The sequence below is a fragment of the Ovis aries genome, chromosome 8 (assembly GCF_016772045.2).
Source record: "Ovis aries strain OAR_USU_Benz2616 breed Rambouillet chromosome 8, ARS-UI_Ramb_v3.0, whole genome shotgun sequence".
Lineage (NCBI taxonomy): Eukaryota > Metazoa > Chordata > Mammalia > Artiodactyla > Bovidae > Ovis > Ovis aries.
In genome coordinates this window covers 84,108,365-84,180,190 of record NC_056061.1, presented here as the reverse complement: position 1 = coordinate 84,180,190, position 71,826 = coordinate 84,108,365, and the positions used below count along the sequence as shown (strand labels likewise).

The following is a 71,826-nucleotide window of genomic DNA, read 5'->3' as shown; positions in this document are numbered from 1 at the left end:
GATTATATATAAGAAAATGTCCTTGTTCATAGGAAATACATGCAGAAGTATTTAAGGGACAGGAGGCAGCATGTCTCCGACTTCTTTTCAAATGGTTCATAAAGAGTGTGTGTGGAGGGAGAGAAAATAAGGCAAAGTATAAATGATTGGTAAATCTGAGAAATGGTACACAGACTTGTTTGTTATTCTTACAGCTTTTCTGTACGTCTGAGATTGTATCAAAATAAAACAGACACAAAATTACTGTAAGTATCAAGTGAAAGAAGTCTAATTTTCAAGTTGAAGGCTTAATAGAAATAGTGCGGTTTTGCTGGGTGACATTTGGGTTCTCTGAGAAGAAAATTGGAGGGAGAAGCATCAGCGAAATTGTGGAGGCTGGAAATCTCTGGGATGAATTTGGAGAATGGAGAGTATTTTAATGGATGTAGAGAAAACAGAGGTGAAAAGAAATCATCGTTTTCAGAGCAAGAAGGTCTCGGGATGCCAGGGTCATGGTGGAAGACCTCTTGCAGGCCAGCAGCACGTGAAGAGCACAGTGGAGGCGGGATGGAAGAGGGCTGGGCAGGTTGGGGCAGGGCAACAGCTCAGATGCGATAATGAAGACCCAGGGAAAGCGAGCTGTGGGCAGGGGTGGGGGGGGCACATGTATGGCTAATGTTAGGAGTTTAACGGGCAGTTTAACAGGAAGCAGAGAGACTGCATCTCCAAGGCAGGAAGAAATTCCACCCCAGCGTCTGTCATTCTGTCCCCCTTTTCATCAACTCTATTTTTCTTCATTAATCTACCTGAAGTTTTGAACACTTTGCTTCCCTGATGGCTCAGACAGTAAAGAATCTGCCTGCAATGCAGGAGACCTGGGTTCAATCCCTGGATCAGGAAGATTCCCTGGAGAAGGGAACAGCACCACACTTCAGTACTCTTGCCTGGAGAATTCCATGGACAGAGGAGTCTGGCGAGCTACAGTCCATGGGGTTGCAAAGAGTTAGACGCAACTGAGCAACTAACACTTATTAGAGTCTTGAAAGAATTTGTTTTAGCAAGGCTGATTGTCGCTATTACATGTATACTTAATTAATATCTTTCTTTTAAGTTTATTGAAGTTACAAATTTATATGAATCTATCAATGGCTCCTAATATATGCAGTATATAAATGAAAAATTAAAATTTGCAGTGAGTTCTAACAATTGGAGTCATGACCACATCCCCCAGTCTCCTCTGCAGAAATGTACAGCCGTGGACCCAGTTCTGTCCAAGGAGATGCTAGTTGATTGGGTAGGACCTCAGGAAGTCTCCTTGAAAGAGAGTTGATGTGCCTTTCTTTCTTCTTTTCTTCTTCTTGCTGTCTGGAGTGCAGACATGGGTGATAGCAACTGGGACAATGAAGTGATCATCTATGGATAATGGGTTTTTGTCAAGGGTGCCAAGACCATTCAGTGGAGAAAAGAATAGCCTTTCAACAGATGATGCTGGAACAACTGAATGGTTACCTGCAAAAGTATAACCTAACTTTGGATCCCTATTTCATATCGTATACAAAATTAACTCAAAATGAATCAAAGACCTAAACGTGAGAGTTAGGCTATACATTTCTCAGAAGAAACACAGGTGTAAGTCTTAGTGCCCTGGCACATAGGTGACCTGACATGGATGAACCTGTAAAACTTTATGCTAAGTGACAGAAGCCAGATACAAAAGCCACATTTTGTAAGATTCCAAATATATGAAATGTTCAGAACAGGCACATCTGTAGAGGCAGAAAGTAAACTAGTGGCTTCCAGGGCATGGGAGGATGAGGGAATTGGGAGGTACATGGTTTCTTTAGAGGATGAGGGCAATATTCCGGAATTGGCCAATGGTGATGGTTGCACAACATTTTGAATGCACTAAAAGCTGCTGAATTGCAGACTTGAACATCGTTATGATGGTGAGCTTATCTCAAACAAACTAAAAATATATTTGGAGGATCATTGACCCTGTTGACCCCACTCCACGAGTCCTGGTCATATTCTTTCTTGTAAGGGAAACGAGTGTGCACCCTTGGGGCAGGGTCCTAGTTCCACCTCAATGGATACACATAACAATGTCTTTAAGTTCTTCAAGATATCAGTATTCTTCATACAAGAGGAAGACCACTTGAGACAATATTCAAGGAACCAGAGAAGCTCATCAAAGTTACCTGGGACCAGATTAGAGGTAGCTCAGCTAGTAAAGAATATGCCTGCAGTACAGAAGACCCAGGTTTGATTCCTGGGTCAGGAAGATCCTCTGGAGAAGGGATGGGTTACCCACTCCAATATTCATGGGCTTCCCTGGTAACTCAGATGGTAAAGAACCCACCTGCAATGCGGGAGACCTGAGTTCCATTCCTGGGTTGGGAAGATCCCTTGGAGAAGGGCATGCAACTCTCTCCAGTATTCTGACCTGGAGCATCCCCATGGGCAAAGGAGCCTGGTGGGTGATAGCCCAGTGGTTGCAATGAGTCAGACACAAAAAAGTTTGCAAAGAGTCAACTAAGTCTGTAATACAGAGCAACTAAGTACATACACACAGGCCCTGCACACACACTAATCTTTTCAGCAATCCCACCCCTGCACCATTGCTATAAAGCTCCTCATCAGATCCTCCTGGGTTGGGACACATCATTTTTAAAGAGCAGGATCCCTCTGTGTCCCCCATTGCCTGGCAAACCTATAAGGCTATTCTTTTCTACTTCACCCAAAACTACCCAAAACTCTGCCTCTGAGATTTGATTAGGCCCTGCACTTGTGCACAGAAGTCAAGCTTTTAGCATCAAAGCCAAGACACAACCAAGCTAAAGAACAGAAAGAAGGATTCATTACCTGTAGCAAGGAAGGAGAATGCCAAGATCTTTCCCAAAGCAGTGTCTCTCTGAACAGCAAAATTGGGAAAGTTTTAAGCTAAGGGTATGTGCATATCCATAAATTGTCTTAGGTGGTTGACAAAGCTTCAGTTAACGGAAGTCACGAGCATCACAAAAGGTCAGCATCTTCATCCACAGGGTTCCAGTTGACCTGGTGGCTGAGCACTTCAGGTTACTCTTCATTATTGGAACAGAACTGGGAAACTTTACAACAGATCTATTATCTTTGCTATTGTTGTTTCTCCTGCTTGATGACAATTGTATTTTTCTACATTCTTGTCTTCCCTGAAGATCACTAATCACCGAGACCTGTTCAAGGACAAGCGTTATCGCCATGCTTAGACCCCAAAATGGCTTGGGTCAAAAATGGCTATATCAAGAAAGCCACACTTGGTTCCCTTTCTCCACAGATCCCCTACCATCTCTACTTACACACACATCTTTTTTATTTTCAGAGATCTTGCTAAAGTGATCTGTTAACTGAAGAACTCATGGAAATTAACATATGCTGTGATTAGTCCTAGAGTTCAGCTTCTCTGTCTGTAAGTGAGTCAGTTAAATCATGGCGCTGGTCCATGACAGCTTTTGCTGATTTGTGTCAAAATGCGGAAGGGATGTGAGGAAATGCCATTCAACTTTTTAAAAGCTACCTATGTTCTATGTCTAAATTCTGAGATGATTCCAACAATTTCTGGTAGCCACCTCTTCCTTTTACAAGTCAGACTAATAGAATATTATTTTATTCTTGTTTCTTTGGTTCTTTTTTTTTTTTTTTTGCTTTTGAGTATCTTGCTGGCTACACTATGCCAGTCTTTGTAGTTCTGAATTTTATTTTCCTGTTTTGTGATGTACAATCAACTGGAACTGATGCACCGGCAGATTTCTTGCTCAAGTCCACTGTTCTTATTTTCAAAATGTCTGAGTGTATCTATTTTAGCAAGAGAAACATTTTTACCATGGCCTTAGCTTCTGTCTTTCTCTTGTCCCCCAAACCTCAGCGCCCACTCTTCCTCCCACTCACTGCTCCTCCAAGGCGCCAGATGAGCTAATCCCTGCCTGGAAAACCCCTCCCATTTCAGGTCAGGCTCCTCCCTTCCCTCTAAGTTCAGGAACTTGCCTATTTCACAAACCTTTCCTGAATCGCTCCACTCTGTTCCAGTTGCCGTAATCTAAGTGATTACAGTCTGATAGCATGAATGCAGAGAAATAATTCAAATGCATGTTAGAAAGTCTAGACTGTTGAATATGTGTTTTTATTTTTCTCATCAGAAAAACCTCTCCTACTTAATACTCGTAACTACCTTCCCAAGGTTAATACATCAGAGCATTTAGGACTGGAATGTTCCTTGGAAGAAAAGTTATGACAAAACTAGACAGCATATTAAAAAGCAGAGACATCACTTAGCTCTCAAAGGTCATCTAGTCAAAGCTACAGATGTGAGAGTTGGACCATAAAGAATGCTGAGTGCCTTGAAAGAATTGGTACTTTTCAACTGGAGCTGGAGAAGACTCTTGAGAGTCCCTTGGATTGCAAGTAGTTCAAACCAGTCAATTGTAAAGGAAATCAGTCCTGAATATTGACTGGAAGAATTGATGCCAAAGCTGAAGCTCCAATACTTTGGCCACCTGATGCAAAGACCTGACTCATTGGAAAAGACCCTGATGCTGGGAAAGATTGTTGGCAGGAGGAGAAGGGGACGACAGAGGATGAGATGGTTGGATGGCATCACTGACTCAATGGACACGAGTTTGAGCAAACTCCGGGAGATGGGGAAGGATGGGAGGCCTGGTGTGTCCCTAGGGTCACAAAGAGTCAGACATGACTTAGTGACTAAACAACAACAGGACTTGGAGAAGTAAGGGGCTTGCTCAAGGTGACAGAACTGGTTCCAGGAAGAACAGCCTCCTGCTTCTTCCTACCAGGGTTGCTGACATTGGCCAATGCACTGTCCACACACATTCCTGGGAGAACCTCCACTGGCTTTAATACCAACTTAGTCCTTCTTGCTGACTTCAGAATCTAGCCAGGAGATGCTTAGCACTCAGATAAGAGTACTCTTAGAGACTGGCTACCAAGTATAGCAATTTCTTAGAAGTCATTCCACCCAGAATTAATCAACTCTCTCTGAGCCAGCCATTTCTAAGGCAGATTCTTGGCTGGAACCTTGAAATCACCATTCTCCCAATGTCATGGCTGCTAATGGCCTGCCTTATAGACAGAATAGAACTTTGCCAACTAGTAACTTCAGAAATGGCATTAATCCATTTGAGCACAGTTACTTTAAACCACAGTGCACATAATTCTCACTGTAAACATCTTATTCTTTAATACACTCTGACTTCCCCACCAAACATGGATTTTATCAGTTAGTTCAGTTTAAGGTAAAGTGCAACTTTATTTAGACTGTAAAATACTGATGCCCTAAAAAATGGCTTTTAGAGATTATTATTATTATTATTTTTTTGGTGGTGGTTGTCAAACTTTTTTTTTTCCCCAATAGATATCAGCTTTAATGCTGAGTTTAGTAACTCTTTCAAAGGGGAACCCTCAAATATGCCCGAGAGAACCGGTCTCAGCAGGGTGAGTGGGGCCCAGCAGGGTGAGTGGGTCTCAGCAGGGTGAGAGGGGCCCAGCAGGGTGAGTGGGTCTCAGTAGGGTGAGCGGGTCTCAGCAGGGTGAGTGGGTCTCAGCAGGGTGAGTGGTTCTCAGCAGGGTGGGTGGATCTCAGCAGGGTGATTGGGTCTCAGCAGGGTGGGTGGGTCTCAGCAGGGTGAGTGGGGCCCATCTGTCCTCACCTACTGTTGGAAGGGTGTGGTCAGCAGCTGGTCAGATGCTGGGAACTCAGCTACCATCCCCACAGCACAGGGAAGCTAGGAACCCAGCCAGGAGGTTGCTCGTGACCCTTTTTCCCCCAGTCACAAGTCCAGACTCTGCGTTTCCACCAGCCCTGTTCATCAGGTGCTCCACCCCCACTAGAGAGCTTGCTGAGTCAAACTTTTAAGTTAAATCCTTGTGTGAGTGCTTAGTCGCTTCAGTCATGTCCAACCCTATGGACTGTAGCTCACCAGGCTGCTCTGTCCATGGGATTCTCCAGGCAAGAATACTGGAGTGGGTTGCCATGCCCTCCTCCAGAGAATCTTCCCAACCTGGGGATCGAACTCTCCTGTGCCTGGGTCTCCTGCATTGCAGTCAGAGTCTTTACGCACTGAGCCACCTGGGAAGCCCAGCTAAATCCTTAGGAGCCCAGAAGACACGGGGGCTACTCAGCTGACCAACATTTAGTCACCTTGTGCCTTGACGGGTAGAGAAAACACAAAGGAAGCCTCCTCCCCTCTTCCCTAGGGCGCAATATTGCTCACCCCACCCATGTGATGGGAAAGCTTTATTGGATGACTTTGCAAATACCGAAATTAGGAGGAGGATTTTGCCTGAGCACTCACATTCCCTGAAGAGCCCCAGGATGGTGTGAAGGAGTGGCCAGGAGATGAGGCCCTTGTGATGTCCAAAAACAATGGAACAAAGCCGCTCCTCCTCTGCACCCACCAGCTGGGCTCCATCCATGAACAGTGTGGCCTGACCCCTAGGGAGCTGCCATCTGGTAGGAACAGCAGGAAACCCCAAGCCCTCTTCCCAGCCTGAGATCAGATGCTGAGACGTGTGATAGGTTTCTGGCACTAAGAGCTGCAGGGACTTGACAAACACGAGGTGCCAGGCACCTGGCTGGTTGTTCCGAGGGCAGGCGATAAGTGGGGCCGTGGCAGCTGGGGAAGGCTTCACTCACACCGCAGGCAGAAGCCGCTCTTCCAAAGGTGGCTTTTCCACAGGGGAGAGAACACAGGCGGGGAAGAGTCTGCTGCGTTTGGGGGAGCTGGGAGGAACTGGGCCGGCAGGATGAGCTACAGGAGGAGGTGGGGGCCCTGGATCCCCAGTGGAGAGGGTGTACTCTGGGCACACTCCTGGTCATCTGTTTCCTTCGTGGGACACACCCTGGCTCTCCTCTGCCTGGCTGGCACCTGCCTGATCTCCGAGACTAGGGTCACTCCCCTGGGAAGCCCTTACCAACCCCCTTGACCTCCACTGTGTCTGAATTGCCTGTCCCATGTCACTAGAGCCCTCAGCTCAGGGGGTAACAAGGACTGGCTTTCTGGTCAACCTCCCCCGTGCACAGCCAGCAGAGCCAGGCTGCGCCCCAGTGTCCAGCAGAGAGTCAGCTTTCAAGTCCGCAGAACGTGGAGCTGGGTGAGGAGGGAAGGGTGCGGGCAGTCTGGCAGCTGGGGGGATGGGGGTTCACTCGACCCCTGATGGGGACCCACAGGATTGAAAGGGAGTTTCTTGGCTGGCACGGCTACTGGAGAACATGACATCGTCTCCCCACTTACGCGACTGCAGGCAGGCTCAGCTGAATCCCTCCGGGGCTCGAGGGCTACCAGAGATGCCAGATACCACGTGAAGAAACTAACACTCAGCCTCTCAGCCACAATTAAACAATTAAATTTCAATTACTTAATATATTATTATATATAATAAAATTAATGAATTTAATAAACTTAAAATTATTTAGTAGATTATTTAATAAATTAAAATTTTTTAATAAATTTAATAAATTAAATGGTTTTATGTATTAAAATGTTTAAAGAACAGTACGTGTCAAGTGATAAATGCAAAATATTTTAAGCTGAAATGGTACATAGTACATTATTACTTTAGTTTCTGGGCACTTAAACTTGTGCTATAAGCAAACAAGGGGAAAAGCCTACCTAAATGAAGTACAGTAAATGTGTATTTAAAAAAAAAAACCCTCATTTCCTATCTCAAGTGACATCACCTAATATTTTATTCTTTAAGGAACCATAGTACTGTTTTTTTTCTTAAGTTATTTGATATGTTTTTCACTGCTGTCTGAAGATTTTGTAATTGAGTAGCAGTGAATATACACAGACAGTGAAGAGGAACTAAAAAGCCTCTTGATGAAAGTGAAAGAGGAGAGTGACAAAGCTGGCTTAAAGCTCAAAATTCAGAAAACGAAGATCATGGCATCTGGTCCCATCACTTCATGGGAAATAGATGTGGATACAGTAGAAACAGTGTCAGACTTTATTTTGGGGGGCTCCAAAATCACTGCAGATGGTGATTGCAGCCATGAAATTAAAAGACGCTTACTCCTTGGAAGAAAAGTTATGACCAACCTAGATAGCATATTCAAAAGCAGAGACATTACTTAGCCAACAAAAGTCCGTCTAGTCCAGGCTATGGTTTTTCCAGTGGTCATGTATGGATGTGAGAGTTGGACTGTGAAGAAAGCTGAGTGCCAAAGAATTGATGCTTTTGAACTGTGGTGTTGGAGAAGACTCTTGAGAGTCCTTTGGACTGCAAGGAGATCTAACCAGTCCATCCTAAAGGAGATTGGTTCTGGGTGTTCTTTGGAAGGAATGATGCTAAAGCTGAAACTCCAGTACTCATGTGAAGAGTTGACTCATTGGAAAAGACTCTGATACTGGGAGGGATTGGGGGCAGGAGGAAAAGGGGATGACAGAGGATAAGATGGCTGCATGGCATCACCGACTTGATGGACGTGAGTCTGAGTGAACTCCGGGAGATGGTGATGGACAGGGAGGCCTGGCGTGCTGTGATTCATGGGGTCGCAAAGAGTCGGACACGACTGAGCGACTGAACTGAACTGAACTGAATATACACAATGTTTTAACTGCAGACTGTGAACGGCTGATTGTGTAAAACTGCTAAATAAAATTTGTTTTTGAAATACAAAAAAAAAAAACACGTCAGATATAATTAAACCTTTACCTTTGACCCAGTAATCCCACCCTTGGGAATCTGTCCCATAGAAATAAAAGTAAAACCCAGTGTATATGCAAGGATGTTTACTGCAGCTTTGTTTGTGACAGCAGAATATCAGAGAAGGAAATGGCCACCCACTCCAGCATTCTTGCCTGGAAAATCCCATGGACAGAAGAGCCTGGCCGGCTACAGTCCATGGGGTCACAAAGAGCTGGACACAACTGAGCAACTGAGCATATACCCTGAGAAAACCATAATTTGAAAAGACACATGGACCCTGATGTTCACTGCAGCACTGTTTACAACTGCCAGAACGCGGCCATCCACAGATGAGTGGATAAAGAAGACAGAGTACAAATGTACAGTGGACTATCACTTAGCCCTAAAGAGGGATGAAATTGAGTCAACGGAACTGAGGTGGATGAACCTAGAAACTGTAACATGGAGTGAAGTGAGTTACAAAGAGAAAAACACTGTATGTTAACACATATATATGGAATCTAGATGCATATACATGGAATCTAGAAAAATGGCATGGACTAATCTATTTGTAAGGCAGGAATAGAGACACAGACATGGAAAACAGACTTGTGACACATCGGGGGACAGAGAGAGTGGGACGAGTTGAGAGAGTGGCACTGACAGGTACACACGGCCACGTGTGAAACAGAAGCTCGTGGGAAGCTGCTGTACAGCCCCGGGGGCCAGCCTGGTGACAGCGCAGAGGGGTGGGATGGTGGGGAGAGGTGAGGAGGCTCCAAAGGGAGGGGATAGATGTACACGCATGGCTGATTCACGTTGTACGGCAGACGTCAACATCACATTATATTAGAAATTAAATATTAAAATTAAAAATAAATAAATGTTTTTGCTCTATGGCTCAGGAAACTCAAACAGGGACTCCAATTAAAAATAAATAAAGGTATTTGCTGTATGGCTCAGAGAACTCATACAGGGGCTCTGTATCAACCTAGAGGAGTGGAATGGGGCGGGAGATGGGAGGAGGGTTCAAACGGGAGGGGATATATGTATACTTACGGCTGATTCATGTTGAGATTTGACAGAAAACAACAAAATTCTGTAAAGCAATTATCCTTCAACAAAAAAATAAAAGAATCAAAAATAAATAAATAAAGGTAAATTTTAAAAAATTGAAACAAACAGACGCCAGCGAGAGGCCCGTGGTTTGATATAACATACGCATGGCACAAGGCAGAATGCCTACCTCCACGAAGAGACGTGGAGTGATTTGCTGGGGGGTCCTGCGCGTGAGGGTGGCAGAGGTGGTCCTCCCTTCCCTCGCCCATTCTCTTCCTTTCCAGAACAACTTCGTGTGCAGAGCAGGCAGCCATACCCAGGCTGCCGGGGCTGGTCAAGATGAGGGGGGGCCTTGCTGGCCAAGTCAGGTTCCGAGCAGAGTGTGGATGGTGAGGCGTAAGAGGAAGCCTAGGGGAGGCACAGGGCCTGGGGGAGTGAGAAGGGGTCACTTACGGGGGCTGCCCGACAAGGGGTGTTGGAGGCCCTGTGGAAAGGAGGATCTGTCGAGGGGCCCTGGCTTGGGGCTCAGAGCCCCAGAGGGTGAGCCAAGAAGTCCTGGAAGACTGAAGGGAACTCTGCCCTGGGATCAGCCCAGGCAGCTCACTGTCAGAGACGGGAGGTTCTGATAAGGACGATTCAAACTTGAGTAAAACCTGTGGTGTTAAATGGAAGCGGGGGGTATGGGTGCGAATTCACGGTTTTCAGTAAACCTAAGAAGTATAATTCAGGTGTGTGATGCATAGATCCATGTGTACACGTGTGTGAATGTGTGTGTGTGTGTGTGTGTGTTCAGTCATTCAGTTGTATTCCACTCTTTGCAACCCCACAGCCTGTAACCCACCAGGCTCCTCTCTCCATGGAATTTTCCAGGCAAGAATACTGGAGTGGATTGCCATTTCCTACTCCAGGGGATCTTCCTGACCCAGGGAAGTGTCTCTTGCATCTCTGCATTGGTACGTGGATTCTTTACCACCGCACCACCTACACAGGTGTATATACATATATGTGTGTACCTGTGTGAGTACATAGACAGATATATGTGTATGTCTATATGGACTTCTCTGGTGCTTCAGTTGATACAGAATATGCCTGCAATGCTGGAGATCTGGGTTCGATCCCTGGGTTGGGAAGATCTCCTGCAGAAGGGAGTGGCTACCCACTCCAGTGCTCTTGCCTGGAGAATTCCATGCATAGAGGAGCCTGGTGGGCTATAGTCCATGCTATCCAAAGAGTTGGATACAACTGAGTGACTAACACATTCACTTTTCATATATCTAAATAATCTCTAACTCTATTAATTGGGAGCTGTGTCCCCCATAGTGATAAGTCCCTTCACTTCTCGGGGTCCAATTTAGAAGGCCAAGATTAAGGCTTGGAAAAAAAAAAAAAGATTAAGGCTTGGGCAGGGTCAGTTTTACTCTGATGGAACTGTGCTGTTGGAGAAGACTCTTGAGAGTTCCTTGGACTAGAAAGAGATAAAACCAGTCAATCGTAAAGGGAATCAGTCCTGAATAGTCATTGGAAGGACTGATGCTTGAAGCTGAAGCTCCAATACTTCAGCCACCTGATGCGAAGAGCTGACTCATTGGAAAAGACCCTGATGTTGGGAAAGATTGAAGGCAGGAGGAGAAGGGGGTGACAGAGAATAAGATGGTTGGATGGTATCACTGACTCGACGGACATGAGTTTGAGCAAGCTCTGGGAGTTGGTGAAGGACAGGGAGGCCTGGCGTGCTGCAGTCCATGGGGTTGCAGAGAGTCAGACACGACTGAGCAACTGAACTGACCTTCTCCGTGGGCCCTCCCTCGGTGGTCTTCCCTCAGTGCACACACGTGCGTATCCCTGGAGCCTCTTTGCCCAAATTTCCTCTTCTCTGCTCACACTGGGTCAGGGACCACCCAAACAGCCTCATTTTAGCTTAATTCCTTCCCTACAGGCTCCATCTCTAAACACAGTCACATTCTGAGGGACTAAGGGTTAGGAACTGGGAGGGACATGATCCAGCCTGTATAAGTGTGAATATAGGTGTGTACCCATATGTATGTGTATGTATATGTATGCGTATATGTTTGTGGATGTAAGAGTAAAAGCCTTGACTGATCATCCCATGTCGTTCCAACTGTAGCAAACATCCGCTGTGACTTGTTCTGCCCTTCTTGTTGAAGGACTTTTGGTGACTTTTGCTCTTTAAAAAAATATTTTTATAGGATTGTGTTTCCTGGGTTCTCTTAACTCCCAAAGCAACAGCAATTCTGTTGCTTCATTTTAGGTTAACCCAGTTTGGGGAAATGACGTGGGTTCGGGTAATCCTCTCTAACAGGATGTTGATGAAACATTATATACAGTCCTCTTCCATTAGGGGTCAAATGATCAGAGATCAAACTGGCTTCTCATGACAGCTCCACTTCTCAGAAAGTGTCTACAGTTGCTCCTGTGGTTTATCTTATATGGCTCTCTGTGGCCTTGTCAAGGCATTTCGTTCCCCTCTCCCCAGCTTAATTTTCTTTCCCCTACGCTTTTTGGTTTCAGCTAATTCAGTCTGTGCATTTGGAATTGTCTTCTCCCATAAAAGAAAGTCCCAGATACCCATATTGAATGGACAGTCCAACACGACCTCAAGAAAGGAAAGACACACCAGCTTCAACGCCTGATTTTAGAAAAAGAAGAGTGTGTGTTTTCTTTGGAACACGCTTTGCACATTTGCTGCTGCGGCTTCTCAATTCCTGTGTGGTCAGGCCCACAGAGATGTGGGAAGCGTTTTGCTTGCTCTGGAAATGCCTCGAATAAACCTTCAGATCTCTTGTTTTTCTAATCGCTCTAAATAAGCTGCCAAACCATGAAGCGGCCCTGCATGGCCTGCTAGACGGAGCAAGCTGTACCAGCTACGTGTTGTCATTGTTGTTATTTAGTGACTAAGTCGTGTCTGACTCTTTGCCACCCCCAAGGACTGTAGCCCGCCAGGCTCCTCTGTCCGTGGGATTTCCCAGGCAAGAATACTGCAGTGGGCTGCCATTTCCTTCTCCAGGGGATCTTCCTGACCCAGGGACCAAACTCATGTCTCATGTCTCTTGCCTTGGCAGGCAAGTTCTTTATCATTAGCACCACCTGGGAAGCCCCAGTTACATGCGTACATCAGTCCTCAAATCAAACACTGAGGTTACAAGACAGCAGGGATGATGGATTCTGAGAGTTTAGCCTCTGTTGGGGGTGCAGCGCACACTGCCCTGGGCTGGTCCCACTCCACTGGTCACTGCCGGGGAGAACTCACCTGTCTGCCTTCCCACTGCCTGCCTTCCCATGGACAAGGGCACTCATCTGTCCTCACTGGATGCCAGCTAGGTTCCAGTTCACACAAGAGTGTGCCCCTTAAGTGGTAGAGCCCCGTGTACACGGAAGCTACGAGGCAGCGTGGGCATAGCAGAGATGGGAGGTTAGCTGGGAGGTGGGAGACCGGGGTAAGATGTCTCCCTCGAAAGTTCCCTCTGCACATTCCCTCGGATCACCCACTGGGAAAACAGAGGTCCAAGAGCCAACCCCACAGCTGGCTAGTCACAGCTGGACCATTCAGGGGCATGTGGACAGAATTTTCCCAGAATGCTTTATTACTATGTTTCAGGGAGTAAGACATCGGTCTCCCTGGGGATGCTGCTCTCTGGGGTGGGATCAGGGGAGCAGAGCCTACCTCCCCTGGGAGTTTTGGAGCCCACAGATTCTCCCGGGAGTCACCCAGCCCCCAGCCTCTCTTTGGGAGTCTTCCTCCTCATGAGATCCAAACCAGAGGGGCCAGCCACGGGCACTGGCTTCTCCTGGCTTTGATCAGGTAGGTGAGGTCTCTGCAGACACCACCAGGTGGAGTCCACGCCTCAGTCTCCCTCAGAGAGAGGCTCGCTCCAGAGCTCTGCCCCCGAGCTGAGTGCCATCTCCCTGCCAAGTGTGATTCTCTCGCTCCAGTACACTCCAGAAAGCAGGGGCAGGGAGCCCTGTCCCACCAGCCCATCAGCGCCGATCCAAGGGTGCAAAGCTACGGTAGCCAGCAGGGCACTGTCTTCACCAGCTCCCAGGGGACAGGGCGGGAGCCATGAATTTCCTCAGTGTCCTTCTCATGCTGGGGAGTCGCTCAGTCAGTCATTCAGACTTTGACTGAGACCTCTCCTCTTCACTCACTCACTCACTCACTCACTCTCCTCTTCCCAGAGCAGCGCTGGGGACTGAGCTATAAATAAGACACCGGCCTTGCCCTCAGGGTATCCACGGTCTAATGAGAGGTGAGCACACAGAAGGCAAGGCCCTGAATACATACTTGATTGCTGTGCGAATATAAGATCACACTTTGCATACCCCTCCCTCTTAGTATGAAATATCGACCTATTCATTAAAAAAAAGTTAGAGGTTACAAAGTGTAGCTATAGAATAATCCATTCCAATGGACCTAAATGAGGAGTTGATCCTTGACCTTGATCCCTTGAGTCCAAGGTTTCTGATCATCCATGAGACAAATTACTGAAACATTAAAACTTGTAGGTAGAAGGGCTGAATATTGATTGTGACAAAAAAATCACACTTCAACTTCATTTTTTTTCTTATGGGAAAGTATTCCCCTCTCCCCCATTCTACAGTTGAAGCCAGTGATGGCACAGGAGACCACACATCTGTGTAACTTTATGGGGCATCTATATGTTTGATGCCTATGTATGAAATCCATTACCAGGACACCAGCTCCACCTTGGAGTGCTGAGGGGTTACTCTGCTACCCAAAAAGGAGACTGAAAGGCTCCTGGTAAGAGTCTATGTCTCAGGGTTCCTACTGTCTCTGTCCCCTTTCGGCTATGCCAACAACCGCTTCTTCCAGGAAGTCTCCCTGGGTCATTGTACTTGTGTAACCCATCAGGGCCTTGTGGCATACACCCACCTGGTTTACATGTGTTATGAGTGTTCAAAATCATGTGAGTGGCAAGAACAGAGATTCCAGATGTTCTGGAATATCCCATTCTTGGTGTTTTGATATATCCCATTATTTTTTGCCTCTTTATAACTTCATGATATATACAAAGGCTACTATACGCATTATAATACACTCCTCTCAAACTGCTCTACATACTTCATATCCAGCACAGTGCTTGATGCTTGCGAGTGAAAATAGCAAAGGCTGTCATTGAAGTGAGTCTCTCCCAACCTGCTGTCCACACTTAGATGATGAATGCCTCCCCCCTACCCCCACCCTGAAGCTCAGACCTTCTGCAACCTTCGTAACTCGAAGTCTTGGACATACAACTGACTCACTCTGCGTTTGTTGAATAAGTTCATGAGTGTTTTCTGTGAAGGTGAAGATATGGTCCCCATTCCCTTTTATGTGAGCTTTGGAGATGATGCTGCAAAATAAATGGGTTGTCCTCAGCCGTCTTGGGAACTTGGCTGCACTTGGCCTTGGTGTCAGGCTCATTTCTTCCTCACCCAGGAATTGCTCTCAGGGGGCTTTTGAGCCATGACAAGAGCAAAGATGGCAAGAAGAGGGGCAGGATTATTCCAGGCTGGTGGCAAATGATGAGAAAGGTCTGTGTTATATGTCTCTGATCTCAGGGTTTGCTTTAGCCGCTTTGCAAGGCTGGCTCCTCCAGGAGATTTGGATAAGGGCCCATCCTCCAAGGCAAATAAATGGGATGTGCTTGCAGAGTTCTTTAAAGCATTTTTCAGTGGCTTTAAGCATACATGTTCCCACCAGGGTCCAGCTCCATGGAGCTGCTCTGAGTTCCAGGCACCCACTGTGTCCCCTACACACATGGGCTCTAGAGCAGCAGGTTACCTCTTGGAGGTTCATGGTTTGTTTGTATTGTCCATTTAGACCTCCTGCAATGGGGCCAGTACCAGGGCTCTCCCCACCGCTTGCTGTGTGCTTAGAAACCAGCTTCGAAAAACAGCCTGGGGGAGTAGGTGGAACCTTCTTTTCTGCCTCTGTTCTGATACAAAATGCACCATTTTACACAAAAGGGGGCAATGCTGATAGCCTTTATGAGGAAAATTACAGGTAATAAAAGTGTCGCGTTACCAGAATACTGAAACTGATGGTTGCTCCTTATAATATGGTCACTAACGTTTCTTTCCCCTCTCTGCCAGTATCTAACATCGCAACAGCGACAGAGCAGACACTGTTTTACTCTCTGTAAGTGAAAGAATTAGACTGATTATACCTGAAGATTTACTCGTCTCTAAGCATTTCCAGAATTTTATAACAAAAGACATCACATAGTGAGGATATTCTAGAAGTCTAGGGTTAGTATTCTCTCCTCTCCAACTCAGCATTTCATAGAGCTTCCTGGTATTCACTAAATAGAATTATAATCAAGAGAATATTACGAGTTTCAAGTGACCCATTGATTCAAAAAAATGCAAAACCCACTGAAAACTACAGGATATATTTAAAGGAGACCAATGGAAAATGCAGAGATATCAATACCTTTTCTATCAACCAGCAAAAATCAGTTATAAAGTCCAGTGTTCCCACCCACAATAGCAATAATAACAAAAGAAAACAATGAGGGGAATCTTATTTAAAATACACAGGGAATATATGTCTATCTTACTAAATATTTACATATTTACCAAGTGACATAATAGAGTTGTATAAATTGACAGAGAAAATAGTTCTGATGGATAAGATTAAGGAGATTGAAGTATTATCAAAACAGCAGTTCTTCTCCCAAAGAATTGATATGTTCTATTTGATCTCAAAGAAATTTTTAATGGTTTTTCTTAACTTGAAAAAGTTGGCATAAAGCTTATCTGGAACATGGATTGAATAAAAAAAGAACATTCAGTGAACAGGAATAGTGTGGGTCTTATCTACAGAAGACCCTGTCTATGATTCAGAGTAGCATTATAGAAGTACAAACGGAAAAATAAGCACAAGAGAACTAAGAATCCATCAACAAATCTCAGTACCCATAAAAACCATATATTTTATACATATGGAATCACAAATAAATGGTGATGGGTATTTTTTAAAGTAATAGCGCTGGCAAAATTTTTCGACATTTGGGAAAAAAATGTTTGGCTTCTTCTCTCACATCCCTAATAAATTTCATAGGAATTAAATAATGATACAGGGGAAATAACCCCATAAAATAACATGTTAAAACTTTATGCCCTCTCATAATGCAAGTAAAGGTATAAAAGTAGTGGAAGAAGTAAAAGAAAAAAAATGTAAATTTTGAACACCTTTGTAAGGTTAAAACTCTTTAAAATAAAAAGACCAAAAATAAGCTGGGAAAGAATTGTTGGCACAAATGTCCAGCTTCTTAAAATGTACTGGCTTAACCTTGGCTCTCCATTCCAAGAGAGAACAGGCTATTTCTGTGTTGGTGTGGGTTGTCCTGTTCTAATTCCTGCTTTGAAGACTCCCATCCATCCATCAGAGACATGAGAGCACCTCGTGTGGAAATTCCACCACTTACTTTCTGAACATCTATGGAAAATATCTAAATATTTCCATGCTTAAGAAACTCATTGTCAGAAGTATATTCTTGGAAGGGCTTTACTTCAGATTTCGATTTTAAAGCTGGAAAAGTGACAGCCCCATTAAGAGAAATCTGTTCATAAAATTCTCAGAAAGGCAAAAACTGGAATTTGAGGGAGTGAACTTCCCCAAATTTCCAGTGGATACTTGATGGGAGCAAAGAGCTTCACTGGGGAGGGATATGACTCCGTTGATCGAGAAGAAGTCCCTGAATGCATGTTAGTGATAGGAAGACAAGTGAGGGCAGGATTCTCTAACTTCATTAGTACCTGGCAGGTATGGTTTACCTAGCAAACAAAATCTATTATTATTCATCTATTCAGCTCCAATATAAAACTAGGATCAATTTTACTTACAGCAAATATTTATTAGATGTGTGCAATATATTAATAAAATCATAGCCACATGCATACATGCTTGTTAGGAGGAAATAAATCTAGTTAATTTGCAACCTCTGCTTCTGATCAAGATGGAGTAACAGAAACCACACTTACCCTCCTGCCCAAAACAATTGTAAAAACTCAATGAAATGTATCAGACAGCTGTTTTCAAGGCACTGGACATCAGGTAATGGAGAACAGTACTCCTAAGGGCTTGGGAATAGACAAAGTGAGCTTTGTAATGACCCCAGCTTACTTCCATGAGAGAGTTTCCAAGCCATGGTTCAGAGACTGTGAATCCAGGTGGTATCCAGTGGACCTCCATAGTCAACAGAGCACTATTGAACTAATAGAGCTGAGAGTGTGGGCGAATGGGGTGCCTAGAGTTTGCAGAATTAAAGACCAGGGAGGAAAGTTGCAAGGAGAGAGAGTTCCTTAGATCTATGGAGGGGCTCCCTCAAGAATTCAGCAGAGTACTGCTAGGCACAGGCTTCCCTGATGGCTCAGTGGTATAGAATCCGCCTGCCAAGCAGGCGAGGAGAGTCCGACCCCTGGGTCGGGAAGATCCCCTGGAGAAGGAACCTACTTTAGCACTCTTGCCTGGGAAATCCCATGGACAGAGGAGCCTGGTATGCTGCTGTCCGTGGAGTCCCAAAGAACTGAACACAGCTTAGAGACTAAACAACATCAACTGCGGCAGGTGCATGTGAGGAACCTGTGAGGCTGGGTGAAGACCTGCCTGAGAGGGTGAGCTACTCACACAGGGCCAGGGAAAGTGACTCTCCCCACAGCAAGACATCATAATGTGTGGGTCGTTGGGTAGAGCACTCAAAGGCATGTTTTGTTCGTAATGTGGAATAATTCACCTGAGACTAAATGCAGCTCTGTTTCAACCAAATTCTTAAAAGCAAGACCCAATGCAATCAAACTTTTTCCGAGTAATTTAACTGCATCCCAAAACAAAGCTCAAGAATATTTAGAAGTAGAAAAATATTCAGCACCAAAGTAAAATTCACCAAGCCAGAAAGAAGCAACACAACAATTATAAGGAGAAAAATCAACCATTCAAAACCAACACAGAACCAATTAAATGTTAGAATTAGCAAATAAGGACATAAAACAGTTATAACTGTACAACTGTATTCTAGACGTTCAAGAAGCATCATAACTGTATAACTGTGTCCTAGGTGTCCAAATCAGACATTTAGAGATGAAAACTACAGATAAAAATTTTTAACTGCAGAGAAAAAGCTATTTTTAACTGTGGAGAGTTTCTATAAAGAAAGCTGAGCACCAAAGAATTGATGCTTTTGAACTGTGATGTTGGAGAAGACTCTTGAGAGTCCCTGGGACTCCAAGGAGATCCAACCAATCACTCCTAAAGGAGATTAGTCCTGAGTATTCATTGGAAGGACTGATGCTGAAGCTGAAACTCCAATACTTTGGCCACCTGATCTGAAGAACTGACTCGTTTGAAAAGACCCCGATGCTGGGAAAGACTGAAGGCAGGAGGAGAAGGGGATGACAGAGGATGAGATGGTTGGATGGCATCACTAACTCCATGGACATGAGATTGAGCAAGCTCCGGGAGTTGGTGATGGACTGGGAAGCCTGGAGTGCTGCAGTCCAAGGGGTCACAAAGAGTTGGATACGACTGAGTGACTGGACTGAACTGAACTATAGATAAAAATACACTGGATGTGATTAACAACAAGTAAGACATTGCAGAATAAAAGATAGTGACTTTGAAAATAGAGCAATAAAAACTATCCAAAATAAAATATATTAAAAAAAAGAACTTAAAAAGATGACAAAATCATCAGCAAACTTTTGGACAACTTCAAATGACTTAATATATTTGTATTTAGAGTCCCTGAAGAAAAACATAGAGGGATACATCAGGAAAACTATTTAAAGAAATAATGGAGGCTCGCCTGGTGGCTCAGTGGTGAAGAATCCACCTGCCAATCCAGGGGACACAGGTTCGATCCCTAGTCTGGAAAGATCCCATGTGCTGCAGAGCAGCTAAGCTCTTGTGCCACAAGCACCGGAGCCCACGTGCCCTAGAGCCTGTGGTCTTCAGCAAGAAAAGCTACAGTGACAAGCCCACGCACCGCTACTGGAGAGTGTCCCCTGCTCACTGCAGCTGGAGAAAAGCCACGCAGCCACGAAGACTCAGCACAGCCAGCAATAAACTTAAAAAATTTTGTAAAAAAGAAATAATGAAAAATTTCCAAATTTGGTGAAGAATACAAACTCATGGGGGTGGCAGAGGATGAAACGGTTAGAGAGCATCGCTGACTCAATGGACATGAGTCTGAGCAAACTCCAGGAGCTTGTGAAGGACAGGGAAGCCTGGCGTGCTGCCGTCCATGCGGTTGCAAAGAGACAGACATGACTTAGCAACTGAATAACAGCAACAACATAAACCCATATATCCAAAATGTTTATCTAACCCTAAGCTCAAAAGGATCACATCAAATTCAGTTCAGTTCAGTCACACTTGGTCATTAAATTTCACGAGCCACTGACTAAGAAAAAAATCAGAAAAACAGCTGAGGAAAAAAAGACATATATAGAGAGGAACAAAGATAAGGATAATAACAGATTTCGCACTAAATAGCAAAACAAAATTTTCAGCTAATAAGTCAATAAAAGGGACTTGATGGAATAATAACAAACAATTAATGGAAAAGAAGGGTGAACAGAGGGAAAATGGAACAAAAAGCCAATGGGATAAACAGCAAGATGCTAGATAACTATAGTCATATAAATTATCACATTAAATGAAAATTATCTAAAAAGTGAAAGTGATGGTTGCTTAGTCGTGTCCAACTCTTTGCAACCCCATGGACTGTATGTAAGATGATGTTGTGAAAGTGCTGCACTCAATATGCGAGCAAATTTGGAAAACTCAGCAGTAGCCACAGAACTGCTGCTGCTGCTGCTAAGTCGCTTCAGTCGTGTCCGACTCTGTGCAACCCCATAGACAGCAGCCCACCAGGCTCCCCCCGTTCCTGGGATTCTCCAGGCAAGAACACTGGAGTGGGTTGCCATTTCCTTCTCCAATGCATGAAAGTGAAAAGTGAAAGTGAAGTTGCTCAGTCGTGTCCAACTCTTAGCGACTCCATGGACTGCAGCCCACCAGGCTCCTCCATCCATGGGATTCTCCAGGCAAGAGCACTGGAGTGGGGTGCCATTGCCTTCTCCAGCCACAAAACTAGAAAAGGTCAATGTTCATTCCAATCCCAAAGAATGTTCAAACTACCACACAATTGCGCTCATTTCACATGCTAGCAAAGTAATGCTCAAAGTCCTTCAAACTAGGCTTCAACAATACATGAACCTAGAACTTCCAGATGTACAAGTTGGATTTAGAAAAAGCAGAGGAACTAGAGATCAAATTGCCAACATACACTGAATCATAGAAAAGGCAAGAGAATTAAAAAAAAAAATTTACTTCTGCTTCATTGACTACACTAAAGCCTTTGAGTGTGTGGATCACAACAAACTTGAAAATTCTTAAAGAGATGGGAATACCAGACCACCTGACCTGCCTCCTGAGAAAACTGAGTGCAGGTCAGGAAGCAACAGTTAGAACTGGACATGGAACAACAGTCTGGTTCCAAATTAGGAAAGGAGTACGTCAAGGCAGTACATTGTCACCCTGCTTATTTAATTCATATGTAGAGTACATCATGTGAAATGCCAGGCTGGGTGAAGCACAAGCTAGAGTCAAGATTGTCTGGAGAAATATCAGCAACCTCAGATATGCAGATGATACCACACTAAAGGCAGAAAGTGAAAAGGAACTAAAGAGCCTCTTGATGAAGGTGAAAGAGGACAGCGAAAAAGTTGGCTTAAAACTCAACATTCAAAAACTAAGATCATGGCATCCAGTCCCATCACTGTTTCCATGGAAACAGTGGAAATGGCGACAGATTTCATTTTCTTGGGCTCCAAAATCACTTTAGATGTTAAATGCCCCCATGAAATTAAAAGATGCTTACTCCTTGGAAGAAAGGCCATGACAAACCTAGACAGCATATTAAAAAGCAGAGACATCACTTTGCCAGCAAAGATCTGTATCGTCAAAGCTATAGGTTTTCCAGTAGTCATATACGGACATGAGAGTTGGACCATAAAGAAGGCTAAGCACTGAAGAATTGATGCTTTTCAACTGTGGAGAAGACTCACGAGAGTCCCTTGGACAGCAAAGAGATCAATCAATCCTAAGGGAAATCAACCCTGAATATTCATTGGAAAGACAGATGCTGAAGCTCCAATACTTTGGCCACCTGATGCAACTCATTGGAAAAGACCCTGACGCTGGGAAAGATGGAGGGCAAGAGGAGAAGGAAAGGACAGGAGATGAGATGGTTGGATGGCATCACTGACTCAATGGACAGGAGCTAGAGCAAACAGGGAGATAGTGAAGGACCGGGAACCCTGGCGTGCTGCAGTCCATGGGATCACAAAGAGTCAGACACAACTTAGTGACTAAGGAACAATAAAGAAATCTAAGGGAAAAAATTGCTAGAGAAAAAATTTGAAAACAAGCATCTTTTTTCTGATTAATAACAGGGAGAGTCTGGCCTTAGCTGCAGCTAAAATGGATCCAGTTTGGGCAAAAACATTGCTTTCCAGGGAATATACTTGGAGGAGATCTGCATTTGTATAATTTCATGTTAGTGCATTCACGGCTTCTGCTGCCCATGTGAAACTGATAAGCAGAGCAATAGGGAAGAATAAGCTGGACCATCTCTGGTCCTCACAAGAGTAGCTAAGAGAGGCAGCATCAGGGTGAGCGAGCAGCCTTCGAGGGAGAAGCTGTCTAAGCAGCAGAGAGCTTGGTCAGGGGCTACAGAGCTGCTGATCTCCATGTAGGCAGAGCTGGAGGGGGCTCTCTGTAAGGTGTGGAAGGGAAAGAGGTACGGACGCCAACTGGGCCGGTCAAGAGTGCGAATGAGATGAAGAGCTTTGCTGTCCGCCTGCCCCTCCCCCAGCTCCCAAGCTACTTGTTGCTGTTGTTGTTTAGTTGCCAAGTCCTTTCAGACTCTTTGCGACCCCAGGGACCGCCAGGCTCCTCTGTCCATGGGATTTCCCAGGCAAGAATTCTGGAGTGGGTTACCATTTCCTTCTCCAGGGGATCTTCTGATCCTGGGATGGAACCCGGGTCTCCTGCATTGGCAGGCGGATTCTTCACCACTCAGCCACCAAGGAAGCCCATGAGCTACTTACCCGAACTTATCAAACTGTCAGGGGATGAATGGACTCCAGATCTTGAGACCCGCCTTGGCCAGCGCTCTTCTGGCTATGATGTACTGCCACATCCGACGCTGTGCTGTGTTTGAATAGGGACGAGGAAAGGGTCCTTGCCCACCTGGACTTAATTACAGCGTGGCTGAGTTCACAACACAGATGTGTTAACAGTAATTCAGGGGAAAGAGATCAGTGGTCTGCGGAGCCTCCAGACGTCCTGACCCTGCAGAACTGACCTGATTTTTTTCCCCACCCCCAGTTTCCAATTTGACTGGATATTTCCAGGTTCTGCACAAAGCCAGGTTAAAATTCGTCATCTGGTACCATGACGTCATCTGGTCCCAATACGGAAACACAGCTGCCTGCCCTGACTGGCAGGGTGGTAGCGTAAGCAGGTAGGGGTGCTGAGTGCTTGGGTGGCGTCAGCAGCATTCCTGAGCCATCTCTCAGAGCTGCGGGCATTTCAACAACGAGCACGAAGCAGCACCTGCTGTGGCCGCTGGCACCGGCTGTCGGCAAGGATTTGCCCCATCAGATGGCCAGCAATGAATTTCGTCACTGGCACACTGACATAAATTGGATTTGGGCTTGCGTGTCACTGGCCATTTGCTGGCTCGGGTGGTCTTTTCCAACCGCAGGCTGCTAGACTTCAAAGACAACAGCTCTGCAGGGTCAGAATCTAAGTCAGGCCTGTGTTACTAGATGCCCAGTGACCCCGAGCAACCTGTGAGCAAGGGAGCATCTCACTAACCAGGAAGGGCAGGGCCACGGTGGGACAGCCCCCAGGAAGGGCACTCTGCGGCCTGGTTTCTCCCACCCTCCACCGTCTCTCTTACTTAAATGTCAGCATGGTAAGTAAAAGGCCAACAACAGGACCGCAGGGTTTCAGACTGTGAGTTATCAGGTTTTTTCCTCCAGGTGTTAGAATATACTGACCAGAAGGAGAGATCCCAGATAAAACCGGATGTTTCCATGGAGTAAGCCTTAACTTTGCATATATCACACCCAGGTATCAGATGAACAAAAGCTGTGGATGGATTTATTCACCGCTTGGCAAGCGTTCCGCCACCCAATAATTGGCACCGTGGAAAAGAACCAAGGGCACAATCCCCTGGGCCTGGCTCGAGGCATTGATTTTTTTCACAAGTGAAGGAGATGGAGAGAGAAACCGATACTTTCTCAAAAAATAGAAAATGTGAGCTTGGAAGGAACTTTTTGGTTACTGAGAGCGAATTCAATGAGTATCATTGAAATTTCACAAAAATCTTGGTACTGAAGTACTATGTTGGAGACAACTCGAAGAGTACAAGCTTGCCAAGCCCAAGTTTGTCAATAGAAGCTACATTATGTTGAGGGTCTGAGCCCAGGCCTCTGCTGCAATTCAGACTGAGCAGTTAACTAATACTAGCCTGGAGGCTGTACTGCAGTTTCTGGGGAAAGCGCCTGAGAAGAGATGGCAGAAGACCAGGGATGCTCTTGCAGGAACGGCCTCTAATTACCTGTGTCGGGTGACATGGTTCATTCTCTGGGCCTCCACTCCTCATCTCTGAGAGAAAGGATGTGGACCACGAGTTCTCATCCAGGACATTTAGCAACATCTGGGTCATTTGGTCATGCCTTGGAGCGGGGGTTGTGTCAGTGGCATCTAGTGAGTAGAGACCAGGGATGCTGCCAAGTGGGAAACCTGGTTTCAGCTAGATCAGACTAGATTTCCAACAAGGTAATATACAGTTCAAGGCTTCCCTGGTGACTTAGTGGTAAAGAATCCGCCATTCGCCATCTGCAATTGCGGAAGACTCGGATTGGATGCCTGAGTCAAGAAGACCCCTAGAGGAGGGCATGGCAACCCACTCCAGTTTTCTTGCCTGGAGAATCTCGTGGAGAGGAGCCTGGCGGGCTGCAGTCCATGGGGTTGCAAAGAGACATCAGACACGACTTAGTGACTAAACAACAATACACAGCTCAAGCATCTGCTTTTTTTTCCACTTCAGATCCCTTATTTTCAAATTGCCCCAGATTAGTTATCTTCAATATAAGCAATAATTTTCATATATTACAAGCAATATGTGGATTAATAGTACCTTTTAATTAAAAAAAAATAGAATAAAGCCGCCTAAATCATTGGAAACAGCCTCTGAACAAATATTTATGATGGCAGTTGGCAGTGATTCCAAGTCTTCTGGGGTATAATGTATATCCCAGCAGTAAAATTAATCTTTTGAGAAACTGCCTTAGTAGCTGTTTGGATGATGTTTGCTGAATAAGTGATTCATCAAACAAACAATGTCTTCGGTGTTGAGAGAAAAATAAAGCTTGTGAAAGTCCTAGACTGTGGGAACTAGCGAGGCACGGACTTCCATGTGTGATTGTGATTGCTGGGTCCATGAGTAGCTTTTTAAAATAAAATAAAGCCAAAAACCTTTTCCCCAGAAAGTGCTCTATTACATCCATCTTTTCCAATACAGTCTTTGTTTAGAAGAACATGCATTTTCTTCGCTGACCCTCACCCTCCCCTTAAAGCCAGAGTCAGATGCCCCCAACTTGGTGCTTCTATAGAATTCTATGCAGCATTGAACTTCTTGTATTTTAATATAAATGTTTCGTTTGTCTGTCTAGCCTTCTGGACTCTAAGTTCCCTGAAGTAAAGGTCTGAGTCTTGTTCATTTCTCATTGTCAGCACCTAGTCGTGTATACAATAGGCACATCATAAGCATTAGTTGATGCTGGTCAACATGGCAGACTTACAGATCTCGTCTGCCATGCTCTTCACATGGGAAAATGCTGGAGAGAAACATTGTTGGACGGAGAGCCAAGCTCGAGAGCAAAAGAAGGAGTTCCCTAGAGGCTAGAGTCATAGAAGAAACTCGAAATCAGAGAGGTCGTTCTTGAGTTTCGACATGAGTTGCAAAGAGAGGGCCATAAATCCCTCGGCGCTGCAGTCTAACACTAAAGAAGCACAGAAGTCATGGATTCAAGCCCTGTAGGTGATGAGCAGCTAACACTGAATTCCTCAAATCAAGCTAAGGGTTAGAAAACTGACTTCCAGAAACACATACACAAAAAAGAAATCCAAAAGATATTTTTATTTATTTACTTTTAACCTTTTTAATTGAAGTATAGTTGCTTTACAATGTCATGTTAATTTTAGGTTTATAGCAAAGTGAATTAGTTATACAGGCTGCAGTCCATGGGGTCGCAAAGAGTCCTACACGGCTGAGGGACTTCACTTTTACTTTTCACTTTCATGCATTGGAGAAGGAAATGGCAACCCACTCCAGTGTTCTTGCCTGGAGAATCCCAGGGACAGGGGAGCCCGGTGGGCTGCCGTCTATGGGGCCGCACAGAGTTGGATACGACTGAAGTGACTTAGCAACAGCAGCAGCAGCAGCACATATGCATATATACATATATCCATTTAAAAGATATTTTAAAATGAGTAGATTTTAAGAGTTTGAAGTATGGCAAGGAAGTATTTGAATGTGTGGTGTAAGAATACAAAATTACATTGAGGAAAAAATAAACAAACAAGGAGACTGAAAAAGCACCAAATAGAAATTTAGCCATTAAAGTAAAATACTATCGACAAATTGCTGTCGCTTGCTATATGCCATTGATTATAAGATACACCCTGATACCAGAGGTTAAAATAGAGGAAAAATGTATATATTAGAATCTATAAAAAAAAATTACTTGTTTGAATGAGTGAAGTAGGAAGGAGTCATCTCCCATGACCTCAGCATTTCTAACTTGATTGAAAGAATGATGGTATCTATTATAAATACAGAATACAAGAGAAAGAATAAGATCGATAGAGGAAAGGATTCCTCCTCACCTTTGTGTAACTTGTGTGGCAGAAGCAAGAAGAATCTTGCAAGAAGGGGGAAGAAACAAGCTATCTAGTCTGAGACCTAGAGTCTATTCCTGAAGTCACCCACATTTTAACACTCTTATTACTAGGCCACTTTGTCTCTGAGGGTAAACACATCTCCAGATTTCTCAATTACTGTATGATCCTTGAATTGCTTGTATTTCTTACTGCTAAGTCGCTTCAGTTGTGTCCGACTCTGTGCGACCCCATAGATGGCAGCCCACCAGACTCCCTCGTCCCTGGGATTCTCCAAGCAAGAACACTGGAGTGGGTTGCCATTTCCTTCTCCAGTGCATAAAAGTGAAAAGTGAAAGTGAAGTTGCTCAGTCGTGTCCAACTGTTTGCGACCCCATGGACCGTAGCCTACCAGGCTTCTCTGTCCATGGGATTTTCCAGTCAAGAATACTGGAGTGGGGTGCCATTTACTTCACCAAGGGATCTTCCCAATCCAGGGATCAAATGGTCTCCCGCATTTCGGGCAGATGCTTTTACCGTCTGAGCCACCAGGGAAGTAAGCAGAGGACCAATGCATATGGGAATATAACATAAGCCTCAACACAGAGAAAGAGAGAAATGGAAAATAGGCAGAGGTTGAAAGAAAGGAATGAAAAACCGCAGCTTCTTTATGAGAATTCCACTTGAGAGAGAGTCAAGAGAATGGACTAGAAATATATTTGAAGGGAAAATAGAGAACTTTCTAGAAGAATTCCTACCAGACGTCTCCCCTCACATTGACAGAACTGTTGCTCTCTGATCCGCCAGGTAAGCCTGATTGCTGATGTCACTGTTACTACTATCTCAGAGACCCAGTCTGGGAGATTCCAGAAGAGTTTCCCACAGGCAAATTCTGCTCTTGAGACTACACTCCCAAACATGAAATCATGTCTTATCATCCCATCACGTTGCTATGTTTCTAATCATATCTGGTTTGGTTTCTTTTCAGAGAGTAGTTCAAGCTTTTTCTAACAAATCACTAGCTTATGAGAGATGGAACTTACAAACAGTAATGACCAGGTTGGGTATAAAGATAGAACTTCTGCAGCCATCAGTCCAGAAAGCCAAACAATAGCCTTCAGCAATCATTTTGCCAACAAAGGTCCATATATTCAAAGCTATGGTTTTTCCAGTAGTCATGTATGGATGTGAGAGGTGGACCATAAAGAAGCCTGAGGGCCAAAGAATTCACATTTTCGAATTGTGAAGCTGAGGAAGACTCTTAAGAGTCCCTTGGACAGCAAAGAGATAGAACAAGTCAATTCTAAAGGAAATCAACCCTGAATATTCATTAGAAGGACTGATGCTAAAGCTGGAGCTCTAATACTTTTTCCACCTGATGTGAAGAGTTGACTCACTTGAAAAGACCCTGATGCTGGCAAAGATTGAAGGCAGAAGGAGAAGGGGATGACAGAGGATGAGATGGTTGGATGGCATCATCAACTCACTGGACATGAGTTTGAGCAAACTCTGGCAGATGGTGAAGGACGGGGAAGTCTGGTGTGCTGCAGTCCACGGGGTTTCAAAGAGTTGGACATAACTGAGCGACTAAACAACAATTGAGCCAAAATGGCCAGGACTTGATTAATAAGTGACAGCATCTCTAATTTTTGCCCTGGCTTCTAATTTAGGATCCACCATAGAAAACAAGGGGTTTCCCTTGTGGCTCAGCTGATAAAGAATCCACCTGCAATGTGGGAAACCTGGGTTCGATCCCCGGGTTGGGAAGATCCCTTGGAGAAGGGAAAAGCTACCCACTCCAGTATTCTGGCCTGGAGAATTCCATGGGCTATAGTCCATGTTGTTGCAAAGAGTTGGACACGACTGAGCAACTTTCACTTCTATAGAAAACAAAATATGCACCCAAAACCAGTCACAGGGAAGCTCTGCTTCCATTCAGCCGCCTCCAGCTTCCCCACGCCCCCAGCCTCCATCAGGACACACCTGGAGCCATGCCTTTCTCCACAAAGAAGCCCCCCAGCACTCCTCTGCCTACCCTGGAGTCTCTGCGAGAAGGCAGGTGGTAGTGGCTGACTCCGTTGCTACAGCAAGCTCTGAATAGAGAGCCTTTGCTTGGCCTCACCTGGGCTTCCCAGGGGTTGCACTGGTAAAGAATCTGCCTGCCGACGCAGGAGTTGTGGGTTTGATCCCTGGGTTGGCAAGATTCCCTGAAGGAGGAAATGGCAACCCACTCCAGCATTCTTGCCTGGGAAATCCCATGGACTGAGGAGCCTGGAAGGCTACAGTCCAGGGGGTTGCAAAGATCTGGACAGGACTGAGCGACTTAGCGCACACATACGCTTGTCCTCAATTGCATCATTTTGTTCATTTCCATATTGCTTATTTTAGCTTTTTAAAAAATGAATTTTTTCCCTCTAAAACTGAGTTATTTCACCCTCTAAAATTAATATGAAGAAAATATGTAAATTTTAAAATTTAATTCTTGGTTATAGACAATTTTCTTCACACTGCATTCTTTTCTTGCTTGCCCTGGGTACATAAATTTGGCTTGTAGGTCCACCAACTTACTTCTAGTCCTATGAGAACCATGACCTGCTTGTTATTTTTATTCCTGAATCAGAGAAACCTAAATTCTGAGACTCTGTCTTAAGGAAATCTCATCTATAAACAAGGCATCTTGATCACTTGCCATCATCTCTCGTTTCAACCAGAAGTCGACAGGCCTTTCCTTCAACTTCCAAATGAAGTTGTCTTTCTGGGAAGGTGAAGAATTTTTAGAGGAATTAATTCTGTTGGTCATATACTCTACACTTTTTCTCTTTATTAAATGAGAGTGGTAATACAAAGCTAGCAGCTGACCCAGGAACCACACACCTCACACAGCCCAGCTTGGCTCTACCTGTATTAAAGTGGAAGTCTGAGAGAAAGACAGGAGAGTTTATATGTATTTTTTGCTGTGACTCATTGGAAAATACCCTGATGCTGGGAGAGATTGAAGGCAAAAGGAGAGGTGGGCAGAAGAGGATGAGATGGTTAGACAGCATCGCCGACTCAATGGACGTGAACTTGAGCAAACTCTGGGAGATAGTGAAGGACAGAGGAGCCTGGGGTCCTACAGTCCACGGGGTCACACAGAGTCGGACAAGACTTAGCGACTGAACAAAAACAACGCACTGTGATGATACAGCTGTATTAATAGCACACTAAGCATTATGAGGGATATACCACTAGCAAATCACTGAGTCCTTAAACTATGACGTTCAGTTCAGTTCAGTTCAGTTCAGTTGCACAGTCATGTCCAACTCTTTGCAATCCCATGAATTGCAGCACGACAGGCCAGGAGCCTGATGGGCTGCCATCTACGGGGTCGCACAGAGTCGGACATGAGTGAAGTGACTTAGCAGCAGCAGCAGGCCTCCCTGTCCATCACCAACTCCCGGAGTTCACTCAGACTCATATCTATTGAGTCAGTGATGCCATCCAGCCATCTCATCCTCAGTCGCCCCCTTCTCCTCCTGCCCCCAACTGCTCCCAGCATCAGAGTCTTTTCCAATGAGTCAACTCTTCGCATGAGGTGGCCAAAGTACTGGAGTTTCAGCTTTAGCATCATTCCTTCCAAAGAACACCTAGAACTCCCTAAAGGTTTAGTCTGCTCCCTATAGATGGGAGGAGAAGGCAATGGCACCCCACTCCAGTACTCTTGCCTGGAAAATCCCATGGGTGGAGGAGCCTGGTAGGCTGTAGTCCATGGGATCAGGAAGAGTCAGACATGACTGAGCGACTTCACTTTCACTTTTCACTTTCATGCATTGGAGAAGGAAATGGCAACCTACTCCAATGTTCTTGCCTGGAGAATCCCAGGGACAGGGAAGCCTGGTGGGCTGCCATCTATGGGGTCGCACAGAGTCGGACACGACTGAAGCGACTTAGCAGCAGCAGCAGCAGCAGCTATAGATGGGGACGTCTAGGTGGTGGCAGCCTGACATCCCCTCTCCTCACCCACCGAACCAGTGTGAAACTCCTTATCACCATTGCACCTAATAAATTTAGTGTCTGTTGAAGATTAATGCCCAGATTCAAAAAATCATTATAAAGTAATGATTTAAGACACACACATCTCAATCCATTTCAGTTATTATTCTTTTTGGTGCCCAAATTGTCCTGTTTTAGGCCAATAAGGGAGCACCTTTGGGGGCCTCTTTGCTCTTTCAGCATGACCAGCACTCTGTACTTCCTGACCTGGCAGGATGTCCCGGTGCCTCATCTGAATTTACTCCCCCTGATCTGAAATCAGTGGTCTTTCTCCCAAGGAGATGCCCCTCCCTTTGAAATGCTGCACCCCGGCCCTGAGCCGAAATCCCAGAAAAGTTAAGATGTCCTGGCCCTTTCTCTTTAACCAGAACTCTGAACCTCGGGCATGACACTTTCAGGGGCAAAGTTTAGCTTTGCTGTGAACCACAAGCTCTATTTCTGATACCTTCTTTTTTAATTGGCTTGGGATTAATTGATATTCGCATGGTTTATTCCCTCTGAGCCTGGCACACACATCTGTGTAGAAATCCCTGCCTAAGAATCAGATGAAGGGAATTAACAGGCAGCCTTGTCCTCAGTGCTCTGGATAAACAGTCTGAAGAAATAATAACTTGGTGGGATGAGGAGGAAATTGATCACTAATCCAACCCTCAGAAAAAAAAAAAAAAAAGTGAAAGCTGAGAATAATCGAAATGAAAATCTTAAAGATTCCTCTCTTCTCATTCTCCAGGGGCACCCAGGTAACATTAAAGGGTATCCTTTCTGGCCAGACCAGACTCAGGCTCTCTTTGAAGACAGCAGTTCATTCTTAGCTGACTCATTCCGGGGGTTTAGTTAAGTGCCCACGAAAGTTCGATATTATCTGGACATTAGTACGGCGTGTGTTTTGGCAAACAATACCTCGTGAAGGCTGAGCTGCCTGATCACTCTCTGATCAGGCCTGTCTGAGCCTCAGGTTCAGCCTGACACAGAAGCCAAAGGCCAAAACCGAATTTTCTGCACTATTTACATAATAAATAGTACAGCTTTGAAAACAAGTGGTGTCCCTGAGAAAGACTGAGATTAACTGTCCGATGTTTTAAAAATGACGTTTCCCTGCAGCTCCTTAAAGGAAGCCCGAGAATCAGCCAGGCTACCTTGCAGTTTGCTGTCAGGCAGGTGTCTTGCAGTTTAACACTCAAGGTCCAGGCTGTGTGTAGCCCCCCAGAGCTGCACCCACCCCCCTCCACCCGATCCTAGGTGTGGAAGCTGAACTAAGAGGAAAGAGAAGGTGCTATAGGCAGGAGGGACCCCCGAAACCTCAGTCGCCTCCTCGTTCCTGCCCCTCCGAAGAGGGCACCCTGATCTGATGGCCAGCCTGAACCCACCTTCCTGGAGTTGAAGGGAATAAGCACAGAGCATCATTTTGTGGGGGAAACAGACCCAATAGAGATAAACAAAATCAGAGATTTCCTCAACACAGGAAGCCCAAGGAGAGGACCTGTCAGCCCTCTCTTGACAGGAGGGTTGGTGGAGGAGCTGCCCGCCTGCTGGGGTCAGCCCACCCCTGCTTGAGCAGGCAGCACCCAGCTCTCCAGCACCCCAGGGACCCTACTCAGAGTGGTGTGCCAAGCCCTGGACTCTGCAAGTTAAGGGAGGAGAGAAACCAGAGCTCATGCCAGGGCCGTTCCCGGTAGTAAGGAGAATAGACCCCCTGCCACCAGGGATTGGGGATGTTTACTCTGGAAAAGAGAATATTCTGAGGTCAAAGAAAGCCTTCTTCCAATACGGGAAGTTCTGCATAAGAAAGTTTTAACCTAACCTATCTGACCCCAAAGGAAAGAACAATGTCCAAGCATGTGGAAGATTCTGGAAAATGACTCCTGATGCTGGAGAAGAAAGATCTTTCCGGCAGTTGTTAAGGCCCAAACGCGCGGTGGGGTCACCTGTACATGAAGGGACCCAGGCAGGACAAACATTTCTGAGGAACTGACGAATCAGACGGTGCTGTTCCGATGTCCTCTCAGGTCCTTCTTTCCAGAGGGCCTGAAAGGGAAAGTGTTAGTCACTCAGTCGTGGCCAACTCTTTGCAACCTCATAGACTGTAGCCCGCCAGGGCTCCTCTGTCCATGGGATTCTCCAGGCAAGAATACGAGAATGGGTAGCTGTTCCCTTCTCCAGGGGATCTTCCAGACCCAGGGATTGAATCCAGGTCTCCTGAATTGCAGGTGGATTCTGTATTGGCTGAGCCACCAGGGAAGCCCCCTGGGTCAGGGTTGGTCTCCTATCGCTGTGGCCCATGTCTGCAGGTGGGCAGCCAGGCAGTGAAGAGGGGCGAGGCGTGTTCAGGACGGGGAGGGGATGGTGGGGAGGGGGAAGGCGGAAGGGAGGGGTGAAGCACATCTTGTGGGTGAGGCTGATGGCAGAGGCCATGGGACTGGGGGGTCCCAAGTGGTCCTGTTCATGAGCTGTCTGACTCAGGCATAGTCACCAGCCTACAAGTTAGGAACCAACCCAGAGACACGGGTGCTCGAGGGCAAGGATGGGCACGGTCTGGAAGTGTGGACACCCCTTCCGGTCCTGCCTGGTCTGGTGCCGTCATTACCCTTGTGACCCGCCTGGAGAACACACAGCCCTCATCACCCCGAGACGCCCTGCCTCTAATCTTCCTGGTCTCTGGTGGGCTCCAACTTACCTATGGGGTACCCCTGGCCAGAGGCCACATCGCCCTTTTCCTGTCTGCCAGGGGTCTACTGCCTACATGTTGGCTTGTCCCTGGGTAAGACTCACACCTCCAGGTGCCCACCTGTGCTCTGGTGGGGAGAGCTCAGAAGTCAGCCTGGGCGCACCTGGCCTTCCTGGGTGCTGTCAGAAGACAGCATCTGGGGACAGTGTTTATTTACATTTCAAAAGAGCCTGATAAAAGATCGAGAAATACTTCCGACTCAATACAATGACTCATCCGATTATATGGATTAAGTGATCCTTCAGCATGGGATCACATTAGCCTCATGCCCCACTCCTGGGTGGGTAGGCACCCCCAGAAAGGAAGTGGTGGGGGCCCAAGAGACTCAGGCAGTGAGCGGGGAGTTACCCCATCGCCCTGTTCCCTCCCGCGTCGTGGCTCTCCTGCTCAGGGCCCGTGTGGCTTTGCTGTAGGTCCGTCTGTCACATGAGAGGATGGGTTTTACGGTGGCCATGCTGTGGGCTTTGCTCCTGTGCCAGTCCTTCAATGGAAAAGTGTCACGTGGCCAAGCTGTAAGTGATCTGAGGTCCTGCCTTCTCCTTATCTGGTCACGTACTGTAAGTAATTCACAGCGAGTTTCAACATCTTTTCTCCGAAGCAAGCAACGTTCTTCTGGCCTCTCACCTGGTGCCCTCTGGCTCATGGCATGAAGATCTGGTTTTTTGAAGTGGACTGTGTCAAACAGTCAAATCCAGGGTGCAGGGGTTTGTAAGAGGAGTCAGGACCACCTCTGGGTCTCTCTGGGTGGAGTCGAGTTTTAGGACCTTGCTCACTTTTGAATTCACCCATTCTCATGTCAATGGGCTTCCCTGTGGCTCAGCTGATAAAGAATCCGCCTGCAATGTGGGAGACCTGGGTTCGATCCCTGGTTTGGGAAGATCCCCTGGAGAAGGGAAAAGCTACCCACTCGAGTGTTCTGGCCTGGAGAATTCCATGGCTGTACAGTCCATGGGGTTGCAAAGAGTCGGACACGACTGAGTGACTTTCACTTCACTTGACTTTATGTCACTTCCAGCAAATGACAGAAGGCAGGGGAGATTTGGGGACATCCTTGCCTTGGGTCTGATTCATCCTTAATTGACTGGCTGACATTTAAGAAGTCTGCAAACTGCTCTGACCCTCAGTGTCTTCTTCTGTAAATCAGGGACACTCATGTCCACCCTGTGGAAACGATCTGCTTATTACAGGAAAGACTCGGCTCCTCAGAGGCTGCCCGGAGCAGAGCACACGCTCAGCAGACCCGAGTGTCCTTCTCTCCTCCCTTCCTCCCCATCATACTCTCTGCCACCTGACGGTCCTCCCCTGGTTTCCGCCATCGGCACCTGGGGTGAGAGAAGAGGTTGGATGTGGAGTAGCAAGACCAAAGCCCTAGCTGGCCCTGCTGGACTCCTGCTAGGCCTCTCCGGTCTCCCTGAGTCACTCTCGGCAATGCACAAACTTCGACTGTAGGATGGAGGGGTCCCCTCAGGGAAGTGGAGTCTTGTTCTGGTAGTTCTGGAGGCGAGAACCAGGCTAGTAGGCAGAGAACATGTGGACAGGCATGGTGAAGATGGCTCTGCCCATCAGTAGCGAGTGTCGGGCCATGAAGGTGGCAGCTTCCAAGGTCCACTGGCTGTGCGTTGAGGATCCTGTTGAGAGATCCACAAGTTTAACAGCGGTGAGATGAGGCAATCGCTGGTCCCTGCTAATTGTTCTCAGCCGGGGAACCACGTCCAGGGTGCTCAGCATCCTTGTTCAGAGGACAAGATCACACCGCAGAACTACAGACTGCAACTCTTAAAGCGGTGCTTCATCTTATGGAGTTCTGGGATTGCTTAAGAGACAATGTGATCTCCTATATATAGGAGATGTCCATTTCGGTCATGATAAAGCTCCAACTTACTCCCAGGAATCTAGAGAGAGCAGGCCTGTTTTGGGACTTCACATGGTGCTGGGTTGGGACAACTGGTATTTCTGGCTTGTTGCTTCTCCAGCACCCGGTCTGGGCCCATGTCACTTTCTGGGCCCAGAGGTGCCCTCCGGGTCTGCCTCCTCTCCAGGGTACAGCGACTCCTGGTGATTGTTTTGTATAAATTGTCCACGGGTTTTTGTTGTGCTCAGTGGGAAGAAAACGGCCATCTACTGCATTTTCTTGGAAATGGAAGTTCAAGCCATGTTTTTCTTGCCCAGTATCACCTTATCTTTTTGTTAGTTGGCATTATTTTTCTGCTGTTTATGTTATTCATGGTTTTCTCATCTTTATTTGAAAAATCTCTTCGCCTCTAGAGATCTCCTGAGCAAAGAGCTGGAACTCATATCCAAATTCAGGCAACTGGCTGTGGTCTCCTCTCCCTGGAAATCCTTCCTGTCATCTATTATCCAAGACAGATGCAGATCGAGCCGCGGCCTTGCGGGGCTGGCGCTTTTAGGTCATGACAGTTTATCCCCTCAGAAGCCGAGACCCCTGCTCAGCATGGTCCAGTCTTGGCCTTGGCCACTTAGGGTACAGCCAGCAACTCAATTCAAGTCTCACTTCTTCTGTTCTCTTTTCTCCTTTGAATGGGCTTCCCCAGTAGCTCAGTGATAAAGAATCCACCTGCCAGTGCAGGAGACGTGGGCTCCATCCCTGGGTCAGGAAAATCCCCTGGAGGAGGAAACGACAGCCCACTCCAGTACTCTTGCCTGGAAAAGTCCATGGACAGAGGAGGCTGGCAGGCTACAGTCCGTGGGGTCGCAAAAGAATTGGACAAGACTGAGTGACTGAGCACATCAAATAGTCAGTGGGTAGAGCTGCATGGATGAGCTTTGTGCTACAATTTTGTGCCAGAAATACTGCACCAGTTCTTGGTTCTAGAGTCTGAATCCACTCACTCAAACGGGGGTCAGTGATGGCAGGAGCCCCACCCCCAGCCTGTCACCATCAAGCAGAGCCCCTCCAGGAGCCCAGCAGGACACAGAGGAGGCAGACAGGGACCCCACAGGCACCCGGGTTCTTGCTTTGTTTGAGAAAAAAAAAAAAAAAGATGTTTGCAGCTGCTTTGAGGAGGACTTCTATGAGTCACTACTTTTAGACACATGCTGCTCTAACCACAGGAAAACAGACCCTAACAGAAAAAGAAGAAAGTAAACAAGATTAGATTTCTGGTGTTCTAATAGGCAGATACATCAAGAAGCCACCTTCCTAAAGTGGCAGCTGCCCACCTCGGTGAGGATCCTTCCACCCTCACCCAAGAAAGATGTCTGCCTGCTTCCCTTGCCCTTGGATGCGGCCAATGCCATCCTAAAGAGTACCCTCCGCACCAATCACAGGCAGAAATAACAAATAAGACAAAAAGGCAGCAGAACAGACCGCCCCTGGCCTGCGTCTCCACTTGACCTACATGTGGAGAGGACATATTATTCTTTCCTCACAATTGGGTCAAGCAGTTTCAGGATTCAAAGGCAGGAATGTCAAATTGTCCTTCTTGAAAGAGCAGAGTGGGGAAATCCGGGGAAATCAACACAAGGCAGCCCCAGCAGGTGCCAAGTCACGGGCTGTGGTTGGTAGTGGGAGTCCAGCGATCCAGTTCGTGAACCTCCCAAATCCAGACAAGAACTCTGGCCGGAGACTGATTCACACCGCACCCGGGGCGCATGGCCAAAATCCAGTTCGTTTCCCTGCAACACCTTAGTGAAAAGGTCGGCTGTGTGGGTGAGATATGAATGTATTAATTTTCTGGACGCTCCGTTTACTAAGAGAAAGATTAACAGGGCTGTGATACGTGAAAGCTCTCGGATTTCTCCCCTTGGGGGACATAGGAAGGATCGTTTGTGGGGCTGGGTGAGGGAGCGACCCACACACACGGGAGGGATGCGATAGTAAACACAGCATCTCACCCTGGGATTCTTCCGGGGAGCAGCAGGGTTCAGGGGCCAGGGAAGCGCCTGGCTGGGAGTTGGTCCCACCAGCAGAGGTCTGGACCAGAGGCTGGTCCCCTTTCTAAAGTACACTCACCCTTTGACTTTTGGTCGGGGCTTTGCTGAGCTGGCTGCAGCCTCGCTCAGCGACAGCGGAGCAGCGCAGGAAAGAACCTCGGATCTCTCTGCCCGGAATCATGCCGACGGTGGACGACATCCTAGAGCACATCGGAGAATTCAACTTTTTCCAGAAACAAACGTTCTTCCTCCTCTGTCTGCTCTCAGCCGCCTTCACCCCCATCTATGTGGGCATCGTCTTCCTGGGCTTCACCCCGGACCACCGCTGCCAGAGCCCGGGGGTGGCGGAGCTGAGCCGGCGATGCGGCTGGAGCCTGGTGGAAGAGCTCAACTACACGGTGCCGGGCCCGGGGCCCGAGGGCCAGTGCCTCCGCTACGAGGTGGACTGGAACCAGAGCGCCCTCGGCTGCCTGGACCCGCTAGCAGGCCTGGCCACCAACGGCAGCGCCCTACCCCTGGGCCCCTGCGCGCAGGGCTGGTTGTACGACACGTCCGGCTCCTCCATCGTGACCGAGGTAGGTGACCATGGGACTTACAAGAGATAAACAGGGCAGCTTTCCTTAAGGAAGAACCCGGGGAAGCCCAGACGTGGAGTCAGAGGATCTCACAAAATCCTCGTTTCCAACCAAAACATACGGCCTCTTGCTTGTCTAGAGTGTGAGTTAGCTGAAACTTCAAATTATGGCCATAATGATTCTAGTGTATGCAAGTCTCAGTATAAGAAATAAACAAAAACGTATCAGAATTCCTGGAAATAACGCCAGGAAAGGGGAAATTTCCAAGCCTCAGGCTGAATTTCTGGAAGCTGTATCCTCCACCTGCCGTCATATGAATGGACAGACAGCCGACAGCTCCTAGAACTCACCTGACTGGTGCCTTACTGTGATACAATGTACTGTTCTCTCAATGGTTAACTTTCTTCTCTTTAGTTTGCTCAAAGTATATATGTCAAACTATTTGGGGTTGGAGCTTTTGCTAGGGTACTATTAGTTTATTAAAAACCACACTTGACATTCCCACACTTGTCCGTCCCTGGTGGCTCAGAGGGTAACAATCTGCCTGAAGTACAGGAGACCTGGGTTCAAGCCCTGGTTTGGGAAGATCCCCTGGAGAAGGAGACGGCAACCCACTCCAGTATTCTTGCTTAGAGAATTCCATGGACAGAGGAGACTGGCAGGCTATAGTCCATGGAGTTGCAAAAAGTTGGACACGAATGAGCAACATTAACACACACAGTTGACAGACATCGGATTGTGAGGCCTCTTTTCCATAAAAAGGAAAACAATGGAGGCTTGCTGTTTAAAAAAATTTTTATTGGAGTAGAGCCAATTTACAGTATTGTGTCAGTTTCTGCTGTGCAGCAAAGTAAATCACTCATACATATTCATACACTCACTCTTTAGATTTTTTTCTACATAGGCTATTGCATAATATTGAGTAGAGTTCCCTGTGCTCTATAGTAGGTCCCTGCTAGTTATCTATTTTATATGCAATAGTGAGACATGATTTTATTGGAGGCAAAGCAAAATAGGGGGACAAGATTATCCTGCAAAGAAAGCCAGGTGCTTGGCTTAACTTAAAAGGACCACTTGGACGATGTGAAGATACTCTGGCTGAACGGACATTTAGGTAGAAGAGCCTTTTTTTCTAAGGTTCTAAAGTGGTCTGACAGTCACATGAAACGTGAAGGATTGAAGATTTAACACCATACAATTTTTAAGAGGCCTTACAACTTGGCTCATCTCACTCATTCATACAGAGATGAGGAAACTGAGGTCCAGGGCAGAGAAAGATTTTACCCCAGACAGTGAGAAGGCCTTCCCAAGTGGCTCAGTGGTAAAGACTGTGCCTCCCAATGCAGGAGATACAAGGGATATGGGTTCAATCCCTGGGTAAGGAAGATCCCCTAGAGGAGGGAATGGCAACCCACTCCAGTGTTCTTGCCTGGGAAATCCCATGGACAGAAGAGCCTGGCGGGCTACAGTCCATAAGGTTGCAAAGAGCTGGACACGACCAAGCCACTGAGCATACAATGCACGCACAGAGAGAAACTTAGTTCTAAGCCCTAGAAACCGGATCTCCCAAACTCCGGGCCGGCACCGGCGACTCCTACAACACTGCCTCTTGTTCCAAATGAGAGCAAAGGCCACAGCCATGCGCAAGATGCTAATTCCCCTAATTTAAAGAGACACCAAACTTCCCAACTTCCTTGAGGCAGCACTTGTAACATGTCCACGCACCTGTTTGCCTCTGTGCATTGAAATTAGAAAGAGGAATGGTTCGTGCACAAGTAATTACCTAATTTCAGCTAATTTAGCCAAAATAGAGTTTAGCCTGATGACATACCACCAGGTAGAATGCTAAACAGGCTGCGGGTCAAATCTTCAGATTGTGTAAAGAAAGTTAACACAAGCAAGGAGAGAGTTGGGTTATTGTCATCCAGCTACTCAGTGCAATACAAGGAGTGCCTCCCGTGTCCCCTAGGCTGAGTCGTGTCTAACAGGACTTTGTTTTCTTTCTCTCCCAACTCGGGACCCCTGCGGCCCCTCGCAGTTTAACCTAGTGTGTGCCGACTCCTGGATGCTGGACCTGTTTCAGTCGGCGGTGAATGTAGGATTTTTTATCGGTTCTATGAGTATCGGCTACATAGCAGACAGGTAGGTGTGCCACAGAAGTGGTGGGATTGAAATTGTCCAAGGAGAGCACCCGCCCCTGCCTGAATGCCCTCCTACCCCACAGCACACCTGCCACACTTCCCTGGATGGTCACGACAGTCTTAGATTTCTCCCTGCTCTGTCTGTACTTTCTCATTCTCGGGGCTCATCGAGGGATGTTTCAGCATCGGGTAGCAGTGTTTCCTTGTGGGTTGTCCAGAAGCTGAGGGTGAGACGGGAGAGATGACAGGTGAAAGAGGACTGGATCCCTTTCATAATCCTGATTCTTCATTCGGCTTCCTGCCATCCCCCCCGTCATCCACATTCGGGGCCTCTTCCCTCTTCCCTCTCAAGTCCCAGAGCCGGGTAGAGTCTCACTAGTGTTCTTACCTGAGCCTGAGGGGGTGCAGGATTCCTGAATCAGGGCCCCAGAGCCAGATGTAATTGTTGAGTTGGCCAGAAAGTTCCTTTGTGTTTTCCCTTATGATCTTACAGAAAACTTTGAATGAACCTTTTGGTTAACCCAACATATGTGTGGAAGGTACAATATAGCGGGGAAAGGGAACCAGGGTCTCCACACTGACAGAGGTAAGGATTCGATTCCATAATGTCAAGTCCCAAGAGATAAATGAAGCGAGATTTCTCCAGGTGGGACGCCTGGCCGGTGGTCTTCTCACTTGGGTCTGAATCGTCAGGAGCTTGTTTTCAGTGGCTCGTACCAATCCAGCTCTTCCTGGGTCTCTTATTTATCCATCGTTTTGTAATCCCACATTCACTGTGCTGAAAGTTCCTCATAATGTGCATCTTTATTCATTGATCTGATTGATCAATGATCAATTAGACATTATTAGGAGTCCCCTAAAGAGACAGGGAAAGGAGGGCTTCCCTGGTGGCTCAGGCAGTAGAGAATCTGTCTGCAATGTAGGAGACCCAGGTTCGATCCCTGGGTCAGGAAGATCCCCTGCAGAAGGACATGGCAACCCGCTCCAGTATTCTTGCCTGGAGAATCCCATGGACACAGGAGCCTGGGGGGCTACAGTCTATGGGGTCACAAAGAGTTGAACATTACTGAGTGACTAAAAAAGGGAGAGGAATAGAAAAATCGGCTCTGTACTTGGTAAGCACCTTAGCTAATTTGGCCATCAGAGCTATCATACCAACTGTTTACTGGGTGTGTTTTCTATGCCAGGCAGTGTGAGCAACATTTTAAACAGTATCATCCTCTTAAACTGTTAGTCACCTAGTGAGATGGTGCTGCATGACTGAGCAATGAATATGTAGTCTCATAACTTGTTATAAACTACACATGTTTAATTCTGAAATAAATGGTAAATATGCCTGCTGCCTTCTCCAGCTCTATCTTTGGTACAGATAAACCCACACCTGTGAGCTTAATATGAAACGCAGGTAGAACATTTTGTCTGATGATGCTGCATGGTCTGTCTGGATTAAAACTGGCAAATATGTTAAAGATGAATAAGGCTGGCTGAGTCGGTCACACCTCAGGGGCATCTGAACGTGCACAGCCGGGACTCCCTGCGGCAGCAGGCAGGAGGGGAGCGGCAGAGGGGGCACTAGGTCTGAGGCAGCCCTGGGCCTCCTGCCTCTTCTGTAGCTGCCTGTGCACCTTCTTTCAGAGGCTCCTCTTGAGACTGTGTGGCGAAGAGGCTGGTGAGGTGCAAGGGGAGGGCGTTTGCTTCCACTAGTATTGCTACTGAACTGAGGGCAGTGGTTTGGAGATGATCCTTTAAGAAGGAAGAAGCACCCTACGAGGGCGGTCCAGAGTCCACCCTGCTCCAGCGTGTGGCTGCTCGGGCCCCTGGCCCCTGGCTCCCTCTCCACTCCCACCCGCGCTGGAAAGAGCAGACTAACACTCAACTCTGCCAGCACGGAAGTGAACAAATAGGTGACCGAGCTTCACAGTTGGTTAAATACATGAGTTAATTATTCCCATCCCACTCAGAGAGTAGGAAACGGGTTATAATTCTCTCCTGACGGTGCATTCCTGATTTACAATCCCCGGGCGATTATCCACCTTCTGAAATGACCTCATCATTTTGTTCCCTTTGTTGAAATCTCCTGTGTAAAGCTGATGAGTCATCATTCTTTCCCCCCGCAAGCTGTGCACATCCCTCCATTTCTTTTTCTTAAACTGTCTGAAGTCTGGTTGGTTATGACCCCCTTTCTCCTCTGCTGTGTGCAGATAAGGGTATGGAATAAGATGACTAATCTTTTGCACACTCAACAGCTGTTTCTGAACAACTCTCAGGTTGGGACAAGAATGGGACAAGAATCTCATGGGAACCCATTTGATGCTACAGATTAAACAAAATAGATTGCTATAAGGAATTTTCAAAATATGACCTAACAGCTGAAGGGGTGAGGAGTCTTTTAAGAGCTGAAGTGTCTTTTAGAAGAAAGCCAGGAACACCAAGCCAGACTTCTGAGGGTCAGCTTTGCAACCGTCAGGTGGGAGGGAGGGAAGATACATGCTAGAAAATTTGGAAATAAGCCTTTTATAAGATGTACCATTTGTTTCATCATCCAGACCACCTAAAGAACGATTGTGAGAATCATCTGACACAAAAAAGTAATCGATCAGCGACTCCAGGCTTTTTACTCCAATGATCAGTAATTCAATGTCAGGCTTGTAAATGTTTTATTTTATTTTATTTTGACCATGGGATCTTAGTCCCCTGACCAGGGGTCAACCCATGCCTCTTGCTTTGGAAGGCAGAGTCTTAACTGCTAGATTATCAGAGAAGTCCCATCAGGCTTATAAATGTTTAACAACTGACTCTAAAGGAGAAAGCCCTGACTTGTAGAGTTTGTTGATCTCCATGCTGTTGATGCTCCCATAGAGGTCCATTTCAAGCTACCAAAGTGAGGTCATGAACACAGAGTTAGAGAAATACGCACCATCCTATGGCATTTCCACCATATAAATGTAACAAAAAGATGTAAAAGACCTCATGAGCATAGATAAATACTCAAACACTGCAAAATAATCAGGAAGAGATGTTTTGCATATTTATTACACTAGCTTTTAACACAATTTACTTTAGAGTAAGCGTATACATTCATTTTTCATAACGGTCCATTTAACACTCAGCTCACAAATTTTCTGAAAGTCTATCAGTCAGTTCTTGAGAGTCACCACCACGCTGTTCAGATTTCATAATGGAACCAGATCCAAACAGAATCAAAGTCCCAATGGGTTGCAGTCAGGCTTACCCAACTCTGTGGAATCTTCCAAAACAAGCTGTCTCCTACCTACTATGTGCCAGTCATTGTACTGGACATCATGGTGTGTTATATCTCACTAGGATCCTAACAGCCTTGAAGAGGAAAGTTATCATCCACAGTTTGCACAGGAGGAGACTGAGGCTCAGTGAAATTAAGGCAGTGCTTCCCAAATGTTAACGTGCATGTCAACCGCCTGGGGGGTTTGTTAGAATTACGATTCTGATCCATTGGGTCTGGAGTGGGCCTGAGGATCTGCCTTTCAAACCACCCACTGGCAATATTCATATCCCCAGGCCACAGTCGGAGTGGCAAGTAGCTAAAGGATTTATGAAGCCAATGCTACAGGAGTCCATCCACTCTCTTTGATTTTCTCTCTTTCTTTCATTTAGCCACTTAAGTGGTTCTGTTGTAGGAGGGCAGGAAGGTAGGGATGTCTCAAACCAGTCTCCCGAACCTCCAGAATTTCTTCCAGCCCTGCCTTACTGTTTTAATCGCCTTGTGTCCATCTGTGAAATTGTCCCCTAGTGAACTGCATTCGTAGATTCGAGTTTCTGAAGGTTCCCACGCTCTGAGTTTCAAACGGTGAATGCCCCCTCTCATCAGCCATGGGATTTTGTCACCTAGGGGAGCACGATCGCGGTGCTTTGCGGTCACCCGAGTCAAATTTGGAAGTTGAAGAAATCTCATTTGAACGCGTGCTTATAAATTCTTTGAGGATAAGTGAAGGGGGTTGGGTAGGAGAACATGGAAAGAAAGGCTAAAACGTTGTGTCGAGTTGTGACTTTGGAAGGCTGTGGATAAAAGGCTAAGGGGCTATACGTTTACAGTGGGGAATAGTTGACTGAGAATTCACAAATGATGTAGTCAACACAGAGTTTTAAGAAGTTTGGCAATTTACATTGATTCCCAATGGGACTGCTTGATCTTTAAGTTTCAGATTTGAAGCATTAATGATATCCATAAGACCGCTCACAGGATAAGGCTCAGGATATTATCTAAAGCCCTTGAGAAAGAACTAAGGGTCTTGACTGTGCTTGATGACATTGTTATTATTTAGTCTCCTTTGATTGTTGTCCTTTGTTTCCACATTTCTCACTTCTCTGATTAAACTCATTCTTTGACCAAAGTTTTCTGCAGACAGAAGGCAGGCAGAGGGCATGGTGGTGTGGGGTGGGGGCAGGAAGCATACGGTCCTGTTCTGTTTCCGTAAAGACAAGGTTAAGCCCAGGTTCCCACATTTTCCTCTACTCTGTGTACTGAGACACTCCCAGGTCCTTAAACCAATGAAACCCAAGTCCCCATAATAAAATGTACAGGAGCTCTCCTGCTAGGGGACTGCACGACAAACGCCTAAGGGAGGGGAACACACGAGGTGAGGGCACAAACAACCATTTCCATGGAGACACACAAATACCATGAAGTCCAAAGGCAGTGTTGAAATGGATAGGGAAATTCACCCAACGCTGAGTTTTGTTTTTTCTAAAACAAAAGCTCCTGGGTGGGCAGTTGAGTCTGTTCGTGGAGAGGCCCAGCTCATGTGATGATGGAAGGCTTAGATAGGCCCTTGGGGCATTCAGGACTGGGGAGCTCGAAGAATCTCCCCTCCCTGAGTACCCTCCACAGTGTGAGGCTGAGAGATTCTGCAGCCCAGAAAGGGTCTCGCTGTTTACACATTGTGCCAACAGAACAGACCCAAAGTCAGGGATTCTCTTGGAGGGAATCAATCTGTACCTCTTGAATTTCCATCCTTCAGAGTTGACCCCCACTTTAATTAGAGTTCCATAGCTTGTGTGAATTTTCTACAACTTTCGTGAATCTAATCTGATGCCATTCCCTCTCTTCGTTTTCTCTTCACAGGTTTGGCCGTAAGCTCTGCCTCTTGATTACAATCCTCATAAACGCTTCATCTGGAGTGCTCATGGCCATCTCCCCAAACTACACTTGGATGCTAATTTTTCGCTTGATTCAAGGACTGGTCAGCAAAGCAGGCTGGTTAATAGGCTACATCCTGAGTAAGAACACTTGTGATTGTAGCTGTGGGAACAAAGGTTGGCTGGCAAAATACAGTCAGTCTGGTGGGGGAAGCTACACAGAAAACTGGACTCAGCTTCAAGACAACGTTGAAAGATTTTTCTTTCTGTATCAAAAGCATTTCTAAAATCTTTTCACTAGACTCATTCTACATTCCTCCTAGAAAGAAAACAATGGAACAGGATTGAGAGTAAACAGTGTGCCATCCAAAGTCTTATATAACACTTTAGGAATTTTTGCTTTCTATACCCTAGTGTGTTCCATAGAGAGAAAGTCTAGCCTACCAGGTTCTTCTGATTGTTGTTCTGCCACTAAGTCATGTCTGACTCTTTGCGACCCCATGGGCTGCAGCACACCAGGCTTCCCTGTCTCTTACTGTCTCCTGGAGTTTGCTCAAACTCACGTCCATCGAGTTGGTGATGCCATCCAACCATCTCATCCTCTGTCGTCCCCTTCTCCTCTTGTCCTCAATCTTCCCCAGCATCAGAGTCTTTTCCATCAAGTTGGCTCTTCAAATCAGGTGGCTAAACAATTAGAGCTTTTGCTTCGGTCCTTCCAATGGATATTCAGAGTTGATTTTCTTTAGGACTGACTGGTTTGAACCCCATGAACTTTAGTACCAGGCTATACAGAGAGAACATTCAATGAGAAACATGCTAGATTTATAAGAGACTTTATTAGTTTGAGTACATCCACTCTAGCAAACCACAGTTATCCTCAAATTATATGCAAGGAAACTGAGGATACAAGTGCTGTGGTCAATCTCGGGTCCTCAGCAAGCCACTTGTAGGACCAGGAATATCATTTACATCCTACTCATTAGGAGCCAGAGCTATGCTTAAGCTCCATAGATTATAGGCAAATATTTACATTATAACAGCAGAGCATCTTTAAAGTGATATTAAGGAGAATTACCACCACACTTAGATTTTGGGAATTCACTTCATCATTGCTTTTCTTTTGGGTACATTCAAGTAGTATCCACACAAAGGGAAATGGACTCTGAAATTTAAATAATAATAATACATCTCTCATTTCACACAAGAGAACTAGAATATCTGTGCTTAAAAACTGGCTCAGGAGAGGGGCCAGCACATTTGGGGGATTCTATGAGATGAGGAGGCAATGGCGCCTTTAATACTTTTCGGTGCCTGTCACGGTAGTCCCCTGATCTATGTGAGGACAACAAAGAGATGAATGCATGCAGTTGTCTGATGAGGAACGTGGCCTCTGAAGACATAACATCGAAATATGCAGCTTTTGGATGTAGATTTCAGCCTCCTCTTGGTACTTTCTCCTCTAGTGTCCTTACGGTGCCCTTATGGTACCCTTGCCATGTGCCCTTTTTCTGCTTTTCTACTTGCTACCCCAAGACCTCATCCGTGACCCCAACTGCTTTGAAAGACAGATGTTTCCATTTATTATGTACACAGTTTCATCTGTCTTTGTAAGTACTTTTGGATAGTTCACAGTACTTCATAGAAATAATTTCATAGAATATTTCTATTTGGTTTACAAATAGCTGAAATCTTTAACATGATAACCAAACATTTCAAGCAAAATTCTGTGGTTCATGGAATATCTGGCATGTCAATTTTAGAATGTCTGTGACATAAAAATGACTATTGCCTAAAGCCATGTACCATGGACTTCATATAGCTGTCAGGTGTATGGCATAGGATAAGGCAATAATTACACCACGTGCAGTGTTATACCTTTAAACCAGTTCTTGGAGAATAAAAAACCTGATTCATAGTGTTTTCCAATTTCTAAGTTGTGAATACTCACACCACGACTGATTTTAAGATACCAATGGGTTAAAAATCAGCTTGCAAAATTCCTAAAATTTTAAAAATTAGTTCTTGCCAGCCAGTACTAGCTGACTTCAGTCAACTTGGAAACACACCCCTTAGGTTTTCAAGCCATTTGCACACATTAACAGGATGGCCAAGAAAAAGTTTAACTCATGTAAGAGGACATGAGCTATTATACTGAGCTATTCATTTACGTGAAAATCATCTATGCTCTAAATTCAATGCTTATTCCATGTAATGTGGGATTACGAGATTTTATATTAACACAATAGCAATAATCATAACAGAATAGGTCCCAAAGGACACTTAAATGTTCTCTAAGAGCTGTATAGAAAATTCTGGAAGTTGGACTGCATTTTCGAGGTTGGCATTCTAGTTGCCCTTTCACTGGATCACCAGCTTACTGTCGTACTGACTGGTGCTGGCCCTTTGGGTTCTCTCCACAGTTACAGAATTTGTTGGGCTGAGATACCGGAGGACAGTGGGGATTGTCTACCAAGTGGCCTTCACGGTTGGACTCCTTGTGCTTGCTGGGGTGGCCTATGCGCTTCCGCACTGGAGGTGGCTTCAGCTCACCGTGACTCTGCCCAACTTCTGCTTCTTGCTCTATTACTGGTAAGTCCACGTGGAACAAAAAGGAAAGAAACTGAAATATTACATTTAACTAAAAAGGCTATCTTCCCCCAATGCACACCATCCATCCAGCCTAAGCTGTCCTTCACTCTTCTGTTTCACGGAAAACCCAGGTCCATGTTTCAGGGCTGAAAATTACAAGTTTCCACCTGTCTCCCCCTCTGGAAACCAAATGGTCTTTCACTTTGAACAAAGAGCTTTATGACTTGGATCTCACATTTTCACATTATTTATGTGGTTTTAAAAATTAGCTTCTAGTGGCCGTAATACCATTTGAAGAGACTGAGAATATTACCATTCTTATTCTGCCTCTCCTCAGAAGAAACTCCAAGATGGAGAAGGTGAAGGGTGACGCTGTTGTTAACACTTGCACCGCCAGGTCCGAAGCAGACATCCCCAATCAATCACAGCAGTTTTTATCCCAGATTAGGCCAATGTGGTACCCCAGTCAGACCATACCAATCAATCAGAGTTAACAAAGCAAGTGAAATGTCAGTCATTCCTGCCCAAGGGAAACATGGAAATAGCAGAAACTCTCAAAAGCTCCTAATGTGAGGTTATCTGAGATACAGTAAAAAAGGGTGCTGGATTATCAACCAAATCTCCTTTGCAAAAACCCACTTATTTACTTCCTGGACATAGCTACGTATTCTTCCTATACGTGCCTTGTCTAAGGATTTAACATCTAAACCCTTTCCAGGAAGCCTGTTTCTTCTCCAAAAGCCAGTAATATTCTGAGGGTGATTCTTACCTCCTTCCCTCTATCCTTTCTACCCCCTTTCTATCTCGGAATCCACCCCCTTGTTTTTTCCTGTTCTCATTAGGAGCTCATTATTTATTGCCTGGCTTTCTGGACAGATTCATAACTGGTCTGTTTGGCATCAGCTTTCCTATCCTCTAGTCCATGCTTCGCATTGCATTGAAAAAATCCAGGTCTACCTCCTTACTCTGTGCCTTAAACATTTTTCAAGTCTTATTCTCCTCAGAATGACGTAATGCTTTAGCATGACAGGAAAGGGCCAGGTATTATCCAAGTTCTGACCATCTCTGAAGCACTTCTTGCCACTTTTACTCAACTGAGTCAAATTTAGTTTTCTTACAATTTCACAAGCCCCACAGTAGAGCTGCTTTTTCAAAAGATCACTCAAGATGAAGAGTAGAAAACAGGTGTTTGGGCTGTTTTGTTTTCTTCAGATAAATATTCAGAAGTGGGATTTCTGGATAATACAGCAGTTCTATTTCTAATATTATTCCATACCTTTCTCCATGGTGGCTGCACCAATGTATACATCCCCACCAATAGTTCACCAGGATTCCCTTTTCTCCATATCCTCGCCAGTACTTGCTATTTCTTGTCTTTTTGATAACAGCCACTCTGACAGATTGAGGTGATATCTCAACTGTAGTTTTGATTTGCTTTTCCCTGGTGATTAGTGATGTTGAGCATATTTTCATGTCCTTAGTGGCCATCTGTGTATCTTCTTTGGAAAAATGTCTGTTCCAATGCTCTGTTCATATTTGTTTATTTTTAAAATTAAAAAAAGATTTGGCTGTGCTGCATCTTTGAGGCCGTGTGTGGGCTTCTCTAGTTGCAGTGAGTGGAAGCCACTCTCTAGTGATCGTAACGCGGGCTTCTCCTCGCAGTGGCGGCTTCTCCTGTTACACAGCATGGGCTCTACAGTGCAGCCTCAGTCGTGGTGGTACACATGCTCGCTCCAAAGCATGTAGGATCTTCCCAGACCAGGGATCAAACCCTTGTCCCCTGCATTGGCAGGTGGATTCTTAACCCCTGGGGCCATCAGGGAAGTCCCACTCTGCTCATTTTTAAATCAAATTGTTTGGATTTTAGCTATCAGGTTGAATGAGCTCTTTATATATTTTGGATATCAACCCCTTATTCGATATATAGCTAGCAAGTATTCTCTCCCGTTCAGTAGGCTGTCTGTTCATTTTGTTGATGGTTTCCTTTACTGTGAAGTCTCCACACAATTTTACTTCCTCTGTAGATACAACCAAACCTCTTTATGTAAGGCCCCTCCCAGAAATTGGCTTGTGACCGCTGAGCAGGTGGAGGGCCAAGTAGGATTTTCCCCTCTACTTAACAGCACTGATGACACTTTTTCTGTGCCCCAGGTGTGTACCTGAGTCTCCTCGGTGGCTGATCTCCCAGAACAAAAATGCAAAAGCCATGAAGATCATTAAGCATATTGCAAAGAAAAATGGAAAACCCTTGCCCGGATCTCTTCAGGTGAGCCAGCGGCTGAAGTAGCAAAGCTGGGAACTGTGAAAAGCAGGAAAAAGCATGCACTGTCTCCATGGGGAGCCGCAGAAGGGGCCCACCTCCCGTGCACAGCAGGATATTCCTGTTGTACTAAGATTTGTGGTTCCCAGTAGAATATTTTAAGCAGATGGGAAACATCAAAGGAAACCAAAAGTCATTTGAAAGTCGAATGAGGAGCTTCTATCTTGTTCATCTCTTGACTGTGTTGGCCCTCAGCCCCAGTACAGAGGGAAGAATCTTCAAACACCAATAATTCCTTAGAATTTTTAAAATTTTAGATAAAAAATTATCCCAAAATATTTTAAACAACCCCCTGCCTTCCTGAATAGAACAAATCAACGTGTCCATTTTCCGTGCACTTAGCATTTCGCCTTTAGTAGACCTCATCACCTTTAGTTTAAAACTTTTCGCCTGACAGGACCTGGTAAAGAGAAAATCAAGCTTACTAGGAATTTATATTGACATAATAGCAAGTCATTTTTGATGAGGCTCTAAAATGGGTGACCTGTACAAATCTGAGATTGACCTGACATTCACAGTGAGAGACTCAGAGGCCTTTTCCCTTCACTTCCTCTCTGGGTGGTTAGAGTACCTATTGTTTTTTCTGCATGAGCAACTGGCATAGCACTGATTCTTAGAATTCAGATCCTCTTGGACACTGGCCAGGGAATAAAGCACACGTGGGTCACTGTCTGCCCCCACGGTCAGAGTTCATGTGAGGACACTAAGTCCGGTCATTGCAGGTTCCCTGGAGGCTTCTTCCAACACCAGCTTGACTGGTCCAGCATCGACTGTGTCCTTCTAGAGTGGGCTTCTCAATTCACCAGGGGAACCTGTGGACATGCATTTCCCTCTGGCTGGGCTGGGGCCAGAGATTTTTTGCTCTTTATTATTTTAATATTTTATTTTATTTATTTGTTTGGCTGCACCAGGTCTTAGTTGAGACATGCAGGATCTTCGATCTTCATTGCAGCATATGAGATTTGGCATGCAGGACCTGGTTCCCTGACCAGGAATCAAACCCAGGCCTCCTGCACTGAAGTCTTAGCCACTGAACCACCAGAGAAGTCCCCAGAGACCTTTCATTCCAACAAGCCCCAGGTGATGCCAACGCTGGTCTGAGTGCCAAGGTCCTCGAGCAGTCTCCTATTGGGCCTCACTCAGGTCTGGGTGTGCAGAGAGGTTGTGTCAATGCCCTCAGCCCTCAGGGTCTCTGGAGGACCTCAGTTTTACCCCACCACACTTTACCAACAGCATCCCGTAATATATATGCATGAATTACCCTGCTTCTCTGTAGCCCAGTATCCTCTTCAGTGAGACATAGTGAAAAACATAAAATCTAACTTGTAGGGTGGTTATATTGATTAAACGAGTTAATGTGTGTGAAGGGCTTAGCTAGCTCTGGGCACATTAAAAGCAATTAGCAAGGTATTATGTTCCCGGGGTGACCCTGGGACGCTGTCATGAAATATACAAAACTATTGCTATTGTTTATATTCTCAGAGCCTCAGACCCGATGAGGAAGTTGGCGAGAAGTTGAATCCTTCATTTCTTGACTTGGTCAGAACCCCTCAAATAAGGAAACACACCTTGATCTTGATGTACAACTGGTAAGGATTATTCTTCACTTTAAAATCTCTCCAAATTCTTTTAATCTCCATCATCCACATAGAGGGAGGGACCAAGAGTACCTTCAAAACGTAGCCTAGGTCCAGTCAGCATCAGTGGTAGATTGCAAGTGGGCTCATTTATATTTTCGTCAGGCAGATGTTGAAATCAGCTTACCGACCCAACACACAGACCGCTACAGTCTCAACCTTGGCTTTACCTTAAGAATCACCTGGGAGTTTACAAAATACCAAGGCCAGACTCCTCTCCCACAAAGACATGGATTTAATTGTCAAGGCAAGGAACCAGGAACCAATACTTTTAAAATCTTCCAAGTGATTCTAATGTCAAACTGAGACAATTGGTATGGATTTTTTAAAAATTGAAGTGTAATTGATTTACAATATGTTAGTTTCAGTTATACAGCACAGCGATTCATATATATGTATATATGCTTCAAATTCTCTTCCCTTATAGAAGTGGTAGAAGTGTTAGCCACTCAGTTGTGTCTGACTCTTTGTGATCCCACGGACTGCAGCCTGCCAGGCTCCTCTGGCAGGAGTCCATGAGAAGGAGAGGAGTCCATGAGAATTCTCCAGGCAAGAATACTGAAGTGGGCCGCCATTCCCTTCTCCAGGGGATCTTCCTTACCCAGGGACTGAACCTGGTTCTCCTGCATCGGCAGATAGATCAGATTCTTTACCATCTGAGTCATCAGGGAAGCCCTGGCAGGTTTTACTAAATACTGATAGAGTCCCCAGTGCTGCACAGTAGGTCCTTGTTGCATAGATTAATTGACATGAGTGTAGATCTCTACTGCAAGGCCTTTTCTTTTCCACCTGGAAAAAATGTAAATAAATAAACTTCTCAAACAAGACTACCCGACAGGTATAACCACTGACTCCACATCCAGTAGCAAGTCTGAGCATCCTCACTGCCTGCAGGCTGCTCCAGAGCGCTGGGCTGCAGGCTCCGCACCAGCCTCTGCACCACGCAGCATGCTTTCCCTTCACTGAGTGACATCACTGGGATGACACAGAGCAGTCAAATGATGCTTCACAGTCACTGACAGAAGGGGACGCCCCTGGTGGTCCACGCTCCTACTGCAGGGAGCACGGGATTGATCCCTGGTCGGGGAACTAAGATCCTGAATGTCCTGCATGCCACACGGGACAGCTAAACAATAAAAGGCTATCCAGAGTCACTGACAAAAGCAAAGCTTACCAGGAGTTAATTTAGCAGCCTTCACAATATTGCATGTGAAATGCATCGGGGAAACCTGGCCTCATTATCCTCATATTTTCCATTGCAGACATTCAACACTTTCGGTCAACAAAACCAAAAACATCATCTAAGTCTTGTTTGTGAATGGATAAACAACAGGGACCTACCATATAGCTCAGAGAACGAGATTTGGTATCCTATGGTTAACCATAATGGAAAAGAATATAAAAAAAGAAAGCATATATGTAAAAATTAATTGATTTTAGTGTGTTGTCTGTATCATGCAGAAGATAAATCATCAAAAGTGGGGCTGTATCCATTTGGGAATTTGGTTCCCACTTGGTCTCCTGTGTTCCTTATGTTTGGATTAAGTAGTCATTAGAAGACCAGAATGGAGAAGGAAATGGCAATCCACTCCAGCACTCTTGCCTGGGAAATCCCATGGATGGAGGAGCCTGATAGGCTACAGTCTATGGGGTCGCAAAGAGTCGGAGACGACTGAGCGACTTCACTTCACTTCAGAAGACCAGGAAGAGAAAAGATTAACAACCACTAATAACCTGAAACAGTTTTACTAAATAAATCCTTCCACTAAGACATTGCTTCTCGCCTTTCAGTTTGGCCAGGGAATGTTAGCCTAATTCTTGTCCTTTCTAGACTCTGCGGTTACAGCCAGTCGCCATAATGGGTCAGATGGTGTAAGCGCAGTGGAATGGAGGGAAAAGCAATAATGAGATGACAAAGAAAGGGGTCCCACAGTCAAGCTTTTGGTGGCTTGCTCTCGGTGCTTGTCTTGATCTGAGCTCTCCTCTTTGCTCAGGTTCACGAGCTCTGTTCTCTACCAGGGCCTCATCATGCACATGGGCCTTGCAGGGAGCAACATCTACCTGGACTTCTTCTACTCTGCCCTGGTCGAGTTCCCTGCCGCCTTCCTCATCATCCTCACCATTGACCGCATAGGTCGCCGTTATCCATGGGCCATATCAAATATGGTGGCGGGGGCAGCCTGTCTAGCCTCGGTTTTCATCCCTGAGGGTAAGTGCCCGGCCAAGCTGGGGTCTTATCTGCCAAGGCCCTAAGAAGGGGCCAGGGGCGAGGGCAGGGGGAGGAAGCGGGAAGCATAGCCCTTTGATAGGAAGACCATGTTTTTCAGCATGGAAGTCTATTTGGGAAGAATGAATGAAATATCTGGGACTTTCCTGAGTGAACGCATATGGCAACTCTGCCTATAAGAGCCACGGCACCCTCTGATGGCCTGATGCGATATAATCACAGCCACTGGTTCTCTGAGTTGGGCTTCCCTGGTGGCTCAGATGGTAAAGCATCTGCCTGTGATGCAGGAGACCTGGGTTCGATCCCTGGGTTGGGAAGTTCCCCTGGAGAAGGACGTAGCAACCCACCCCAGTCCTCTTGCTTGGAAAATCCTACGGACGGAGGAGCCTGATAGGCTACAGTCCATGGGGTTGCAATGAGTCGGTTCTCTGACATAATACAAGAGAGGCTAGGAGGATCCATGCCGTGGGCCATCCAGCTGGGCCAGCACAGAGAGCAGGCTCTTTCTTCTGGGTCCCTTCTATAGACGAAAGTTGGTGGAACTTTGGAAGCGAGTGTCATTCAGGTGTCATTAACGACTGAGGTCTAAAGTGAGGAGTGTGTTAGAACCGTGAGGCTAACACAAGCAGACGCCGCAGATTTTGCAGAGCCGCCCTGAGTCTGCAGAAACACCGATGGTGCACTCTTGTCCCGTTCTAGTGGATGCACCATCTCCTTGCCCCTCCTCTCTGCCCCTGAGCCCCGCTGGGCGACCCGGGAGCCTGCGCAGCACGTGTCAGCCATGTGTTTTCCCCTCAGATCTACACTGGCTAAGAGTTACGGCTGCTTGCCTGGGTCGGATGGGGATCACAATGGCCTATGAGATGGTCTGCCTGGTCAACGCAGAACTGTACCCCACGTTCATCAGGTGCGTGCGTCCCCCTCAGCGCGAGGAGGGCAGCTGGGACATCTGTTTACTGGTGAGAATGACCCCAGGTGCCAACAGAGGACAACTCACCTTTTTTAAGAAATTTATTTCATTGATGTACAGTTGATTTACAGCGGTGTGTCAATTTCTACTGTACAGCAAAATGATTTGGTTATACATGCATATATGCATTCTTTTACGTATTCTTCTCCACTACAATTTATCACAGGATGTTGAGTCCAGTTCCCTGTGCTATACAGTAGGACCTTGTGGCTGATCCATCCTGTATAGAATAGTTTTATCTCTGCTAACCCCAAAGCCCCAGTCCAGCGCTCTCACGCCTTCCCGTGCTCCTTGGCACCCGCAAGTCTGGCATCTGTGTCTGTGAGTCTGCTTCTGTTTTGTAGATAAGCTCATTTGTGTCACATTTTAGATTCCACATATAGGTGACATCATACCGTATTTGCCTTTCTCTTTCTGGCCTCCTGCACTTGGTGTCTCTAGGGAAGGCACCTTCCTTTTCCAGAGGATGAGAGCATGTCAAGGCAGTAGGCAGGTCACACCTCACACTCCCGGGCTGGGGTAAAACAGAGGAACCACGTGGGGAGAACGGCAGCCATTGCATGGCGGGGGATGACGGATGGCCGCAGGCGGGAGAACAGCCCACGCAGGGTGGCAGAGCAGAGCGAGCGCAGACGGTGATGAAAGTACAAATCCAAAATTGCCCCCGCCCCCGGTGAGACATCTTCGAGAAAGTTAATGTAAAACAAGTTCAGCAGAACACGAATGGCATTATGTATCATTTCCGTGAAGACTTTCAGCTTGCACCTGGTTTAATGATTGGGGGAGTTATTTAAGGCGGGGGGTGGGAGATAACTACGGCGCTGTGATAAGCAGAAGAAAACACGGGTGTCCCGCGTTTCAGGAACCTCGGGGTCCTCGTCTGCTCCTCCATGTGTGACATCGGGGGCATCCTCACCCCCTTCCTGGTCTACAGGCTCACCGACATCTGGCACGAGCTCCCCCTGGTGGTTTTCGGTAAGAAACCCTCAGAGATGTCCAAAGGAAAACCTGTCTTTTAGGGGTCTCCATGTTTCTACCTCCAAACTAGTGCTCTCCTTGCAAGTAACTACTAAATGTGACTAGTCATTGGTACTACTGTCAGTGTGGCAACACTAGTGTTACTAACAGCATTAGCAGCCGCTAACACTCAAGCCTGGGAACCCACGAGGACTCACGCCCGTAGAGACACAAAGTCCAGGGCGAGTGAGGTGGGGGTTTCGTTGAAAAAGACCCTCTCCCCTCACTGATATCTGCCTCCTTGTCCAGGAACTCAATCTTTCTATCTCCTCTAGGCCCAGACATTGGAAAATCTAAACTCTCTTTACTTCCTTACTTCAAAAGAAGCAGTTAAAATTTTGCGGAGGGCAATTTCAACACCCGGGGAATAAAGACCAAGACTGGGAAAAGCAGAATTCCCTGGCGGCCCAGTGGCTAAGACTCCGTGCTCGAATCCAGGGGGCCCGGCTTTGATCCCCGATCAGGGAACTAGATCCCACATGTTGCAACTGTAAGATCCTGCATGTTGCAATGGAGGCCCAGTGCAGCCAAATAAATGCATGTTTTAAGAAAGAAAGAAAACGCGTTAGCATGACAGGAACACCTGTGGGGGTGCTGGTGCCCCGTCCTCAGGTTCCTCAGCTATTAGATTGAAGGAGCTAGGGCACTCCTGCCGGCTGACCCTGAAGGAGGTCCACCCTGAAGGGTGCTGAGTCCACCCTTCCCAGACCAGCTGCAGGAGAGAACGGGAGGGATTAACCTAATCATCACCACATCCGGAACCCTAAGTCTGCAGACTGAGAAGGGCTGGGATCCTGGGAGGTTCCATTCACCCAGTATCCACTGCCTCTTCCCCCAGCGGCAGACAGAGGGACAGGTGCCCTCCTGGGCATCCCGGCAGACACGGCTCCAGATCCACACACGTAATTTCACCCTCTCAATGTGTCAGCCCCCGGGGTCTCCATGCACCCACTCCTGTCTTCTTTAAGACTCCTTTTGAGTCTTTGTTTTAATTTGACAGAAATGGACCGCTTTCCCCACAGGCATACAAGACAGTCTGGGGGAGGCAGGGGAAGACTGTCTCAGACGACAGCAGGGGGACAGCAAGTGGCTTTCCCCCAATCCCGCGTGTTGTCACACCCACGTGTCTCTGCTCATTCCTTCTGCTCGAGGGACTTGTGAGGGCAGAAGCTTCCACTATTGTAGATTTATCAGCAAAAACTCCAAAGCGTTGAGAGAACTCACCCTCGAAAGAGACCTGACGAATGTTTCCATGTTCCAACTTAATAACAACAAGATGGCCAAGTTGATAGAACATGAGGTCTCTATCCCGAGGTAGGCAGAGTGGCTGGGAGCCCTGGGCCCAGACTCCTTCCTCCCCCAGTACTGGCCGAGGGGCCTGACCCCAGGACCCCCTTTCCATTTGGGGAGCACGTTCTGGTCTCTTCCTTACACTCCAACCTCAGCCACTCCCCTAGGTTGGCAATGAGTGGTCCCCGGATTTGTGGGATATTTCTGGGTAGAAAATAGATACTCCTTAGTATCTATTTTGTTTCTGTTAGTACCACTTAACAACAGAAATATGCAAAGTCCAGACCCAGAGGAACTCCCCAGACCTAGACCCTCCTTTGGGCCCTGCCTGTCAGTCAAAAAGATAAAGGATTTTAACTGCATTTCAAATTTGAAGTAAGCAAAGTGTTAGTGGCTCAGTCGTGTCCAACTAGTTGTGACCCCATGAACTATATATAGCCCGCCAGGCTGCTCTGTCCAGGGGATTCTCCAGGTGAGACTGCTGGAGTGGGTAGCCATCCTTTTCTCCAGGGCATCTTCCTGACCCAGGGATCGAACCCACGTCTCTTGTGTCTCCTGCATTGGCAGGCAGGTTCTTTACCACTAGAACCACCTGGGAAGGAGACAATTCCCAATTTTATATGGCTGGTAGTTTCCTTCTCTCCCCAGCTTTTAATAGCTAGCAGGAAGCAAAGTGAGCAGTTTTACACTTTTTCTTTCTCTTTTCACACAATAATGGTCTGCAAATTGTGCTCTAGTAATAACCGGAAATGGTCATCTAGAAGCTTGAAAACCAACACACAAATACATTGGAAAAGTTCATGCCATGGGCCAGGCACTTTTCTAAGCACCTAACAAATATGAACTCATTTCAGCCTCATAACAAGCATTTGAGGTGGAGACACCATCCCACGTTCTGCAAAGGTGCATGGAGTATTGGGAGATCATGCAACTTCTCGGGGCTCTAAGACCAGTGCTCGGGGAGTCAGCACTCAGGGTGTCAGCACCCTGGTGCCCAGAGCTACAGCCGGTGCCCTGAACCAGTGCACTGGAGGCCTGTATTTCTATTTCAGTTTTAAGGCTGCAGAAAATGGAGTCCAGCAGGCATTTTTTTGAAACCCCCAAATAGTGAAAAACCCATATCCTACTTCTTGCATTCTATGATAGAAAATATATAAAGATGTACCCTGGTTCGATTGCTGGGTCAGGAAGAACCCCTGGAGGAGGGATAGGCTGCCCACGCCAGTATTCATGGGCTTCCCTGGGGGCTCAGATCATAAAGAATCTGCCTGCAATGCGGGAGACCTGGGTTCAGCCCCTGGTTTGGGAAGAGCCCCTGGAGGAGGGCATGGCCACCCGCTCCAGGATTCTTGCCTGGAGAATCCCGTGGACAGAAGAGCCTGGTGGGTTATAGTCCATGGGATCACAAAGAGTTGGACATAACTGAGTGACTAAGCACAGCATAGCACGTGTGTTTGTGTGTGTGTACGCATGTATATATATATATATTCTGTGTGTATATATGTATTTTTGTGTGTATATATATTCTTTTTATGTATATTTAAGTATATATATACATGGTATTTTTATGTATATACACACACATATACATCTATATACATTTAAAGTCTATATATAGATATATGTAATACATACATAAAGATACTATATATATACATAAAAAGACTATATAAAAATGTATACATTTAAAAAGCTATATATATTAAAAAGAATATATATGAATCACTTTGCTGTATGCCTGAAATTAACACAACATTGTAGATCAACTATACTTCAGTAAAATAAAAAATAAAAAGCAACAATAAATAAAAATAAAATTAAAAGCCTGGCTATACCATTTAATGCTGTTATGAAGTAATAATGTGATTCATTACTTTTATTTGCTAGTAACAATCCAAGTTTCTAACTCATTTTCATTACTAAGTGCTTTATGTTGGCAAGGCTATATTCTTTCTTTTCTTAGCATTGTTTTTTTTTTTCAGAGTTATTTTCTAACTCTAAACTATCTTAATATCATGGCAATGTCCTCTAGCCTAGAATAACTTTGACTCAAAATGCGAAGTATTTCATTTCCCTATAAGGAATTGTAATTCAGCGGAGTTTGGAACGGGCGAAATATTTATGATGGGGAACAGGGAGGGCAGTCTGAGATGGCAAAGGAATCTGTAAGTATAGGAAATCATCAAAAAAAATTTTTAAGAAAGAAGGGGAGCTCTAATTACAGAAAGGGCATGCATCAACCCTGAATGTGATCTTTGCCTGTTTGGCTTTCAGCTGTGGTTGGCCTGATTGCTGGAGGACTGGTGCTGTTGCTCCCAGAAACCAAAGGGAGGACTTTGCCTGAGACCATTGAGGAAGTTGAGAACATGAAGAGGTAGGGAGTTGAGATTTCTTCATGAACTATTCCATACATGTTTGGGGAAAACTCTGTAGCTGGCTGGAAAGAAAGATGAGGTTGAATCTATCCCTCACACTGTACACGGAGATCAATTCAAATGAAATCAAAGATTAAAATGTACCAACAAAGAAACAGTAAAAGAGAATGAAGATATTATAGGAGAAGACCTTTACCCTTTCACAGTGAGGAAGACTTTTAAAATCTGACCAAAAATATCCAGGACCCATTAGGAAAAAAAGTTCACCTTCAAAAAAATTCAAAACTGTGTTGAAAAACTTCCATAAGCTAAAAAAAGATAAGCAAACTTAGAGAAAATGTTTACTCCTCCAAAAAGGGCTAATTTTCCTCATGTATAAAGAGTACTAACAAATTCATACGAAAAATCACTCAGTAGGAGAAAATGGACAAAGGACTTGAATACATAATTTAGTGAAAAGAAGAAAAAAAAAACAGCTCTAAAATATATTAATAAGCCCAATCTCCTTCATAGTAAGAGAATTGCAAAGTTACCCTGCACTATAATTCCCTGGGATTGTCAAAGATCCAATTGCTTGAAAACATCCAGTGGACCCTTGAACGGCACAGGAGTGAAGGGTGTCAACCGCCTATGCAATCAAAATCCACTTACTTTCAATTCCCCCAAAACTTAACTGCTAATAAGTACGTAAGTGTTAGTCACCCAGTCGTGCCCGACTCTTTGCGACCCCATGGACTGCCGTCCACCAGGCTCCTCTGTCCATGAGATTTTCCAGGCAAGAATACTGGAGTGGGTTGCCATTTCCTTCTCCAGAGGATCTTTCCGACCCAGGAATCGAACCCAGGTTTCCTGCACTGCAGGCAGATTCTTTACCGACTGAGCTATGAGGGAAGCCCCAACCACTAATAATCAGAAGCTTATGAATCACATAGGGCAGTTCAGACATATCTCGTATGTTGTATGTATCATATACTGTGTTCCTACAGGAATCTATAGAAAAGAAAATGTTATTAAGAAAATCATAAGGAAAATAAAATACATTTACAGTGCTATGCCGTGTTTTCAGGCTTCTCGGGTGGCATTAGTGGTAAAGAACATGCCTGCCAATGCAGGAGACGTGAGAGATGCAGGTCCGATCCCCGGGTCTGGGAGATTCCCTGGAGGAGGGCATGGCAGCCCGCTCCAATATGCTTGCCTGGAGAATCCCATGGATAGAGGAGCCTGACAGGCTGCAGTCCATAGGGTTGCACAGACTCAGACACGACTGAAGCAGCTTAGCACCCACCTTGTTTATCAATTCTGTAAATTTATAAATTTACATCATCTGTTTATAAGACAAATCATCTATCAGCACCTACATGAACACTTTCCTATATGATACGAAACACTGTAGGACTTCCCTGATGGCTCAGTGGTAAAGAAGTGGCCTGCCGATGCAGGAGACATGGGTTCAATCCCTGATCTGGGAAGATGCCACGGGCCACAGGCCACCAAGCCCATGCGCCACAACTATTGAGCCTGTGCTCTAGAGCCTGGGGACCACGACTTCTGAGCCCACGTGCCACAAATCCTGAAGCCTGCACGCCCTAGAGCCCGTGCTCCCCAAAGAGAGGAGTCACCGCAATGAGAAGCCCACGCACCACAAAGGAGAGCAGTCCCTGCGCGCCAAAGCTAGAGAAAAGCCCACGCAGCAAGGAAGACCCAGCACAGCCAAAACTAAATAAATAAATTAAAAAGAAAACACTAGGTTTTACGTGTATTAATAACAAGTGACATCAAAAATGAAACTGCTGCTAAGTCACTTCAGTCGTGTCTGACTCTGTGCGACCCCATAGACGGCAGCCCACCAGGCTCCCCCATCCCTGGGATTCTCCAGGCAAGAACACTGGAGTGGGCTGCCATTTCCTTCTCCAGTGTATGAAAGTGAAAAGTGAACGGGAAGTCGCTCAGTTGTTTCCGACTCTTGGCGACCCCATGGATTGCAGCCTACCAGGCTCCTCCGTCCATGGGATTTTCCAGGCAGGAGTACTGGAGTGGGGTGCCATTGCCTTCTCCACAAAAATGAAAAGATAATGTAAAAAAGAAACCCATATTTATTTACAGATATAATGATTCACGGGCTTCCCAGGTGGCTCAGTGGTAAAAAAGAAAAAAAAAAATTCCACCTGCCAGTGCAGGAGACCCAGGTGTGATCCCTGGGTCGGGAAGATCCCCTGGAGGAGGAAATGGCAACTCACTCCAGTGTTCTTGCCGGGGAATTCCTATCGACAGAGGAGCCTGGCAGGGTTGCGAGTCAGACATGACTTAGAGACTGAATCTGGGCCGCCATGCAGTGATTCATGCACTGATACCGAAGCGGTATCTATGTGGTTGCTTTATGGCTGCCTACTGTAATCAACTGATGCTATTGCCCTCCGCTGCTCACAGCAGCCTAGCCTATACACGAATGGATGCATTAATATGAAACATTTGTGCCATAGGGTATTACAGTCATATTTCATAATACAGTATTGGAAACATTTGTTACATTAAAAAAAAAAAAAAAAAACACTTACCTGTGATGATAAGCAGGTTCTCCAGTACGATCAAGAGAGGCATAATGTAAGATAATGTAATTCTTTGAAAGCAAAATTATAAAACAATAAGAAAATGAATACATTATTAATTAATTTTGTATTAAATATCACTCACCTTATGCCTATGTAGGGATAGACTAAAGTCTGTGCGTGCATGCGTGCTCAGTTGCCTCAGTCATGTGTGACTCCTTGCAACACTGCATTTCTCCAGGCTCCTCTGTCCATGGGATTCTCCAGGCAGGAATACTGGAGTGGGTTGCCATGCCCTCCTCCAGGGCATCTTCCCGACCTAGGGATCGAACCAGCGCCTCCTGCCCTGTAGATGGATTCTTTACTATTGAGCCACCAGGAAAGCCCAGACTAATGCCTGCATATACTTTATGCATTCATGATGTACTTAACTTTTTCTTAGTTTTTTCAAAATTTCTAGGCTACATGTTTCATCTGAGAGTTTTTCAAATTGTCACAAACTGCCAAAAAATTTACAACTTCTTTTATAGAAAAAAATCCACATGTAAGTGGGCACATGCAGTTCAAACTTGTGTGTTTAAGGATCAACTGTACTGTGTTGGTAAAAGATGTGGATAGACAGGCAGTGTCCTTAAAATCTTTTTGATGGGCAGTATGACAACAGTATCAAAATTGTATATGTGTTCACTTTCATATACAGCAATTCCATACTTGTAGAAATTTATGTGTGTAAAATGGTGTTTGTACAAGATTATTCATTAAAGCAATTTTTATGTATCAAAAGAGTGAGTACAACATAAACGTCGATCGACTGGGAGACCAGTTAGGTAAATTATGATATGTCATTCAGTAAAATTCTCCATGGTTATTAAAAAGAACAAGGCACCTTGATATATATACACTGATAAGGAAATTTTCCCAGATGTATTATTAATGGGGAAAAAAAGCAAAACATAGAAAGGCATATAATCATTTGGGTACAAAGAGCAAAATACATGTATGTGAAACTTAAATATATATTAAACATAAATATAAATTATATATGCAATTTACTTTATCTCTGGAAGCACATGCGTAACATTGATCATCTATGGAATTAGATGGCTATGGGATATAAGTGGAAGGGAGACTCTTCAGTGCATACTTTTTGCAATTTCTGAACACATACAATTCTATTTTAAAAGTAACCTTAAAAAATCAAAAACAGAGACTTCCCTTTTGGTTGGTACAGTGGATAAGAATCCGCCTGCCAGTGCAAGGGACACAGGTTCAATCCCTGGTCCAGGAGGATTCCACTTGCCACAGAGCAACTAAGCCTGTGGACCACAACTACTGAAGATGCACCCTCTAGGGCCAATGAGCCACAACTACGGAGCCCGTGTACCACAGCTACGGAAGCCCCCATGCCCGAGAGCCAGGAGACCCCCACCACCGAAGCCTGCACGGAGCAACTACTGAAGCCCGTGGGCCTAGAGCCTGTGCTCCACAGCAAGAGAAGCCACCTCAGCGAGAAGCCCCTCGGACCGCAGCTAGAGAGCTGCCATCGCTGGCCGCAAGTGGAGAAAGCCCAAGCACAGCAACAAAGACCCAGTGCAATCAAAAATGAATAGATAAAACAATTTAAAACAAATCTACATACAGAGAAACATTTGTGACACACCCCCCCATGAATCTGTTTCTGTGACATGCTTAGCTATAACTGTTTTATCCATAGTCCATTTTCAGCCCACTGATGCCATGAACTGAGCTGAATTGTACCCATGCTACAAACCCTTCACATTTCACATATTCAGTACTTGGGCAAAGGTCATAGCAGAAGAGTCACAGTGGTCTGAGGCTTTTCCTAGAACTTGGAAGAGGCTTTGAATTCAGCCAGAGGTCATACCCTAGCAGTTGATGGGACACCGGGCTCTCAAGAGCCTTGCCTGGCCCATGTAATTTTTTTAAGTGGGAAATTCCACATAAACTGAATTTCCAGAATCTGTTTCATTGTTTTAAATCAGAGAATTGGGAAACACTGAGCAGGCAGTTTCCTCCTGCTGACAGTTTGGAGGAGCTGAGCGGTGACAGCACTGCTCTTTGAAGGGCATGCCTGGGGAGCCAGCCACAGGCCTGCCTTCCCTATGCTTGGTGCCTAGAACACTTCTGTTTTCCATCTGGTGAGTGTGGACCTTTGAGTTTGAGAGCCTTGATCTTGATCAACCAACCCCCACAGATCTTGTCCAATGCATCTTACCGTGCACATGAGTGCCTCTCCTGGAGGACAGAAATTCTACATCGGTTATGGTCATGTCCCTAGAGCTAAGCATAGTCCCTGCACACAGAGAGCAGGCGCTCTCCAAATATTTGTGAAATAAATGCAGAGCTCCTTCTACAGCACCCCTATGTGGGGCGCCCCTAGGTTTTCCCCTGCCAGTTCCAGTGTCAGCAAGGCAGCAACATGTGATGGCGAGGAACAGGCCAGGGCTGATGCCAGAACCCAGCCTCTGTGCACTGACTCAATTGAATCTCAGAGACAGAGTTTTGGGGTAAAGTAGAAAAGAATAGCTCTTTTTGCAGGTGCCAAGCAAAGAGTCCAGGGCAGCTAGTGCTTAAAAGACCCAACCTTCCTGAAGATTTTCAAGGAAACGTTTATAAAACAAGGTGAGGGAAGGGGGTTATGGGGTGTGTGACCATCTCATGGATATTCTTCTGATTGGTTGGTGGTGAGGTACTTGGGAGTCAGCATCATCAACCTTCTGGTTCCAACCAGTCTGGGGTCTAGAGTTTATGGGCAGCATAGGTAGTTTCTTCCTTCTGGTAGGGTTTCAGTATCTGCAAAACAGCTCAAAGGACATGGCTCAGAATATTATCTATAGCCCTTGACTTTATTTAATGGTTAAAGTATTATTTTGTCTTGCTTGGCTGTTTTCCTTTTTTTCTGCATTTTCTCACTTCTCTGATTAAATTTATTCTTTGACTAAAGTTTTTCTACAGACAAAGGCAAATGGAGGTCATGGGTGGGTGTCTATTCTGGAAAGGCTTCATAGGGTCCTGCTGGGCTATGGGTCCTCATATTTCCTATCATGTTATCTTCTCTCCACTAGGGCTCAATTTTTCATCTGTCAATGGAACAAGAGTTCCTATTCATTGAATTTTTGTAATGATTAAATGGGACTTCCCTGATGGCTCAGCAGGTAAAAAAATCCACGTGCAACACAGAAGATGTGGGTTTGATCCCTGAGGCGGGAAGATCCCCTGGAGAAGGAAATGGCAACCCACTTCAGTATTCTTGCCTGGGAAATCACATGGACAGAGGAGCCTGGTGGGCGGATAACGCATGTAAAGTGCCTGGCTGGCTGTTAGTAAATGTTCAGTAACCACCAAGACTATTCATAGAAGTTTTCACAGCTGTTTTACAAAACAATAAAATAGGTACTCAGATGGTTTATTGGAAATCAAATTTTTAAATATACGCGGAATGGTTTTGAGACAGGGAAGTGAAGCTCAGTGATACACCGATATACCTGTACTTGAAAGAATTTTCCGTTTTCATCAGACTGGCTCAAAGTAGGCTAAAGAGATATTTTGCAATATTATTCCTATTGTTATTTTATATTCTTTCTAACTATGCCATCTGCAAATACATCTATGAAGATTTGCACTTTTCTATCCTATTGTGTAACCCAGTTCACCTTTCAAAGACAGAAGAGAGATGAGTAGGGTTCAGAGCGTGACAGGAGGAGTGTGTGAGAATATGGAGACTGAAGCTGAATTAGGTGGAGGCTCCCATGCAGAGAAAGATGAGGAGGGGCCAGCTGGTGGGAGGTAGAGGCACCCAGGAGAGGGGGCAACTGTAGTCGGCACCTGGGGTCAGGCACGCTTCTCACTAGGTGTGGAGAGCCGACCCAGATAGAGTGTCCCAGGCACTGAGTGAGCATGGGCAAGACCAGGGAGGACAGGAACTGCACCACCACTCAAGTTATTCAGTCCCTGAGCCCATCCTAGGTACAGAGAGCCTTCTGACTTACTAACATACACCTATTTCACCCCTTCAGCCTGTTTCCTTTCCTGTAAAATTGAGCTGCAATAGCTTACATGTCCTGAGAGCTTTCATCTAGTGCTTTGCAAGCCCTTCTCCTGTATCACCTCATTTAATCCTTGCAACAACCGTAGGCAGTAGGTAGTATTATTAACCCCATTTGACAACAGAATAAAAAAGAGAGATTTGCCCAAAGTCAGTAAGTAACAAAGCCAAGGTTTTAATCCTGGCAGCCCAAGGCCAGGGTTCATGGACACATCTCACCCCAGAGGGCTGAGCTCACGAGAGGGATGAGGTGTGCAAGGTGCAGGGCTGCCTTCAGTAACCAGCACCCTGGCTGTTCCTGCTGCTGCTGCTCCTGCGATTGTTGTTGCTGCTTTGCTGCTGTTGTTGTTGCAGCAACAATAGCTTTTGCGGCTGCTGTTGTTGCTGTTACTATTTCTGCTGCTGTTACTGCTGCTGTTGTTACTATTACTGCTGTTGCTCTTGCTGTTGCTGTTATTTCTGTTGTTGCTGTTGTTTCTGTTGTTACTGCTCTTGCTGTAGTTGCTGTTGTTGCTTGTTTCTGCTACTGCTGCTGCTGTTGTTGCTGCTATTGCTGCTGCTGTTGATGTTGCTGCTATTGCTATTGTTGCCGTTGTTTCTGTTACTGTTGCTGTTGTTACTGCTGTTGATGCTGTTGCTGTTGTTGGTGCTGTTGCTGCTGCTGATGTTGTTGGTGCTGTTGCTGTTGTTTCTCCTGCTGTTGTTGTCACTGTTGCTGTTGTTGCTTCTGTTGCTGTTGTTGCTGCTGCTGTTTTTGTTGCTGCTGTTATTCCTACTGCTATTGTTGCTGCTGTTGCTGTTTTTACTGTTACTGCTGCTGCTGTTGCTGTTGTTGCTGCTGTTGCTTTTGATGCTGCTGCTGTTGTTGCTGCTACTGCTGCTGTTGTTGCTACTGCTGTTGCTGCTGTTGGTGGTGTTGCTGCTGTTGTTGTTGCTGCTGTTTTTGCTGCTGCTGTTTTTGTTGCTGCTGTGGCTGTTACTGCTACTGCTGATGCGTTTGTTGCTGCTGTTGTTGTTACTGCTGTTGTTGCTGCTGTTGTTCCTGTTGTTACTGCTGCTGCTGTTGCTGTTGCTGCTGCTGTTGTTTCTGTTACTGCTGTTGTTGCTGCTGTTGCTTCTGTTGCTGCTGCAGCTATCATTTTTGTTGTTGCCACTGTTGACAAGGAGGCCCTTGGAGCTTGGTTGTTGAGCTTGGGCCCCTGCATCTGGAGTCTGACAGGACTCCAGAGCCACCTGGATTCAGGCGAGCTCTGTTCCTCTCTCTATCTCAGATGGATCCAGAGACTGAGGCAAGACTAAGCCCCCCCAGGTGGGGGGCATTCTATGAGGAGTTGGGGGACCCAGGAGCAGCCCCAACCTGGATTTCAGTATTATAAACACAAACATGCCAAGAGGGTGTGGCTGGGAACAGCAGAGTGAAGAAAGCAGCATTTTTACATCAGTGTCAGCAAGATCCTCATATTCACAAAGACAAGATGACTGAGAAAAGTTGCAATTTGAAAAAATTTCTGAATTACTTTTTATTTGCTCCTTACTTTTACTGAAAAGCAATAATCTTTGGTAAAATGGTTTCTCAAGTCCTATTTGCAGAGCAGATGATAGCAGTGTCTATATTTTGCATTCATCTAAGTGACAGAAAATCAAATTTAGATATCTACTATGTTCTCTATTACAGAGAGGAGGGAAACACCTTGAATAAAGAATGTGGGCCAGTCCCACTCCTAAGAGAGCATTTTAGGAAAGACTCCATCCACATTAGCTGCTCACAATGCTCTGTCCATTTCCTTTTTGAGCATCACCACAAGGAACACTTGGCAAGACTGATCCTGGACAAAGCTCATACTCATTTGTTGCTCCATTCTTCCATTATCCACTTTATCTTGATTTTCAGTTCCTCATAATCTCTTTTTCCTCTCTCCTTTTTTGTTTTGTTATTGCAGGTCAGGAAAAAACAAAGAAAAGATGATTTACATTGAAGTCAAGAAACTAGACACTCCACTAAATTAAGAAGAGAGAGCTGCTCTAGTTTGCTTTGACCATAAAAAGGCAAGAATCAGAGATTTCTGCTCTCACCACAAAGCCTATACATGTCAACCTTACTTCTCTTTGGATAATATTAACCTCGATCTGTAACCAAATGGGGTCTGTCGTACTGCTGTATGAAAAGCTGCCTCTAGGATGAGGCCCTGCAATCTTCACTTGCTTGAACACTTCTAACGACCTCATCTTACATAGGTACCTTAAGAGGGGATGCCAGTACTCCTCTGGACCAGATATTTCCAGAGTAGGTTCTAGAATATCTCAAGGGAGAAACAAAAAGTCTGTCTAGGAAAGAAATAGCTTACATATAAAAAGAATGTCAAGATTTTATCATTTAAATCAGCAGAAATCTGGCTACAAGTTTAGGAGTGAATTGTAAAGATACAAGGTCCAGGAGGATGAAACATAATAATGAGTCAGGTAAGATTTACTGATATGAGTGCTCTTACTCCAGGTTCTAGACTTAATGTGCTGGCTGGAGCATCTAGCATCAGCTCCAACAGTTAGCAGAAAAAATATATTTCCACAATTTGAAATAAGGAGGACTTATTAGGCAAAAGCATAATCCAAGAGACATAAAGTGGATGACTGATGGATTGATGTGACTACACAAAACAAGGCTAAATTAAATGAGGCTAGCTGTTTAACACACCCCAAAAGTAAATTTAATGGATGAGTGACAGATTCGGGGAAATATTTGCCTATAAAATATTAAAGGGCTAATATCCAAAATAAACTAAAAGCTACTAAAAGTCAATAAAGAAATGATAATCCTTTAGACAGACCATAGAAAAAATGGTTCAAGAATACAAAGTTATTTATAGAAATAGCTTTAAAAAATGGTTAGGTTTTATATATATATAAAGGTGTATATCCTCACTGTTAGGGAAATAATAATGAAATATTTTCACTCTTCAGATTAACTAATAAAATTAATAAAAATAAAATTGAAAATATCAAGTGTGGATGAGGATATGAAAGAACTTTCTGCATTGCTGGCATGCATGAGTGGATTGGTTTAGTCTTTAAAAAGCAGCTTGGCAGTGTCTGTGCTCATATTAGAAATGTGCACATCTGGACCCAACAGTTTCACCACTAGGTGTCTATTTTTGAGAAACACTGAAGTGTATACAGATTCATCTCGGAGGTATTCATTGCATCATTTGCTGATGAGAGCAAAAATTGGAAATAACCAAAGTCCTTGTATGTGAGGAATGCTTCAATAAACTATGGTATATCAACTCATCAGTTGAAAAAGAGTGAAAATGATATATAGCTACTCCATATAAAGACCTTCATGGTGAAGGGCTAAGGTGAGTTTTGGAATAAGGATGTAGAATAAGGATGTAGAAGGCAATGGCACCCCACTCCAGTACTCTTGCCTGGAAAATCCCGTGGGCAGAGGAGTCTGGAAGGCTGCAGTTCATGGGGTCGATGAGGGTTGGACATGACTGAGCGACTTCACTTTCACTTTTCACTTTCAAGCATTGGAGAAGGAAATGGCAACCCACTCCAGTGTTCTTGCCTGGAGAATCCCAGGGACGGCGGAGCCTCATGTGCTGCCGTCTATGGGGTCACACAGAGTCGGACACGACTGAAGTGACTTAGCAGCAGCATGTAGAAATAATAGGATGTGCATCTAACTAATGATCTGGGGGGAGCACGGGACTGCAGTGCACAGGAATGACTAGAAAGATTTTACTTTTTCTGCAATTCTTGCATTTTTACTTTTCCATGTGCTGATCTGTGGCATGCTCATGCTGGTTTAAAAAATAAATGATTAACTGGGAAATAGTTTGATGGTTTCTTTAAAAACTAAACGTGTGCTTACAATATCACTCAGCAATTGCCCTCCTAGGTATTTATCCCAGAGAAAGGAAAACATACATCCACACAAAATGCCATACACAATTGCTCATGGCAGTTTTTGTCTCTAGTTAAACAAAATCTGGAAATAATTAAAATGTCCCTCATACCAAGGAACACTCCTCAGCAAGAAAAAGGAACAAGGCAACAAGACACACACAACTTGAATGGAACTCAAGGGTGCTAGGCTGACTGATAAAGGCCAATCTCCAAAGGTCACTCATGAAAGGAAAAACTACTGAGATGGAAAACAGATCAGTAGTTAATTACAGTAGTGGTTACATAAATCCACACGTGTGATAAAGTGACATGGGTCTATATTCACACAGAGCACCAAAGTTAGGTTTTGATACTTTCTATAATTATGTGAGATGGAACCATTGGGGAACACCAGGTGAAGGGGACCCAGAATCTCTTTGGATTACCTTTGTAAATTCCCATGAATCTAGTTATTTCAAAATAAAAGATGAAATTTTTTTAAATTTTTTAAATTAAAAATTTTTTTAATGAAATGCTATGGGGACCCAGAAGAGGCCACTTCTCTGTAACAATGTTTCTTAAAGTTAATGTTCAAAATGTCTTTGACATCCGAGGGAAACTATGGTTCCTCTGTCCAGAAAACTGCATACCTAAAATGTGCAAATACTTTCACAGGCTTTTACCAATCCCTCGCTCAGTTAAGAACTCTTGCTGTTGACACAAGTTTCAGTCCATAAACCAAATTCAGCATGCTGCCTGTTTTTAAATAAAGTTTTATTGACACACAGCCACACCCATTGACTTCTACATTGTCTAAGGCAACTTTGCAGCCACTGCAGCAGAGTGAGTGGCTGCTGCAAAGATTCTTTGATGCACAAACCTCAAAATATTTCTATCTAGCCCTTTATGGGGTTTACCTGATAGCTCAGCTGGTAAAGAATCCACCTGCAGTGTAGAAGACCCCAGTTCAATTCCTGGAAGATCCCTTGGAGAAGGGATAGGCTGCCCACATCAGTATTCGTGGGCTTCCCTGGTGGCTCAGGTGGTAAAGAATCCGTCTGCAATGCGGGAGACCTGGGTTCAATCCCTGGGTTGGGAAGATTCCCTGGAGGAGGGCATGGCAACCCACTCTAGTATTCTTGCCTGGAGAATCACCCTGGACAGAGAAGCCTGGTGGGCAACAGTTCATGGGGTTGCAAAGAGTTAGACATGACTGAGTGATTAAGCACAGCACAGCAGCCCTTTATGGGAAAAGTTTGCTGACCTCTGGATAGAATCCCACCTTTGTAAACTGAAAGGAATGTTGGAATTTAAAAAAGCAATAAAACCACAGGGAAGGCAATACTATTAACATTCTAAAGTCTGTGTTCCTTCTTCTGTGTGCCTGGAATGCAACACCAGTTGTGTAAGCGAACAGGCAAGAAGTCAGGTAAGAAGGTGGCAGTTTGGAAAGAAGAGCTCACATTACACCAGCACGCTTGTGCACAGGGCCCCTTGTGGCTTCCCTCCCTGTGCCCTGGGGTGGGTTGGGCTGCCCAGTGGCCTTGGGGCGTGTTCTGGGTGTGGTGATTCCCGAAAGCCCCAGCACTCTTGAGGAAAAGAACTAGGTGGGCCATGCAGATAGGGGTGGCCATGGAAACTGGGAGGGGCGACTTGGGAGGGGAAGAGTCAGGGACCACTCTATCCACGTTGTAAGATGTGTTCAGTAGAAACCCCGTTATCTAAAAAGT

The 71,826-nt window shown here is 45.5% G+C and overlaps 1 protein-coding gene and 1 non-coding gene across 5 annotated transcripts; both read left to right on the top strand.

Moving 5' to 3' along the window:
* Nucleotides 1-37,008: 37,008 nt before the first annotated feature.
* On the top strand, nt 37,009-70,043 carry SLC22A2 (solute carrier family 22 member 2). Of its 4 annotated transcripts, none has more exons than XM_004011439.6 (11): nt 37,009-37,918; nt 39,957-40,060; nt 45,161-45,315; nt 47,595-47,763; nt 49,915-50,029; nt 51,566-51,672; nt 53,715-53,929; nt 54,746-54,854; nt 55,780-55,892; nt 59,499-59,598; nt 68,152-70,043. In XM_004011439.6, exons 1-11 carry the CDS (start codon nt 37,523-37,525, stop codon nt 68,216-68,218), a joined length of 1,650 nt encoding a protein of 549 aa, XP_004011488.2. In that variant the 5' UTR covers nt 37,009-37,522; the 3' UTR covers nt 68,219-70,043. The 4 variants fall into 4 exon arrangements, with proteins under 4 accessions (XP_004011488.2, XP_042109629.1, XP_060275294.1 ...); XM_042253695.2 differs by lacking the exon at nt 68,152-70,043 and adding an exon at nt 65,232-65,568; XM_060419311.1 differs by lacking the exon at nt 68,152-70,043 and adding an exon at nt 60,993-62,928.
* On the top strand, nt 54,193-54,264 carry TRNAH-GUG (transfer RNA histidin (anticodon GUG)). The gene has a single exon. It is a non-coding gene; the product is annotated as a tRNA-His (tRNA).
* Nucleotides 70,044-71,826: the final 1,783 nt, after the last annotated feature.

What these genes read in the sequence shown, in the direction of transcription:
- SLC22A2 (XM_004011439.6), top strand. Translation starts at nt 37,523, where the DNA reads ATGCCGACGGTGGACGACATCCTAGAGCACATCGGAGAATTCAACTTT. An exon ending in GCTCCCCCTGGTGGTTTTCG is followed by an intron (nt 55,893 to 59,498) that starts GTAAGAAACCCT and finishes TTTGGCTTTCAG; the next exon opens with CTGTGGTTGGCCTGATTGCT. An exon ending in GAAGTTGAGAACATGAAGAG is followed by an intron (nt 59,599 to 68,151) that starts GTAGGGAGTTGA and finishes TTGTTATTGCAG; the next exon opens with GTCAGGAAAAAACAAAGAAA.